The sequence below is a fragment of the Sparus aurata genome, chromosome 10, assembly GCF_900880675.1.
Source record: "Sparus aurata chromosome 10, fSpaAur1.1, whole genome shotgun sequence".
NCBI classification, from domain to species: Eukaryota; Metazoa; Chordata; class Actinopteri; order Spariformes; family Sparidae; genus Sparus; species Sparus aurata.
In genome coordinates, this window is record NC_044196.1 from 22552281 (window position 1) to 22624369 (window position 72089).

General features: G+C 42.0%; 2 protein-coding genes and 1 long non-coding RNA gene across 4 annotated transcripts; 1 reads left to right on the forward strand and 2 right to left on the reverse strand.

The window, feature by feature from the left end:
- The first annotated feature begins 2783 nt into the window (after positions 1-2783).
- Positions 2784-19409, forward strand: aco1 (aconitase 1, soluble). Its single transcript, XM_030431084.1, has 21 exons — positions 2784-2898; positions 4659-4791; positions 4877-5045; positions 5296-5433; positions 5592-5661; positions 5750-5933; positions 7280-7419; positions 7550-7721; positions 7896-7996; positions 8296-8412; positions 11363-11522; positions 11614-11749; positions 13790-13874; positions 14193-14349; positions 15868-15992; positions 16070-16174; positions 16576-16718; positions 16846-16993; positions 17083-17205; positions 17539-17724; positions 17811-19409. The coding sequence occupies exons 2-21, from the start codon at positions 4683-4685 to the stop codon at positions 17925-17927; spliced, it is 2685 nt and encodes an 894-aa protein (XP_030286944.1). The 5' UTR covers positions 2784-2898; positions 4659-4682; the 3' UTR covers positions 17928-19409.
- Positions 19410-22753: 3344 nt separating this feature from the next.
- On the reverse strand, positions 22754-28029 carry paqr9 (progestin and adipoQ receptor family member 9). The gene has a single exon (XM_030431839.1). It carries the CDS (start codon positions 27070-27072, stop codon positions 25912-25914), a length of 1161 nt encoding a protein of 386 aa, XP_030287699.1. The 5' UTR covers positions 27073-28029; the 3' UTR covers positions 22754-25911.
- A 9655-nt stretch (positions 28030-37684) lies between these two features.
- LOC115589481 (uncharacterized) lies at positions 37685-49084 on the reverse strand. 2 transcript variants are annotated; one of them, XR_003985524.1, is made up of 4 exons: positions 40840-40976; positions 39724-39776; positions 39195-39513; positions 37685-39020 (listed from the first exon to the last, which is right to left on the reverse strand). It is a non-coding gene; the product is annotated as an uncharacterized LOC115589481 (long non-coding RNA). The 2 variants fall into 2 exon arrangements; XR_003985525.1 differs by lacking the exons at positions 39724-39776; positions 40840-40976 and adding an exon at positions 49033-49084.
- Positions 49085-72089: the final 23005 nt, after the last annotated feature.

Here is a 72089-nt window from a genome sequence, read left to right on the forward strand (position 1 = left end):
ACTCACTCCTCATGGGGAACAATTGAAAAAAAGAAAACAATGTGGACTTTTAAAGCATGTCTAAGTGCTATATAAATACTGTGAGAGTATCAAAACACTCAATCCACAGAGAAATGCACACAGCCTGTGCTTGGAAACTGCCTTTAAACAAGCCGTCAGGACTTCTGTAATGTGTGACGTCACAACTATACAGTCATTGCCCTCAGCCACACCCCCTGTCATAGCCATATTTGCATAAACACCAGTAGAGCTGATGCGGGAACACCGTGGGCTATGCCTGCTCAGGTCTATGAGGGCTTGCCAATCAAAGCAGACTGAGCTTTTCTGGAGGGGGGCCTTAAAGAGACAGGCACTTAAACCGAGCGTACGGACAGAGGTTGAATCGCTGTGCTGCAGCAATGGACAGTATGGGAAAAATGATATGTTCTACACATAAAATAATAGTATGAACCTGAAAATAAGAAAAACATGGGACCTTTAAGTATCCACATCTGTTTGACATGTTTATGCCAAGCCATTTAGCTAGCATATAGCATATATATTTCTTTCAAAAGTGATTGTATTGCAAAACCCTGATCACTCTACAACAGCGACTCCCAACGAGGAAACGTGCACACAAGGGGGTTGGTTGGTTGAGTTGTATAGAATAATTAAAGAACATTATGACAAAAAATATATACACACATATGTGTTGTAAAAGGAAAATAAACATAAATGTGAGGCTGATGTTTACTATATTTACTGGAACAATGAACTAACACCTGCTACTAGTCACTGGGTTAAACAGTGACTCAGCAGGGGTCAATATCGCATTAAAGTGTGTTTACAGATGTTGGGGAGTACTACTGCATACTGTATGTGAAAAAAGTAGGATAAAGCCTTTCATTCTCTTGGTAATCTGTTATTATCACAAGTTATGTCGCATTGTTGGTAATGTAGGCACCTGTAAGCAGAAAAAAAGCAGTCCACTGGTCAACCATTAACACTCCTATATCACTGTCGGACTCATTATGAGCAGTTTAAAAACAAATAATCTAAACAGATAAAGAGCAGAGATATCACTTTTTTTTCTTCCTTATGATATGTGTTATATTGTCATCTATAAGCGATAAGAAGTGAACAAAAATGGAGGCAACAGCAAGTGTGACTGTGCTGTTGTGATTTGGACTCTGTTGCAGGTGTCAATGAGCTGAGCCCCAATCAGGTGACAGAGTTAAAAAGAAGTTTAAAGAAATCCGAACAGAAGCAGCCACAGCAACTCACATGTTGCAATCGGCAATAGGCTACTGAAAGGAAAAGCATCACTTTCTTTCCACAGGAAGATCTGCTCAACATCAAATCAAATCTCATGTAGAAGTCCGGTGTGGCCTGTGAGTTCCTCTTACGATGCGGTCGGCAGCAAACAAGATGTTACATTTTATCTCATGGCTGCAGCTGCACCACCATCTACTGGACATTTTATAAAACTGCAGCAGGACTTTCAGCAACCACCAACAGTACAGTTCCTCTGTGACTGAGATTACTGAACAGTAGTTTATCAAACTGACTCACAAATATGAATTTGTTGCTTAAAAAGTACTGAACTGAAATCTTAAAGAGGGAACACTTCCTTGTAAATCCATCTATATACCCTAACATGTAAAACAAACTTCATGACAGCACACGTGTCTTCTCACAACCATTCAAATCCGTTTGCAGAGTTTAAGTTGATATATTTTTAGTTTTAGCTAGCCAGGACCCTTAAATTTATGGGGTGCCCTGGGCTGCAGCCTGTGCATGAATCTGCTCCATCCAGGGACTGATAAAAGCCAGATGAGCCTCATGTTGGGTACATGATCCCCTCTCAGCCAAATGTATATTCTTTTTTTTACATCAAGCCTCTGACTCCATGTCATCAAAAAAGATGATAAATTGCTGATTTGATGATGCAGGTCCTGGTGCAGCTCATGAAAATGTCCAATAGGTGGTGCTGCTGCAGCCATTACAGCTGCTGTCTGCCAGCTGGTGCTGGAGGCCACTAAATTGTGTGTCTACACATGTAATATAGAGATTATTTTCTGTTCAGATTTTATTTTGAGATAAAGGTTAGTGGTAACTAGGTCTGTTTTTAATTTGCATTCCCACCTTCACAAGTCATTTGTCTCCCTGACTACCAAATATATAAAAACAGCTTGTCTTGATTTTCTCCTACAAGTATCATCACAGGGATGTTTCACAGGCCACACCAGACTTCTGACTGAGATTTATTTTGGTCTTGAGCTAGATCTTCCAGTTTGATTTGCACCAGAACCATGCATTAAACAAATCAGCTCTGAGAAAGAGTCAAATTGTAATTTCTATGTTGTTATGTTAAATCTTATTTGGCCAATACGTCACACACTTTCTAGGTATTTTTCTGTGGTTTGGTTATGTTGCACTAAAAACATTACTGTGCTTAAGAGGATCTTCAGTTATACTGTATATTTAAATACCATATGAAAAGTAAATAACCAACAATCAATAATGCGTGAGGTAAAACAAATAAAAAGAAAAGATGGGTGGCTGTTCATGAACCCTTGAAATTGATAAATGAAATAATATACACAATATAGCTGGACCACACAATAAGAGAAATAATTATGCTACTAAACTCGACATTATGTGAATCTAAGGAGGCTGATCACCCCATAAAGAGAACAGAACTGAGGGAGGTGTATTCTCAAATGACATTTCTGATAAGGGCCCTGGCTTCGAGACATTAAGCACCTTTATTTTGAAACTCTGGGCGGAAGTGTGATTGTTGTTGTTGCTTGCGGCGGAAGCCAGTGTATCTGGGTGAGTAAGGTTAGGTCACTGACAGAACTGTAGTCAGTTACCACTCGACCGTACCCTGCGGTGACTCCTCTGCTGCACACAGAAGTAAGTTATTAAATATCTCCGAGGTTGACTCAACTGTCTTATTAGCTGCGTGTCATTAACGTTGCGCAGTTAGCTCACGTAGGAGAACCCCCTTCTGCTGCTGTCATGCAAAAGAGTTGAGCCGTAAGCTAGCTGCGGTAACTTTGGCTGTCAGGTTCAAAACTGCTACGCCTTTTTGCCAAGTCATGCTTATGTGAAATGGGGAAAGCTACTAGTGGTCTTTATTAGACTGTTCCCTTATCTTTGTGTCTTCATCCAAAACGTATGCATATTTGTAAATGCTTAAGTTTGACCACGTAGCTAATGCTAACTTGCGTCAGAGGGCCATGTAAGCGTTGGGAATGGAGCATTAGGGAAATATGAATGAAGCAAGCTGGACAGGATTAAGTCTCATAACAGAGGTTAAAACACCGTAATAAGTAATAGTATTATATTAGAAAATTTTGTAAGGATTTTATTTATTTATTATTATTTTTTAGAAAAGTTATCATTCTTAATGGGAATCGTTGGCTGATTTGTTGAAATTGTGTCCTTTATAATTATATTGATAATAATCTCAGGAATGTAAACATGTTTTTCATCTAATGTAAAATCTGGTAATTCACTCACTCACCTTTAAACTTGTCTAGCCAGACAAGAACATTGCAGTATGGAAAAGTTTTAGTTGTAAACATCCAACAGTTTAAATGATCAACATGATGTGAGTGACAGTTCTGACGATTGTGTTGCAAAAATTTATACTAAGGTTAGCATGATAACCAGCTAGCATAACACCAACACTCTACAGACTCTGAGTCCGGACTGCTAGCTGCACAGCTAACTGAGCTAACTAGGTAACAGCAGCAACAGTTAGCGATTACTAGCAGTATGTCCCCCTAATTGTTTTCAATTTGACAGGTGGTCAAAAATGCACCACAACGCTGTACCTTCGCTAAAAAGATATTTAATTGTCTAAATTCTGATTTGACTTTAGGAACTTTCTGCCGAAAGATATCGTAAACAATGCTACAAATCTCACCAGATTGTCACTTATGGAACATTAACTATATCTGTTAAACACCCAGCACTAGTCATTATTAATTCATATACAAATGCATTCATTGTTACTGTTTCATAGTGTGGCACTGGACACATGTCTTCAAAGTACTGCGCTGCTGGTTGTAGTAGGCGTGTTGCATCACAGTGTCCTCATAGATTGACTTTGTGCTTTGCAGCAGTGCTTCAGCCTGCACTTTAACTCACCTGCCAAATATGTGGACACTCAGGATGTGACGGCCCCCTCAGGTGCTCTCTTTATCAGTTCACCTTTAACACAGATAACATCAAGGAAGGAACCAAATTAATTCATTGTAGTAGACCCGGATTTGTCAAAATTCTTATTCAGTCTGTGTTCATTTTCTGCCAGTACAGCTTCCGAAACATGTCGCTACATATTTAACAAGCACATTTCACAGTTTAAAGCTTTATCAGATTGCTAGTGAGATTTAGTTATGTAAGGTTTGTAAAACATGAGCCAAGAGTTCAGTAACCTCTGGCTGTACTGGCGCACGTGGACTGCAACCTTAGAGGCTAATCCATTTCCACACTGAATATGGAAAGACCTCGGGTTGTAGTTTGTGTGTTTCTGTTTTTGCACTGTTGTGAGACACGACATCCCTTTTCTCTGTAAAGAGAATATTTGTTTAATTTCATCCTTACTTCTCTGTCATTTATTGTATGGTGTTAAATTGGAGTTGTCTTGGTTACATTTCTACTTTTAGGTTTGTACTGACACGTAGAGGAGGATGTCTGCGACTGTGAAAAATCCTTTTCAACATATAGTGGAGCCCCTGGACCCCAAGGACCCAAAGCAGCAGTTTTACAATCTGTCTAAACTTGGAGATCCCAGATATGGTAACAACAGTTATGAAACCTCTTTTCATAGCATGAGTGGTGTAGCGTATACTCCAGAGAGGTTCACTGTTCATCTGTTCCTCAGACCGTCTGCCGTTCTCCATCCGGGTCCTCCTGGAGTCAGCTGTCAGGAACTGTGATGAGTTTCTGGTGAAGCGCTCAGATGTGGAGAGCATCCTCAACTGGAAGGAGACACAGACTCAAACTGTGGAGGTGCCATTTAGACCAGCCCGAGTCATCCTCCAGGACTTCACGTATGTGGACACAATATGATAGTGATATCAAGCGTTACTTCACAAGTTGTCAATGTTAGATGAAGCACTGTGGTGTGGAACAATAGTAGTTAGTGCTAAGTTAGCAGTTATCAGTTATGATGCCCGTTATAGCTCATGGAGCTGCTTACGCCTAAATGATGGTATTGATTTCAGCCCTGATTCAGTGAAGTGATGATGATGATGGTGGTGTGGTGATGGTGCTATGCTGACACACTCTGACTTGTTGCAGTGGTGTCCCAGCTGTGGTGGACTTTGCTGCCATGCGGGATGCGGTGATGAAACTAGGCGGTGACCCAGAGAAGATTAATCCTGTTTGCCCCGCTGATCTCGTCATCGATCACTCCATCCAAGTGGACTTTAACAGGAAGTAAGACCATGCTCATCATACTCTCTCCACCATGGCACCATCAGTCCATAGTTTCTGGTGTGTCGTCCACATCGATAATGTGTGATCAGCACATCTATTTGCTGAGGCTCGAACACTGTGTAATGCAGTTTAAACTCACTGGCTCTTTTCCCTTTCAGGTCTGATAGCCTTCAGAAAAACCAGGACTTAGAGTTTGACCGCAACAGAGAGAGATTTCAGTTCTTAAAGGTATTCAGTTTGAACAAGCCCAGTGTATGTGGTGTTTTCATGTTCAGATTTTTTTTTAACCCTTAAATATATTGTCTGTCCTCCCCAGTGGGGCTCTAAAGCCTTCAGAAACATGCGAATCATTCCTCCCGGTTCAGGGATCGTTCACCAGGTCAACCTGGAGTACTTGGCTAGAGTGGTGTTTAAATATGATGGTTACTTCTACCCCGATAGCCTGGTGGGCACCGACTCACACACCACAATGATCGATGGACTGGGAGTCCTGGGCTGGGGTAAGAACAATGTCTCATCTACTGTATGAATGGCCAGTGTAGGACATTCATGTGTCTGTGGAGACGGTTCATAGTCACCAGTTAGGGTTTCAGTCAAGAAAAAGTAGAGGTTATGCTCAGAGGCCAGCATGCTTTGATTAATGCATCTAACACCATTACTAAGCTGATCAGTCCTTTAGTAGGTTAACTTTAATACTGATATGATGATCGCTGTAGAACTGGCATGCTTACTGTGTCAGACACACGACCGGAGATCCGAGGCAGAGTTGACTTGGTCAGTAGCTGGGAATGTTATCAAGCATGGCTGAATGCTACACAGGGAACACAAAAAACATTTCTCTTTGTAGTGTGATATTTCACTTGGGATCACTCTTTCGTCTTGTGCCCCAGTTTAAAACACGGTGACGATCCGCCTCGCGTCCTGGTTGTTTACTGCGGTTAGGACCAGCATGCTAGTAGCATAACAACATAGCAGCTTCTCCTTTCTGCAAACTGATGGGCGAGTTCAGCCAAAACACCGGATTTGGTCTGAATACAGCTTTAGGAAGAGGTTGGGCTCTGAGCATCAGTCTCCAACAGTCCACAGATGACCAGTGAGAACATCTTAAGGAAAGCTTGGATTAAACTTCCCAGATGAGCCCACACACAATAATTGATTTAAAAAATATATAATGAACGGGGCTGCTTTAGAAAACACTGGTGGCTGCAACATGACAATTGAACATTAAGCACTAAAAAGTCCACTGCATTTTCCGTATACTCCACACAGACATTACTGGGTCTCAGTGAATAAACAACTGCAAGTTATAGCTCTGCTGTATTGTCAGGTGATCTTGCCAGGACATATTGTAAACACACACTGTAACAGACCTGTGTCATAAGGCCAATGTAGGCTGTGCCTCAGCCTCTCTGTCATTTTACAGTTTAAAATGTCCCAGAATACTTTTGTATTTCCTGCCATTGACCAATCATCCAAACTAATGTCAGATGCCCCAAGTCATGTTTTAAAAATAAAACATGATGTAGTTGAACTCTCTGCAATAGATCAAGTGCTGTATAGCTGTTTTGTCACATCATACATTTTCTCCATGGCTACAACACATAAGAAGCCTACTTCTTGTTTACAATTGGCAAACTAATTAAAATATGCAATAAGTAAGAGCAGAAAAAACAAAACAAACATAAAAAACATGTATGGATATGGCAATATGATTAGGTACACAATGTTGGAGGAGTTTATCCCTGTCAGCCACTCCTAACATGAAAACGTTAAATTGATCAAACATAACCAATTTATTTGAATTGATCTCTGAGCTCTAATTGTGATTGGTGGTGTAACCTTCTAGGTGTGGGTGGAATTGAAGCAGAGGCTGTAATGCTGGGACAGCCAATAAGCATGGTGCTGCCTGAGGTGGTGGGATACAAGCTGAGCGGGACCCCAGATAAGCTCATTACCTCCACTGACATCGTCCTCACTGTTACGAAGGTAACGAGAATCACTTTTACATTCAAACTATTTATCAAGAGACCATTCACAGTACAATATTCAAAAACACGAGGTATGCAGAGACTATTTGATTGTATCCAGTGTTAATGTCTTCCCCTTATGCTCTCAGCACCTCCGTCAGGTGGGTGTGGTGGGCAAGTTTGTGGAGTTCTTTGGACCCGGTGTCGCTCAGCTGTCTATCGCAGACCGGGCCACCATTGCCAACATGTGTCCGGAGTACGGAGCCACGGCAGCTTTCTTCCCTGTGGACGACGTCAGCATCCAGTACCTGGCACAGACAGGTGGGTTCTGAGCTGCAGAGAAAGAAAACTTAACAGACAGTACAGTGCTGCTGCAGAGTTGATTTCCATTGTTCAATAACTGACTGGAGATTTTCACTTAAATGGTATATGTCATTTATATATGATTTATCACAGGGTATCACATTCAGGGTTTGTCTCCGTTTCTTTTTGCAGGGCGAGACACTGAAAAGTTGGCCTACATCACAAAGTACCTGAAGGCAGTGGGCATGTTCAGAGACTACAACAATGTCTCACAGGATCCAGATTTCACTCAGGTCAGGTTTTTCTTACAGATTGTTCAGCACATAAAAGCAAAAGTGGCACAGTGCACATGCTGATTAGAGCAGTCATAGCAGACCGTTTTCTCTCTCCTTTTTGGCAGGAGGTTGTATCATACCGACACTAAAACATAACCATAAGAATAAATAAATGATTGATTTAATCAAAAGACTTCCAACAGTTTCAGTTATAAATGTTAATGCAAAAAAAGAATGACTTACCAAGTTACGTGTGTGCACAGGCAGATCGTAAGTGAAGCAAAGAAATGTAATATTAACCACCTTCTCTCCCTCAGGTTGTAGAGCTGGATCTGGATACAGTGGTTCCATGCTGCAGCGGTCCCAAAAGACCCCAGGACAGAATCGCGGTGTCCGACATGAAGAGTGACTTCGAAGCCTGCTTGGGAGCAAAGGTGTGTACCAGCATATTAGGCCTGGGCGATAAACCGAAAATTTACCTATACCGAAATTTACGACGATAACCGACGTCATTTTGGCCATGTCGGTATATTCGGTGTCATAGGCATAACATCCACTAGGGACAGGGGACATGTTAGGTCCACTTGATTAATCTACCCCGGCATATACCGATGTGCTTTTTTTACATTATTTTGATGGCAAACTCCGCCCGCTGATGCAACACCAGCTATGCCAGGTTAGTAATCAAGTGAACCCACTCTCGCTGGGACAGTTTGTGTAATGATGCTGCGTTCTAAGGCTGCAACAGGCCACTGTCTTCGGCCGGGCCGGTCCATTGATCAAACATTTGTCTTTTGTTTTTTATTCACTCAAAATAATGACTGTATTTCCAGCTAGAAAACGCGCATCTCTCTCCTCCCTCCATTGTTGTTTGCATTTGTGTCTCTGCGTGGTCTGACACGTGAGTGTCCTCATGCTGGAAAACGTGACTTCTCGCGTACGTGACGTCACTCCCCGAGACGCAAGAAGAAAGCAAAAATATATATTTTTACTAAGGAAAATGACAAAACTAGTAACGTGTTACCGGCATCACTGATTGTGTAGCTTAAGTGCAACATGGGGCATGAAGATGTAAAGGAAAAAATAAAAACAGTAGAATTAACTTTGAGCAAGTTTGGAGGAAAGTCGGAGGTGTGGACCCATTTTAAACAAGTCGTGGGCCGTGATAATAACATTTGTCGGCTTTGTCGAGTGCATTAAGTGCGGCACTTGTTGCATTATTCATTAAGATTTCTGTAGTTAAAACAACTCGCAATTGTAGTCGAGAACGTTACCCCCAATTTCCACTGGATACGTGTCCGCTGCGTTGCAGCTCCGATCCGGTTTTGCTCCGCCGTCCGGCAATCCCCACCGGTTGCGGTTTGAGTCCGCTGCGGCGCAGTACGGTAGACAGCTGGCTCACGAGGCAGAGGAGTTCCCGCGATAATCACATAAACACATAATCACACTCACGACCGCAGTTATAGGTCTGTGTTATTAAAATCAAGAACACGAAGTGTGCCCGACCGAGGGATTAGCAGAAAAGCTTGTGTTTGTCTCTTTTTTTGAGATTTATGTACTGGTGTCAACACCGAGTGTTTTATTTTGAAAGGTAACCGGATGCTGTTTGTTATTTTAGCGCTTGACTTCCTGTCTGCTCGGTGCTAAATTCAGCTGAATTGCTGCGTCGCACTCCGGCATCCGCCAGATATAGGAGTCCTGCGTATCTGTGCCAGAGGGCGCCGGACTGCCGGAGCTGGGACGGAGCAGATACGCAGCGCAGTGGACCTGGTGGAGATTGACACATTGACTAAAGTGAAACGTATTTGCTCCGCTGGCGTGGCGGAGACGCAACGCAGCGGACCTGGTGGAGATTGACACATTGACTAAAGTGAAACGTATTTGCTCCGCTGGCGTGGCGGAGACGCAACGCAGCGGAGACGTATCCAGTGGAAATTGGGGGTTAGTTATAACAGCCCACGTATTAAACAGTTGTCAGGTTTAAATCGGTCTCGGGCTCATAATTACATTCAATGTGTCGGGCCGGGCTCGGACACAACGTGCACGGGCTCGGGTCGGGCTTGATTCTAAGCTCTACTCGGGTCCAGCCGCGACTTTACTGAGGTTCACCCAGTGTGAGCAGCAGGAAGACGGTCAGCTCACCTCCCAGAACATGGCATTGAATCGCTGGAAACTGATTTAGGGACTGTCATCAAATTACTTAGCATAAATATATTAATACAAAATAATTGCAGTTCTTTCAATATCTTCCATGACATGTGACCCAGTGACTCCAGCAGCAGATTGTATTAGTAAACTGGACGAATGAGACACAGCTATGTTTATTGTACTTTAGTGCTTCCTCTATTTTATATGAATATTAATATGCAGAAATCTAGATTTTTTTTCTCAATAGCTTCCATGTCATGTGACCCTCCGACCTCTGAAACAGATTCTGTGTCTATCAAAAATATATAATGATAAAGAAAATAGTGGTAAAAAAAGTTCTCTAATGCTCAAGAGGTTAACATATTATTAAGCAGCAATGTCAACTTCTCTACTATTTTGTCTCATGTCTTAGATTCTGATTCTGAAGTCCTCAAAATGTTTATTTATTTACATCCAACCTCTTCCACCACCTGCAGTACAACCACGTGATTCAATTCGAAGAAATAAAAAAAGCGAGAAGCGAGAAGCTTAGAATTTCTTTATAAGGGACTGTATATTTTATACTTTTACACTTGTTCAGTTTTTGTCATTTCAAGTAATCTGTGCTTTTCAGCTGTTAAATTATGTGCCTATCAGTTGTTCTTAACTACTAAATAAATAATATAAATCTTAACTACAATGTAGTTTTACAGTCCTTTAAAGTGGCATTTCTGTAAATACACAGGATTTTTTTTCCTTTTTTTTAGGTGCGGGGGGGGGGGGGGGGGGTTACTTATCGTTCATTTATCGTTATCGAGGTGAGTTGCTCAATATATCGTGATATTGATTTGAGGCCATATCGCCCAGCCCTACAGCATATTCTCATGTTTACCATGCATCAAGTTCAGGCTGTGCTCCTCAGGCTAAAAGACAAGTGTGAAAAATAAGGATATAGAAGATAAACAGTCAAGCTAAAAAGTCATGACGGGAAACATGAGACTATGGTGTGGATTATAATTTTCTCTATCACAAAGTAGAAAGCCACAAAGTCGAGCATCAAATGTCTTGTTTAGATACATAATCTTGTTTAGTTGTTCTGGTATCCTCACAAAAACTTCGATGTTGGCTTAGCTCACCTATCAAAACAATTCAAACAATACCCTGCCCTGTTATTTAGTGAGAGCTCTGGCTTGTATCCATGACTCCTTGGGGCACAGTTTGACTCCAGTCATGTCATTTTGTTCTGTGACATTTCAGCAAAGTTTCAAGGGTTTCCAAGTGGCTCCCGAGCATCACAACGCTGCGATCCCCTTCCAGTTTAATGGAAAAGAGTACACGTTAAGCCACGGCTCAGTGGTCATCGCTGCCATCACCAGCTGCACCAACACCAGCAACCCATCAGTCATGCTCGGAGCAGGTGGGTGAACAATGCTTCTATTACCATGGATTTTGAGAAGTGTATCCTGGTCAGGGTGGAGACTGATTGGACATTATGCCTCTTCTTCCAGGACTCCTCGCTAAAAAGGCAATAGAGTGTGGCCTGAGTGTGAAGCCGTACATAAAGACCAGCCTGTCACCTGGCAGTGGCGTGGTCACCTACTACCTAAAGGAGAGCGGCGTCATGAAGTACCTCTCTCAGCTTGGGTGAGCTGCTCCGATCACTCCTTCAGTCAGTTGTCTTTATGTGTGGAATCATCCCAAACATGGAAGAAAACACAGCAAAAACAGGAATGTGACCCACAAATGCAGTTAGCAGGGCCAACTTGCTAACTTTTCCCCCATATCTTTGAACTTCAGACTTTTTCAACATGTGGAGCTTGCTGATGAATACATACAGTTGTGGTCAAATGTTTACATACACTTGTGAAGAACATGTATATCATGGCAATCTTGCATTCCAGTGATTTCTGCAAGTCTTTTTTTTCTGTAACGGAATGAGAGGAACACATACTAATTTGTCACAAACAAAATTTCATTAGGTTTAGTCCAATAACAAATGTATTATCTTGGATTTCCACGGTTAAGAATGAACTTTCACCCTCAACACATACTGTGTTTTTACCTGGATGTAAACTTTTGACCATGATTGTAAATTACATTTGGATGTACTTTATACAACCACTTGTTACTATGTGACAGAAGTTCAATACTCCAACTCCATCTGCTCAGGAAGACAGTTAGATGCCATCCCAGTATCACAGGGTGGAAATGGAGACCTAAAGATTTTATTTTACCAGTATTTCACAGACAGATCTATATCAATATTAAACTGAAAATGCAATCTACCTCACACTTTAACCGATGTGAATCCTAGTGATACTATTTTGTGACTGTTGCACAAACTAAACAATACATTCCCCTCACCTTAACCCACCTAAAGTGCTTTTGTTGCTGAAACTAACCACAGGTTGAATATGAACCCTAGACTCTGCTACAGAAAATATTCAGTGATATCTTGTTATTTAACTTCTAAAACCTCAATATCTAATACATAATATAATATCATTATATACATTCTTGAATCACTTCTCAATTGGGCTTTAGTTAAACAGCTAAAGGAACTTGACAAAGATTTTGAGCCAGTAGCATTTCCCAGATCACAAACTTATTGAGATCTGTGGTATATGCTGGAACAACCTGCACCATGGACTGGCCAGCGTATTGAAGTCCACCAATAGATGTCACACTTGACTCAGCAGCCCCTCTTGTGTATTTTTGATAAAAGGATCGCAGTGGAATGGTTGTGTATTGCAATTCCATTAGTTTTCCCCAGCTCTTTCCTGCAAGTACTTCATGATAAAAGGAAATTCCATTGAAGTGTTTGGGGGTTGTTAATTTGAAACAGATTCAGGCAATGTTGAATATGTATTAAAAGTGTAATACAGTGACTGTAACAGGGCAGAGTGGAGCAGATCAAACCAACGCTCTGTATTATAGTGTGCACAGCTCTCAACTCTAGTAGGGTTAGGGTTAGGGTTAGCAAATCATAGGGACGCACCACCCTGTGGTGCTAAGCTGATCAGCTGCCCTGGGCTCCTGCTAACTAATGATAATAATAATAATAATGCATTTTATTTGAAGGCGCCTTAAAAAAAAAAAAGGGCTGAAATTCTTCATTATGTTCAGTATTAAGTAAGGAAGTATCAAAGACCGCGATGAGACCGAGTCAGAGTTGAAGTGTGTTTGCTGCAGTCATCAGTAAAGTTGTTATTAAAAAACGGAGCAGAGCGTACAGCTCTGCTTTTACACAGTCAGATTGTCAAGCATAATCAAACCCAGTACATCACCTCTTTAATACAAGTGTGATGGCTCTCAAACTGCTTTTTCGCTGGTTGAAGACTGATACATCTTACCTCAGACCTTCTGCTTTGAAAGGTCAACACAGTGTTCGATAGTTTGCTCCGCATCATTTTCACCACGTTAAAGAAAAATGTCTGCTCACTGTATATATCGTCGTATTGTCTAAGTCATGTACACAGATACGTTTATTTTGTCACCCTACCTTGAAGTATTCACAGTCTAACTGTTGCATAAGTACTACATGATGCACACTACCAAGACATTGCAGTAGAACCACAACAAAAATGTGTTGACCTTAGCACTACTCTCATTTATTTGTGAATAGTCAACTGACGTTATATGAAGCTGAACCGCTGTAAACAATCATTTTATCTTTCCCGTTAGCTTTGAGGTTGTTGGCTATGGTTGCATGACCTGTATAGGCAACAGTGGGCCGCTGCCAGAGCCTGTGGTGGAGTCCATAACTCAGGTACCAAGAGGCTGTCTCCACATATCTGCCGTTCCATTTCATTTCTCTTCAGGCTCTTTCGCTTCATTTATCTGTTTTCTTTTTCTTCCCAGCATTCTTCAAGCATGCTTGTCCTGTAGTAACAAGAGCTTTGTAGGCACCAAACCCACCTTTGCTCTCTTTATTTCTGTTTGCATGCGCTTTTACTCGAGATTAAATATTCTTTCTCTCTCATTTTTCAAGTTATGTAGATAAACAGTTTTATACTTCAAAATAATGCATTTATATTTTCTTTCTTACTTTTATAATTTGATGTTTTTGCACTGATTTGTATTTCAGGGGGACCTGGTTGCTGCTGGTGTGCTATCAGGAAACAGAAACTTTGAAGGGAGAGTCCACCCCAACACCAGAGCAAACTATCTCGCTTCTCCACCACTCGTCATTGCCTACGCAATAGCCGGCACTGTGAGGATAGACTTTGAGAAAGAGCCCATTGGTGAGTAGTTACATTTTGAGAGCATCCAGCACATCTGAGTGCAGTTTAAGTTTGAATTGCAAAATGGGAAATACAGGTTACATACAGAGTTTACAACAGATTGGTGAAGACGTGGCCCGTGATCATGATCTCAATTTGTAACCAGTCTGGGAAATTTATATCACTTTTGTAACGGAGGGGGTTTAACCCAGTGCTGTTCTGTAAACTGATAGAATTATAATTGCACCCTGCAGCTATATGTGGAATCTAAAGGTTGCTGTGTTTTTTCCTCAGTGGGTGGATTGGCTCCAGTGTGTCTCTGGATTTAAGAATGACATTTGCACGGACAAAACTGTTATAATTTGATTGGACAAAGTTGACATTTAAAAAGATAGCTTACAGGGTTAGCCTATGAGTCTGAGACTGACTCATGTGGTGGCAGTGCAGTCTGAATGTCAGTTCCAGCACAAGACTGGATAACTCAGTCCCTTCAGTGAGCAGGATCTTTTCTCAGGTTCTGACGTGGAATCAGGCGGGTGGGTTATCGTAAATGGCAATTGCTAATCTCCAAGTCCAGCTCTTCTTCAACTTCCTCCGCCCCTAATGCTCGCATTGGCTTTCAGCGTTGTCCCTTTGTGGCAGAGGGGCCTGTTTCACCCTGTGCCAAGACCCCCTGGTCCTTGTTGCACCTTCCCAACAATGTCGGCATGCTTGAGTGCAGCTTTTGCCGGCTGAGCTACGTCAGCTGGACACCATGTCCTTCCTGCTGCTCTAGTTGCCCGGATAACCTTATCCCAGGATTCCAATTCAGCGCAGTTCTCCCACACTTAATTCTCCAGCCAGCTCTCAGAGAGGCAGTTCCAGGCTCCTTTGTTATACAAGTAGATGCTGCCTAGAGATCTTGGCAGTCACAGCCACTTCTTCATGAATGGACCTGACCGTCCTATCAAGTTTTTGAGCTTGATTGATGAGGACCTTATACAGTGTACAGACACATGAGTTTAAGTGTTTGTCGATGGTCTTAAGGCCCCTCTTCTCTTCTCTTGACTTGGTTTACATCCCTGAGATTTGCATAGTACCAGCACCCCAAGCTCTTAACAGGTACTTCTATTCAGTAGAAAGCAAATATTCATCTACACTGACTTCTGTTATACAAGCCTTCCTTCATCTGTAGGAAGTAAATGGGCAAGCACTTCGCCATGCTTACATTGTTCCAAAGGGGGAGGGGTCTTGTTGTGCCACCCAGATTTGCTTCCCTCCTTGCAGTTTTCCCCAGACATACGTTCCTCTTCCACACGAAAACAGTATTTTAATGAAATTATGTCAAATATCGCAATATTCCGTGTAAAAAAATAGATTCCATTTTAATAGGCCAATTCGGCAATTCCGTGATTGCGGAAATCATAGGGACCTACATCTGTAGAAATGCTCCTAAAGTTGCTTGACTTTATCTCCATATGGGCCTGTACATCTAGATTGGTTCAAAACAAAGGCAGTCGGTAATTTTGCCCTCTTGTTTTTTTTCTGTCTCCTCTGCAGCCATTAACTGTGATGGCAAAGAGATTTTCCTGAGAGACATCTGGCCCACACGGGAGGAGATCCAGGCTGTAGAGAGAACCTTTGTCATCCCGTCAATGTTCAAAGAAGTCTATGAGAAGATCGAGGTAGTATATCCTAGTATTCTGTTGGTGGGAAAAGTGTGATACAGATGTGTGGGTGACATCAATTGTTTGTGTTGCAGAACGTGAATGAACGGTGGAACTCTCTGGTTGCTCCCTCCGACAAGCTGTACACCTGGGACCCCAAATCGACCTACATCAAGTCACCACCGTTCTTCGACGGTTTGGTAAATACACAAATCTTTTCCAAACGTATGCAACAGCTACAACTACTACCACTGCTAGCATACAGCTACAACTACTACCACTGCTAGCATATGGAAGTGCAAGTCTGCTGTTATCAAAATGAAGTCATCTTAACTTAAAATACACTTTATTTTAGGACCTTTCATGATGTTATTGTTAGCTGATTTCTTCTCATAAATAATCCAATGTAAATATAAGTTATTGGTATATTGTTGAACTTGAATGTTATCATCCCTGAACTTGTTGCTCTTTCTGCTGCTGTTTATTACTATTCTTAATAACTAGTATCTACTACTGAAGACTTTTTATACTATAACTTAATATTATTCTGGTTATTGTTATAATGCTGTACTGTATCTTGAATATTTCTTTCTGTATTCAGACCATGCAGCTGGAGCCACCCAAGTCAATAAATGACGCCTACGTGCTGCTGAACTTGGGAGACTCGGTCACCACAGACCACATTTCACCTGCAGGGAACATAGCTAGGACCAGCTCTGCAGCGCGCTACCTGACCAGCAGAGGGTGAGTTGCCCCAACCATTTGAACTTCACTAGCTGTATTAGCAACAGAGTTTTATGTCTGGTGTCCGTTTTAATGAAGCATGTGAGCTGTAACAACCAGTCATTCTTAAAACAAACTGTTTTGACAGTCTGACTCCTCGCGACTACAATTCATACGGCTCACGTCGAGGTAACGATGCTGTCATGGCCAGAGGGACATTTGCCAACATCCGCCTGTTTAACAAGTTCCTCAACAAGCAGGCACCACAAACCATTCACCTGCCGACAGGAGACACGGTCAGCACCTCTCTGTGACTTTGATCTCGACTTGATGCTGCCTCACTCGTCTTTGTCTCACTCCGGCATATTTTGCCCTTTCTGCCCAGCTGGATGTGTTCGATGCAGCAGAGAGATACCAGCAGTCCGGCGTACCTCTGGTGGTTCTAGCAGGGAAGGAGTACGGCTCAGGCAGCTCCAGAGACTGGGCAGCAAAGGGCCCCTTTCTGCTGGTGAGCATCACTAAAGAAAAAACACCTTTCTAAAATAGAAGGCATGTTTGTTCATATACCGAGACGGCATGTGCTCATTTACAAGACAAGCCATTACCAGGGGAGTCACATGAACACCGAGACCAGAATAACAAGCAAGACTTTTTTGCTAACAGTGAAATTTGTTTCCTCAACCATCAAAAAGTCAAAGCACCTTTTGTAAATGAGAGTGAATACAGTTGTCCTGGGGATAGCTGAGTTTTTACTGTTAAACTTTGGTCACGTGACAAGTTGTTTGCTGGAAAGAGCCGAGTGTTGAAGTTGAAGAATGAGCCTCTTGTTGTGTGTCTTTAGGGCATTAAGGCAGTGATAGCCGAGAGCTACGAGCGGATCCACCGCAGTAACCTGGTCGGGATGGGAGTGATCCCTCTGGAGTATCTCTCCGGTGACACCGCTGATAGCCTGGGACTGACCGGCCGAGAGCGCTACACCGTCATCATCCCCGAGCAGCTCACGCCCAGGATGATAGTGGACGTGAAGGTTCGTTTACACTCTTGTAGAACACGAGTATCTCTCCACTGCTGAGGTAATCTAACACTTGATGTTATCTCTGTCTGCCCTCACAGCTCGACACTGGGAAAACATTCCAGGTGCGGATGAGATTCGACACTGACGTGGAGTTGGCATATTTCCACCACGGAGGCATCCTCAACTACATGATCCGCAAGATGTCCGAAAACTAAACGCACAGCACAGGAGGAGAGAGAGTGTTTTTTTTTTTTTTCAGATTGTCAGCTGCAGTCCGAGATGGTGTTACTGTAGTGAGCTAACAAAGAAAACCGTCCAATAATAATCCAGTCAGTGTCTAAGTTTGATGCCAAGAGCCACAAAGAAATATCACTATATTGTCACTTCTGACAATGCTGCTACTACTTTTGATTTCATAGCAGGTGATTTATATGAGATGTTAATATTTAATGCAGAAATAAATGGTTATTTACAGATTCAGCTCCACCAGAAGTCCTCCAGTATCTAATTTTGCAGAGATTAACTCATTCCCACCTGCTCTCTGTTTATGGTCACAGGATTACTTCATTCATCAGCAGCACTTTACTTCTGAGCGAAGGCAAATGACTCTTTCAGTTCAATACACCTTGGGTCCAATTTTAAAGTATCTCGAGCCTGGTTTAAAACAGTGTATCTTTGATATACTTTGGTTCATCTGCTATGGCAGAGTCATGGCAACAGGCCTGTTTTTTTTTTGTTTTTTTCACTATTCCACTGATCAACAGGTGGCAGTAATGTGCCAAGATGTGCAGCCGTGTGCCAACAAACACGGAAGAAGTAGCATGCCAACGATGCAGTTTTGACACATGAAGTTTTTATGAGGAAGGAAATGCATCATGTTTGTCAGAAGCTGCTGAGTAATGCAGAACAGAAACAGAAGAAAACCACAGGTTCCATTTTCATCCACAGCTTAACACAGCCACGCAGAGCTCATAACCTGCCCTCCATGTGAATCATAAGAAAGCACCAAGAGTGGCGGTGTCAATAATATACTAACAATTCCCCACCCCTTGCTAGAAATGACCCACGATGTAATAAACCCAAAAATAAACCTTAAAGTTAAAGAGCTGTGTTGACCTTAGAGGTCATGAGAAGTTGGTGGTCAAGGAGAATCACAATGAAAATGAATCTTTGAACTTGTAGCATTCCGTGACAAGTGATGAGGATATTATTGAAAGCTCCAAAAGGTGGGGTGTCAGTGATCATGATTATCGGATGCGATGAACCTCTTAATCGTGAAGAAAGAAATGTAGAGTGACTTGACTGAGAGAGTAGAATATTATTGTCATTAAAAAACTGTATTACAGTAATCTTTCCCTTACATGGCAGCACTAATTTCATCAGATTTCCCCCCCTCAGGTGTCACTTTGGTTATCTGCATTGTTTCTCCCCTCCCCACACGCTCGTTCTTCAGACATTCCAAACTTTATCCTAAACCTACTTTTGTCAGTGTGTCAGGTTAATGTCATTGACTGCCTTAATGACTGAACGTGTGATGTCCTATGACTCAGTGTCTTAACGTTTTTTCTCTGTTATCCCAAAACACTCAAAAATCACATTTTTGTCGAATTGTTCCATGTTCCTTACTCATAACATGCCTGACTACATTACGCCAAAAACTACTGAAAAGTAGAATAAAATGTGATTTCCTTTTGGAATAGTTTTCCTGTCTTTATTTCATCGGTCTGTAACAATTACCATCATTAATGAATGGGATATGGTGAATGGAATAGATAATTAAACTTTAGTTCATAGTTACAATGAAGTGTTTTATAACCATATAACCATTTATGAAACAACTGAAGATTTTATAAACATCAGCTGCACCTTAAAGATGCATTATGTAAGAAGTGGCCACCTCCTGACTTTATACCCCAAATAAATAGGGACGATACCATAGTATCTGCTGATGTATAGTAAGCTCAGTTAGCCACGCAGCTAGCAGTCTAGACTGTAAGATGGAAAGGAGGGGCCGGAGCTTGCTGGTTAGCATGACGTCAACATTCTTTTTTTATTTCATTCTGTTATTTTTAGCTAATTTTAAATTTTTTCCAACTAAACTTATTCCACACTGCACCTATTATAAAAAGCTTGAATCTCGTCTTCATCTGCCGTGACTTGGCAGAGCTCTCAACTTCAGTTACAGGACTATATTGGAAAGCTTTTTTTTTTTTTTCTTTTAATACACTTGAGAATATGCACCTTGAAGCAGTCCCCACAAGCTTTTTAAAGTCCATAAATAGTCCACAGGCTGTCACCGGATTACTTGAAAAGAACTGTCAAAAGTTTGGAGGATAAGGTTGTTTTTAAGCTGCTCTATCTGCAGCAGGCTTCAGTGAAATAGACGACACGAGGAGGATAAAGTGAGTGCTTTATGTTGTCAATGAGAACAGTTTCTATCTTGTCTTCATTTTACCAACCAGACGATGCACTCGGGAGGTTTAACGAGAGGCAACATTTGAAACGGTGGTACTATGACCTGCATTGTTTTCTGTCCCACGCACTAAACATCATGTCCAACTCAAAAGCATCAGGACTCCTCAGCCATTACTAATTACTCCCAGCAGCCTCTTTGAGAAATGACGGGTCAGTGACAGCACTGTGCTTAAGGAGGTTTTCACATTTTTATGCTGACCCGGCCGTCACAGGGGGAAGCGACAGAGGGATGGAAAAAGCTGGTGTGTAAGGGGAGGAGCGCAGTTTTACATAAAAGCCAGCTGCACGTTCCCCGCACGTACAACCCTGCCGAGGTCCAGCACACCTACGAACACGTGCACATACTCGCACACAAATGCATGGGCCTGAACTCTGCCAAAATAGGCAGGACTCATTTGAAAACATTTGAATAATTCAAAGCTTAGAGAGCCACAGACTAAAAGTTCCCCTAACCTTTAAAGTCTGAAAAGTCTCAAGCGGCGCTGGCAGCTGTGAGCAGCTGCTGCTCATTACACTGTAGACAACAAACCAGCAGCTGCTTCAGGAAATCTGATGCTTCACTTGGTTAAACTTCTGAAATAAAGTCTTCTGTCTTGTCTTTTAACAATGACGGTCTCACGTTTGGCTATTAAGTCAGAGGTCAGGATGTGGTTAGCCTAGCTTAGCATAAAGACTAGAGGTAGAGGGAAACCACTAGCCTGACTTTGTCCAAAGTTCAGAAATACACCTACTAATACTTCTATTCAGCACATCTTATTTCATTTATTCTGTTAACAAAGATAAATTAAAAAGGTTCTTTGTGGTTTTAGAGCTGGAACAATTCCCTGACAAATAACATATTCATCCATGATTGCTAGCAGCCATGGTCACTGAGCACAGGTCTTTCTCTTGGTCTAAGCACATCTGACAGCCTCGCTGTGATGACAACGTTTGAGGAAGCTGCACAGTCACTCCTCTGACTGCCGTTCAACAAGAAAAAGTTCCAACAACGTGAATCCCTGTATGAGCACGAGATTCAATGTTTGTGTAGGCCTACAGAACAAGGAAAATGAACGGTGGTCAGCTGGTGTTTTGCACTTTTGAACTTCGGGTATAGCTAGACTAGCTGTTTCCACCTGCTTACAGTCTTTATGCTAAGCTAGGCGCAACCTGTCAAATTGATATCAATCCTCTCATCTCATTTTTTACAAAATAAGCTGGTTAGGTTATTTAAATAACCTAGTCCTCTACAGTGCCGGGCCATAGGCGGTATTCACGCAGTGGCTATTTTGGCCCTGATGTTACACTCATGGTGGGAAGCTGTGATGTCTTACTGCTGTGTTCCCGGTTAATCTCACTCTTAAATAATCAGTTCACCGCTTCCTGATTGATCAGCTCCTGAAAAGAAATTAGGTAGTGAAAATATTTCAGAATTAATTCAAGCCTTTCTGAGCGTATTGTGTAACACTATCAAGTAGTGGCCTAATGTGGTTGATTACTGATGTAAGCTGCTGTTGGACATTAGCTAACGGGTTATCAAACATGTTGTTGTATGTCCTTTAGTTTCAGTCTTCATCGTATTTTTAGTTGCTTATGAATTTGGACAGAGGTGAAATGATAATGATAAAAACATGATAAAATATGTCAGATTCACTACATTCAACTTAAAACACTGCAGTACAAAATTTGAGCTTTCAGCGTGACATCAGAGGAAAATGACCGCCGTTTCATACGGTCTAAAGCCAGGTTTTGAGAAGTTCTGAGGTCTTGGAACACATGCACCCCAGACATCATTGACAAACCATTAAAAATACGCAATTTTTCTTTTTTCTTTCTTTTTTTTTTTTTTTTATCATTTCCATTTTTAAATGTTATTGATCCAGTGAACTGTTATATACAGATATATCATGCTTCCAAACATGAAATGCTATTTCAAAGTCTTCTCAAAACTGCCAGGTAATGTGATTGTTATAAGTAGGAACAACTTTTTAAAAAAAAAAACTACATTTGACCTTAAATAAGTTGATTCTAAATACATTTAATCTAAGAACATTAAAGTCTATAAAATATCCAAGTGTTACTTTCTAAGTGCAGAATATGAATTCTCCTGGGCTGCTTATAAAAACCAACATACAGTTCAATCCCAGCGGGGAAACAGCCCTAACGTTTCCTCACTTCTCCTGCTGAATACATAAAAACACACTTTTTCTGAACTAAATTAAAGCTCACTCCTCATGTCAGGGATTAGCCGGCATATGCTAGTGAGCAGCAGTAACATTAACCAGTGATTGTTTGAGTTACAGCACCACTTTATAGGTGTCCCCTTCAGGAACTGCTTTTGAGAAATTTTATGTCAGTTTACCCCCAAACTGATTCGAGATCACCTCCTGTGCCCAAATGCCAACAAATTATACAAAGATCTTGACCTCAGTGTTCTCAATGGTACCTAAGTCCCTGATTGGGCATCATGTTAGTTCTTCTAATGTAAAATTTTTGCTGCTTTTGATTTATTATGTTACATAGCATGTTAGCATATTTTACTGTGAAATGCTGTTGACACCACAGAATAAGCGACTCGCCACAACGATCACAATTCTTTGCATAATTTATTCAATAAAACCCAAATCATCCGTATTAGTATTTGATACATTAATTAACATCATGGAGGGTTTTTTTTCACTATTTCAACATTAGCAGGCAGATTCTACAATCACCCTCCGCCTCCAGTACTTCATAATTTAATGTGTAAATAGTATATTAGCATCCTTCTTCAGTCACCCCTGAGTGCATCGCTAGGTAAGATACAGTAGTCTGTTAGTCTCACATTCACATATCGAACACTGCTTTTTTTTTTTTTTACATTGATTCAAGTGTGGTATCCACCGTCTACAAGGGGGAGAGGACGAGGTCAGTCTCAACGATGGTTCTTCTCAGTGACGAGTGACACAAACGCTCCATTGAGGTAGAAACATCGCTTCAACATCGTGATCTGATGACCATCTGACGTTTGATTAGAAAAAGCGCTACCTGAACCTGAAATAATACAGTACTGCAGGGCTGAGCCTTAAAAAGGAACATTTTGAGGAGCTTTAGAAAAAAGCTTTAAAGTGCACCATAACAGCATGATTATCACAACCTCTCCACATGCTCCTCATGTCACATATCCACCTAATATGATTTACAGCTCGAATCAGTTTTGTCTTGTGCAAGTGAATGCCTCGAAAAAACACAAAGTAGATGTGCAGAGAATAGAATACAGTGGTGATCATAGATATTTCTAACGGCGACCAACATATTACCCACATTTAAATGTGCCGTAAACGAGAAACAGCTCACAGTTGAAGGTGTGACGGACCAACCAACAGCATGACAGATAAACACGAAAACACACAGAGAAAACACACACTTCCTTCACGGTTCAGAGGAATTATTTTCTGTCTTTCTCTTTTTTAAAATCATATCCCCTCTTCCCCTGTCAGAGAGGTCAGGCTCAGGCTCAAGTCCGTGTCCTGGACCCAGTTCCTCTGAGACGCTGCTTTTTTAGTTTATTAAAGAGAACTGAAAATGCCCGCTGTTTTTTGTCAAAAAACAAATCTAGAAATGTTGTGGACCACATAATACCTTACATTCAAGCAAGAATTTGTCAGAAAATTGTCTTTTCAGTCGGAATATTAAAATGTTTTGCACAACCCCTTAAGGGCGATACTGTTTTTTGTGCGTTACTGATCAGGCTAATGCCACCCATTGCCTACAAAGAAGGGCCAGATTCAGCACGCCAAAAGGTTCAGTTTGGTCGGACAGATGTTTCTAGAGACATCTATTTTATGATCTTTTTCTAGAGAACATATTGTATTACTAGGTTAATGCCACTACACTCTTTCCTTGCCTCTACTCTCTGGGATTTGTTTATCTACAAGAAAAGCACGACAAACGTGGACATAAACAACTGGCACCGTCACAGAGAGAAAAACAGAATGTCATAAAATTAAATTAAAAAAAAAAAACAAAACCAGACCTGGCCCAGGTCCACACAGCTATACGCAACAAAATGGGGCCTGTCAGCTTTGGGTCATTTAGTAGAATTCTAGGAAGAAGAAACACAGAGGAAGACAGGAACACAGATGTCTACATGGGCGTTTCTAACATTTGTGCAGAAATAACTGCCAACAATAAGGCTTCATGCAATTAAAAGTTGAACATAGACATGGAAGTTTGCATTTAATCCACATGGTTACTCTAATCCCGGTTTGTGCCTCTCATACGTTGTTATTACTATTCCAATCACAGACCTAAACATCCCTTGGAATGATAAGTATCCTACGATCTGTGAAAACACAGAAGCTCCTTACAAACATTTAATGCTGTTTGAAAAAAAAGGCCTGCAAAATTACATGTTTTTTTTATCTTTACATAATATATGTGCTGAAGATTAAAATAAAAATCTTTTTTTTGGGGGTGGGGGGCACTTCAGGGCCTCCCTACTGGAATCATTGAAGACATACTGAAAATACTTGAAAGGTGCAACCTGCTAAGAAAACTGCTAAACTGATCCATCTGTCAAGTGCAAATCTGCCCAGGGAGTTCCTGATGTGTAGCATAACTACAATATTGCCATTATTTCATCTACCACTTTTACAAACTATGGCTTTTCGCTTCAAACTGGAGCTGTGGCTGCGATATTTTAATTTTTGATTGACAAAATTTTACTAACATGAGCTGTCCGGCGTGTACCGCTTCTTTGCGCTCCACACAAATCCAGCACACTCTTCATACTTACTAAAAAAAAAACAACGATTTACATCACATTTAATCTGAACTAAAGCACTCAGTAGTGTCAGCAGTGTGACCATAATCTATGAGGAACTAGTCATCAGTGTAATGAAAATTCATACACAGCAGATGTATTCACGCACTATGAGAACATTAACCCGACAGGACAGTTCAGCAGGACATCATTATATGCTTCAGAGATGTTTTAGTCCGTTGAGGTTACAAAGCGAGCATGGCTTCTCAATGACAGGGGTGAGTTTGAGCGGCCCCCCCCGAAAGTGCTCTACTGAAAGCCTGATGTGAGCTCTCAGTTATTTCTGTTGCATCGTCAAGGCCACCGCACTTCCTGCTGCGAGGGTCATTTAGAGGGGAGAGGGGAAACGAGGCCGCGTGCGAGCGAAGGTACGGTTAACAAAGGTCAGAAAATAGGATTTGTTCAATGTGAAACAATGGGCTCAACTGTGGCTGCAGCACCGACGTTTCAAAAGATTCAGAGGAAGGGGAAGTGCAACAGGCGGAACTACTCCACAACAGGCGAAGCGTACGCCCGCGCTGACATTTTAAGCCAACATTTACCCAAATGTTACATGGAACGTGTGCTCTCCTGGTTACCAAGATCTTTCCCCCCCCCCGTCCTGAAGTGTACAGTCCCTCGAGGTAGTTATTATCATCAGACATCCTGTTGGAACATGCTGGAGCAGCTCTGGGGAGAGAACTGGCAAGGTCTTTCAATATTCACTCAACCAGACAGCCACCCTGTGGTGAGCTCAGAATATAATCCTTTCATCTCTCCTTGTCCCCAATTTTCCCCCTCCGAAAGCTTGTAAAACGCTCCCAACGGGGGTGGAACATATGACGGACTATAAACCGAAAGGGAAATATTGTTCGAGTTGTGCGCTTCTCTTGGTGACTTGGCTCTGTGTGCATGTGCAAATCTGTCTTCGCAGTCACGGACGACTAAGAAAGTCTTTGTGATCAGTGACATTTCAGGTGTTTCTTGGGGTGTTCCTTCACGAGCTGGTCCCTCTGGGGTCCGTAGATGCAGTTGGCACACCAGGAGAACCACACGATGACGGAGATGATGGTGGTCTGGAGGAGGAGCATCACCCCATAGGTGGAAGCTATGGTTGGTCCGGGCAGGCGGGACATGGTGGCAGGGGGCAGCAGCAGGGTCGGGCTGAGGAGGATCGCCCTCACCTCAGCCTTGATCATGTGGAGTTCGTCGAGGATGGACAAAAAGGTGCAGCAGTGGAACCACTGGTGACTGTGCCCCCAGATGTCGAAGCGGCCCGGGGCCAGCCGCTCAGGGAGCTTGCTGATGTTGAAGACGGCGGACACCAGAAGCCAGAGGCAGTGGCGATAGAAGAAGCTGGCGGTGGTGGTGGATGCAACGAAGGAGGGGGAGGTGGCGGTGTAAGGCGACCTGGTGAGGAGACGGTAGAAGACCGGCGTGGAAGAGACGAGGAATGGGAGGAGGAACACAAAGGTTCGGATGACGTATCGATACTTCCTCCACCGCTGGCGAGTATTGCAGCAAGACAAGACGCATATGATCGCCACAAAACATGCGCACGGAATGTAGAAGGTCTCGAAGAAAACGCTGAACTCTGGGATTGCATAGGAGGATGTAGGAGCCCCTGAAGGTTCATTATTCTGGTCCACATGGGAGCCATTGTGCCCTCCGGTCTCCACTATCCCCGCCCGCGGGTGGATGTAGTAGTAGTAAGCCAACGATGAGCCCACAGTGTAGGAGCTGATAGTGCCGTAATCCACAAAGAAGCAGACTTCTCTTACCACCAGAGACATGGAGTTGAGCAGGTGAGCCATGCTGCTCGCCATTAGCAGACAGAACACGCCGATATAGTAGTTCCACAGTGGATAGAAGAACGGGGCGTCACCCTGCGGAGCGCCTTCCCAGCCGAACACCTCCACAAAATAGTAGGAAAAAATGAAAACTGGGAGGAAGTGTGTCCAGAAGTTTCCCGTTTCATTAGTGGGCCTGAACGCTGACAGTAAGCACTCCCTCAGGCTGTAGTTGGGGAAGCGGTAGCCGGTCAGGATGAAGTTCTCTATGACCCGAGGCGGCACGTCCGTATGCCTCAGAAGAGGTAACGGCTGGCCGCAGTTCAGAAGCATGGCGGCAACGGTTTACGTTGCCGACGGCCCGGGAAGTCTTTTGTGGGATCCGACTCTTCAGTTTTTATTGCTTGGCTGTTGACTTTATTGCTGGTCACAGTAAAAACGGGTGATTACAAAGGGACAATCTTATGCTCATGAGTAGATAAGGCATCTGCGGGCTGAATTCACTTTGAAAAGACCTTTCAGCCCAGCTCTTCTTTGGACCTTTGAACCCAGATCCACTCAGCCTTGTTGTGAGCTGTGTACTAATCCACAGAGCGAGGCTGCTGGACAGTCGGCGAACTGAGAGAGTGCAGTATCTCGAAGCCTGAGGCCACCTGCAGGATTCGATTTTCCTTTTTGGTTTACCCAAAAGCTCAGCGACACATCCAGTACACAACGCCTTCCATGCAAGTTCCCTTACTCTGCATAGGATATGGGCCCCACGGACGTTGCTCTTTGTTAAGTCATATGCACATTCACGTGTCTTGTTACACACAGCACTGCAGCAGCACATCAAAAACGAAGGTCACTTATTACAATGTTAGGAGGTCTAACAGGACGTCAGTTGATGTCTCGCGTATCCATACAGCGGAGCGTCCATTAAGCTCTCAGGCTATTTAGGTCATCCTGGCGTTGAGCACTATATCAGGCTGCTGCTCCTCCTGTCGTCCCCGGTCCATCAGCCCCGTATCCACGTCCCACTTTCAATTCATCCGCTGCCCATTCCGTTACAATGCAGGGGCTCTGCGGAGGAGAATAAAACCCCGCGCTTCTGGAGAAAAAAAAAACGTCCTATCAGTCCTTTCACACAAGGTCACGAACGAAAAACGCCATTTTCTGACCGGGAACTACAGCACATAGGGTCAGCAGCTACCGAGCCGTCAGTCTTATGTCCTGTGCTGCTGGGCCAGCCGGCATTTCAACTACATACACTGAGGAGGACGGCGCCGTGACAGGTAGCGTCAAGTTACACGCTCCCTCATAACAGGACTTCCGGTTGAGAGTTTCAAGCTAAAACGCAAGTATTTTTTTTATTTTTTTATTTTTTTGAAGGATCAGTATCAGTTTTACTGTTATGGGTGATATTGCTGCTTCAGCGTTAGTTATTAGCTGCATGGAACGTCAGTTAATTTAGTTTGCTTAATTAGCTAGAACAATGAATTAGAAAAAAGTTAGATCCAAAATGAAGGTTCTCACAACAAAGTCTGTCTGTGTACGTGTAAGAGACAAAACAGAGAAATGGAGTCAGATTTGGGAGCAACTAGGACGGCTCATAAAGTCACTTGTGCACATGTATTTGGGGACATTTCTAATATATGGTACATGTATCTGATACATGTGTAACATACTACAAAACATCCAGGTGTAGTCATTTCTGTGTTATTAACTTTTTATAAGATACAGTGCGCTCTCTGAATCACCTCAGGAAAAATAGTGCTATTGTTTCAAATTGTTGATGTTAACATTCAAACTGAATTTACATTCTGAATAAGGAGTGCAAACGTTTTTTGAAAACTTTGGTTTCTCTTTTTAGTGAGTGATGGAAATAATCAAATGCAAACCAGCTGGACAATGTGTATTATAGTGTGTTATATGTTATCGTAAGCCAATGGCATTGTGTAATGTACAGTGAAGGTCTATACAGAGTAATGTGCAAATGTTTGTTTTTTTCGTGCATTCTGTATTGTCACACTGGAAGGCTTTACAAAAATAATGTAAATAATGTCAAATAAAAGTTAGTCAGTTAGTTAGTCAGGCCCATGAAACAAACTGGATTCTTTGAGAAGAAAGAAAGAAAGAAAGCTGACACTTTTATTTTGATGGCGAATTCACTTAATTTCCGGTCCCGTTCTAGCTAAGCGTGTGCCTCGCGGCAATTTGACGCAGACGCAGATACGGAGCCCTCAGATCTGACACTCTTCAGTCTCCTTTCCGTCTGCGTGAGTCTGCGTTAGTCACGCTCATTCGTTGAGGAAAACCACATGAATGTTAAGGAACGATAGGAGTAAAGCCGCGCTAGGCCGTGCCGTGCCGTACCATTCTAACGGTCTTTCTCTTATCTGTTTAAAATGCACACTCCGTCCTGTTGAGTAATCCTGCTAGAGCACCTCTCTGTGCTTCCCCCCCCCGTCTGTTTCCAGTGTAAACTGCCTCCTTGGACACACAGTGTCCACGTTATGCGACAGCAGCAACATACAAACAGAAGTATTTGACATTTGACCACATCCTATCGTCACTGCATTGTTGTTTTAGGTCACAACCCTGCAGGCTGTTAGTCTATGGAGCCTGTTAAAGGGCTAGTTCACTGTACTGTAAAGAAGTGGGCTGGAGACCTTGATTTCCTCTGAGAACTGCACGTTTATTTAGTCTTGGAAAATACGTACGTTTGAGTTTGTATTATTACTTCAATGATAGTGTAAATATTAAAATTCTGAGTTTGAATTTCTTCTCTATCTTAGAATAGTTTGACAATGTCCTTGTTCATTTCCCTCTGAGAAGTTTAATTTTGCTTTTAATGTCTAGGTTTGTTTTTTATCATTATTTTTATATTGCAAAATCAGCACATCACATTCAAAATAACAGTACAATTTACAGTTTCAGCCAGCCCCCTACACAAGCGACATCACCATACATACGCAGACAGGAAATACCATTTGACAGCAAATCTTTTTAAGTCATCTACCAAATGAGTCCACATTGATATTGTGCTCATTCGTGCGTCATTTATTCTTGCTGATGATCCAGATTCCAGGTAAGAAATGTCCCAAAAAACTCCGGAGCCAATATATACTGCAAATATCATGAGGAGGCTTCCAGCAGTTAGGCCTGCAAGCCAAACTTTACATGGTTTTCCCATAGGGCAGAGGTGAATGTCATGTCTTGGTTTTTTGAAGATATATTATGTGATTACTGCAATAAAACATGTCAAAAATGACATTTTAATGCAGAACGATATATACTTTGTTATATATTTTGTTGACTTGTGTACTTACATTAGCTTATCTCAAATGTTTCCAACAACGTTCAAACCTGAGAAATCTTTATTCGATGTAACAGTGTCTTTCACATGGTCACCTGCCTCTATTACATCCAGGAAAACATCAGGTGATCAGAGGAGTTATTGTAGTTATAATTTCAAGCCATTTACAGTCACATGATATAGCCATGCAGCTTTCTGCAAGCATTGGCTTTCATACCATTTCCCTGTCTATGGACTGATGCTGTCTATGTAGAGTGTATGTTGGGTATACAAACAAGACTTATTCTGAAGTCTCTGTATGGCTGCTTGTTACAACATCACACCGAAGAGACAAAGTGTCTCTCCCTCTATCATGTCCTGTAAATCAGTCAAGCCCATCCGTCTTCCCGTTCACCCTCCAGCAGAGACTCTTGTGGCCAGATGTCAGGAAGTCTTTGAACCAGCAATTTTGGTAGGATGGGGTGGAGGTGGCGGGGGTGGAGTGGCTACTTTCCAAATTCCCCTGAGGAAAGAGAAACAGGCCACACTGGAGTGCGAAGCAGACTGGGAGAGAGCTAGAGCATGCCTCTTTAATTAGTGATTGACAGGCACTCAGGATTTAATGGATGCGGAGGCCACGCCTGTGGCTGGTTATCATGACTTGATGGTCATATGATGCAGGGTAGATCTATACCACAGAGCCTTTAGAAAGACTGACATGATGGACAGAAATATTATATTCATCATAACTATCTGAACGTCTTCATTACATTCTTTTTAAATCTGACTACTGACATTCTAAACATTCTGGTTGACCATTCAAGGATCTATTAATTTCCTTCTTCAAACCTTGAAAACCTCTCACGAGCATCTTTGGTTCCACATTAAAGGGACAATACATGCCCAAATCAAAAAAACGTATGAGGTTGAACTGTTAATCCACCTCGATTGTTTTGGTGTGAGTTGAGAGTTTTGGAGATATCAACTGCAGAGAAGTCTATCTTCTCTCCATTATAGTGGTACTAGATGGCACTCAGCTTGTGGTGCTCAAAGCACCAAAAATACATATCAAAAACTCAACAACAATGTCTCTTTACAGAAGTCATAACCTGGTTAATCAAGACGGACCATGTCGTGAACACCTTCATGTTGGAACTACTTTCTTCCTGTATCACCGCACAGAGGTAAGCTAGCTAATTAAGCTAACTAAGTGAACTGACGATGCAGCTCAGCTAATGAGGATGTTGTTAATGTTAACAAATGAGGTTAATGAAGATTCTTAGTCATCCAGGTCATGGTAATTCTAAGTGCTGTATTGTAGGTAATTAGACTTGTTTCAGTTTCTTGTCAAAATTGTCCCTAACGACTCTGAAACTCAGAGATCACACGCATCCTTAGCAACTCTACAGCGCACTGCAGTGTGTACTTTCCCCAGAAAACACACCATCCTCTTCGGCTGGACAACTAAGCTGCCAGCAGTGTCTCTGGGCGAAGCAGAGCTGACAGGCTGAGCATACGGATGGTGGACTGCCCCTCCACACACACCGAGCTTTGATGCAGGAAACGTTACTTGGTTTTAGCGAGGTGGGTTTGCCACTGGGCTGCTTGGGGAGGGGCAGCCCACCATTTAGACACCCAGCCTGTATATTCTCTCTCTTGACCAAAGTCTAATCCCAGAAGAGCAGCAGCAGGTCAGTCAAGAGAGACTGCGCTAGCTAAAAAACCTTTGCTTCTTTATGGGGGAAACTACAGATCAGAATCCCTGTATGAGTATTGCCGCTGCTGGCTGTTTGCTATACAGACCAGCCAAAAGCAAAACTAAACATAAGTCACAACTTATACAGTCTCTACACCTTACCCAACCTCTTATGTAACAACAAATGACAGTGGAGTGCACAGTAGCATGTCCCTCCTTCATCTGTACACCTTACATTGCTGGTTTTGTGTTCAGTACTTTCAGCTTTTCACGATTGCAAAAAGCCTGTACTTTATTTTAAAGTGCAGAAACAAATGCAGGGGCAGTCTGCATGTGTAAACAAGACAAAGACTCGTCACAGCCACAACAAATATGCAGCAAGTAATTCACTTGACTGGTCTTGTTTTGCAGAGGCTCTACTTCTAAAGGAAACCTAAGAAGGAAAAAAAATCCCATGCCAAGTTCTAGTCAAGCAGTAGAAAAGATCCTGACTATGGAAACATCACAGAGGGGCATAGTTCAGGTACAGGAAGGCTCTACAGTGGGTGACTACAACCACCCAGATCATTACTGGTACCATCTAAAGAGCATCAGTGACATCAGTGAAGTGAGATGTCTGCACAGAGCCCAAAGATACAACAGCCACCCAGCCACAGTCTCTTCACCCCACTGCCATCGGCCAACAGATACAGAGGTATCTGCAGCTGTACCACCAGACTACACAGCAGCTTCACTCCTCAGACTGCGAGACTCCTCAACACATCCTCAACAGTCCGCCATGAGGAGATTAATTTTTTTGACTTGATTATTGTTGGTCTGTGTGCAGCACAGAGAACTACAGCATAAACCCCATCTAGTGTAGCAGAATGACAATTACATTAATCTTGAAAAAAGATTGAATGACATTATCACACTTTCCTTCCCCTTCTCCTGAGCAGCTGCATGTCTTTCTCTCCCGGAAGGTTGCGTGGGGGCTTGTGTGTGAGGTGGACGATAAAGCCAGCAGGGATGACGGAGAAGCATTCATGTACTAAGAACTGCAGTGCTGCAAGAACATGTCCGAACAGTAACTGATGAGTCATTGAGCTTATAACATGGTAAACAGTTCTTAACGTCTATTTAGATTCAGCATCAGAACATTGTACACAAAATACAAATGCACCAGTACTTCAATGGAAAATATGTGCACCCCTGAAGGTAAAAAGGCTAAGATGTATTGAGCAAAGACGAATGAACTTGTCGATGTATTAAGGCATAATTCATTCAAACAAAAAATAAAGTACATTCCTCAATTAAAAAATAAAGGCTGTTATAGAACTTAAAAGGCAGGCCTGTGGCTGCTTAGTCTGCAGATAAAACACTGACACAGGCAATTCACATTTGGCCTACCACCTTCCGGCCGATCGAAACACAGTCAGATACACTTCTTTGGCTCGCTACAGCCTTGTTTACAGCGAGCTTTAGTGTGGACCGTGCAGCCAAAGTACAACTCCACATCCTCAATAGCCTTGGCCATACTGCGAGCATTGTCCTGAAGTACAACGTGGACTCTTCTCCTTTGTAATGTTCCATTGATTGGACATGATTTCAAATGCTTCACATCGATATCGAAATCCTGTGCGTGCAAAAATGTCTGTTTCTTGTTTCATGAGTGTTGAAAAACCTGCAGCTACAACCTGAATATTATACAAACCCCAAAGATAAGAAATCCGTATGCCACACACTGACATAACCGCTTTTATGGCTTATTTCCAACAAGCTATAAATACATCTGATGCAGAGCTCTTCAGGTGTTAGCCTAAAATATTGACATGTTTACATACAAAGATTAAAGTGAGATATGGTCATTTATTTTAGAAGCATTTTTGTTGTACTTGTAGACTACATCTTAACATCCTGATGACTATCCTGTGCTGGTGGCTGTGTAATAAACATTTAAACACGTTTTTTTATTTAAGTATTTATTCGACTAAAATGTTAAGAGAGCTTGTTTAATGTGGCAAACTAACTGGTTGCACACATATGATGCTTTAGAGGAGCAGCTCCTCTGGAGGAAGTCCCTAAAGGGAGGAGGTGGAATTTGTTGGTTTTATACTTTGAAAATTCCGCTTGTTAACTTGCTCCTGCCGTCTCTGCCATCATACCAAGCTCGGCATTAACTGTGAAGTTCTCCAGAAATTGATCCGAGTCCAGACAGCAGCTTGTAAAGAGCACATTAACCAGACAGCAGCCCACAGCCATTGGAGCTATTTATTTAATAATTGGGATTAGATAAAATATAAACCTCACGGAAGAAGGCTGGAACCCTCCGAGACTGACGAGGACACAATGTATGATCCACTCAAGTCCATTGTTCTGTTAAAGAGGGCAGTCGGCTTTCTAAATCAGCGAGTGTTCAGACTATTGTACGATGAAAGTTACCACAGCAATGCTGATGCGGTTCAACTACCCAAAGAGTGTCACGAGAACGAACAGATCGCTGAAGTAACGGTTCGACATTGTTGGAAGTAATCTGCTCTGCTCCTGAGTAGATGGGATTCAATCTCATGTCTCTATGTTAAGTCGCCAAGCTGGAACCAAGATGTAGTTAGCGTAGCTTAGCATAAAGACTGGACCCGGGGGGGGAGAAACAGCTCTAAAGTTAAACAACACACTGATCATCCGCTCTAAACCTCAACATCCTGTTTGTTCAGCCAGTTTCTGGAACAATTTATTTGTGAACAGTTTAGCAATCGACCAAGCCCTTTATGTATGTTAGCACAGGTGTTAGTAGTCTCTGTGCAGGCACCACAGAACTTGGTTATGCTGCTAATGACCGGTAGTTTAAAACAAACCTACAGTTTATAACAGCTAATGTTAGAGACGGATAGATAATGTTGTAACTATCATCCCTGACTGTATGACTGATCCACTTTACTTGTCAGGCTACAGTTTAGCTTTTACAATTCCCCCTGCTCCCACACTTTATATCAAGCTAAGCTAACCAGATCCTGACTCAAGCTCTGTTCTTTAGGAACATTTCACCCCAAAAGTAAAATTCAGTTATAATGTGTGTTTCGCAACCTTAACAGAACTGGCGGTGTGTGTTTGCTGAACTTATTACCTGAAGAGTGCTGAACCAAGGAAAGCACACACACACACACACACACACACACTGAGTTGGGATCATAAAACAGTAGATAGACAATGGCTGTCTCTTGGAGGAAGGGAAAGCCAGCTTTCCTTCCTACCATTCAACAACAGACAATACACTTGACATACACACTAATTCACACGTAACAAACAGGCACCATACAGTGTACATGATGTCCTACGGAGGCCGACACAAACACAACTCGCACCGAATAGCAGGTCAGGCTCCTGCAGCATGTGGTGAAGGTGCTGTGGTGAACTTTAACTTTTTGGACTTTTAAAGAACTGCTTCAGTTTCATTTCAAACCCACTGCTGGTCCATTCGGTCACTCAGGACTCTGGGCATGCCAGCAGCTCTGTACTTACAAACAGTGGTGCTGAAATGCTGCGCTTGGAGCATCAGTAGTATTAGGCTGATTTGACCCTGATCGGCCCCCTCCTGACAATCAGAGGAGAATTCTAGGCGGAGAGCTTGGTCAGTCCCAAACGTTGGCCCAGATTGTCTGATAATGTGAGGGGTGTACAGATCCAGTCTTAAACCTCCCAAACTGCTCCGTACTCTTTGGGTCCGCCCCACCAAATATCAAACCTGTTTCTTACAAACGTGTTCGATCGTGGTTGTCCAGGTTTTGAATCCTACATTTTTAGGATTCAAAATCTAGACATTTGCTATCATGTCACAAAAGGCCAAAGAGAGATATATCCCGAAGCATCTTACGGCGTTGCCAAGCACCTCTCAACTGACTTCCTGTATAAATGTACTATATCAGGATACATATAATATCTATGATACTGCTATATGCAATTGCATATACTGTCAAAAAGGATGTAAAGAACTGGCCACCAGGTGAATAAATACTCCTTTCACTTTCGTCCGCTGCGACATGTTTGTCTTTACAGGAAGAGACGTTGCACGCAGACAGACAGGCATCTGCAGACAGAGGAAGGGAAAACACAGAGTCGAGCACAAGCACAGGAAGGAACTGAGATAAGGGTGGAGAGAGAAGTGCTGATATGAAACACTGACACTGAGCAAAAGTGGAGGAGGGTTTTTCTAACAGAACAAAGCATGTGGTCTCGGGCGGGCACGTGGGAAACAATGTGGAAATAGCAAACATTTTGCAAGAGAGATAAACCTGTTGCAGCTCACCTGCCATTGTTTTACAGTTGTACTCCTTGAAGACACTGCTAATGTAAGCAGCAGAGTCATGGCTGCTTTAAACATGGGGAAATGAAGTGAATACCTGCAGTCCTGTTAGTGGACAACATCCTCAGCCGTCCGTTCACATGACCTACAGGAAGTCGGCATGCGGCAAACTGATTGAAATGGCGAAGGCATTTTCCCACATTTTCGTTAATTTCTCAGGGAATAATGCATGGATCTGGGAGACAAAAATCAGGCGTATTTTGGTGGCTGGTGTGTGTGAGCGAGTACAGTGTGATGCAGATCCAAATCATATTCTGGATCTGGCAGATGTAATTCTGTTTTATTTGATATTGTGGTGGTATCCGCCCTACTGAGTGATGAAGTACACCGATCAGCCATAACATTGTGACCACCTGCCCAATATTGTGAGGGTTCCCCTTCTAAAACAGCTCTGACCTGTCAAGACATGGACTTAGGACCTCTGAGCATCAGGGTGTTTATGGTGGGGCGGGGGGGGGGGGAGCCTCCATGGATCAGACCTGCTTCAGCATGTTTACGGAGATGCTCGATCAGATTGGGATCTGGGGAATTCGGAGGCCCGGTCAACACATTGGGCCCTTTATTGTGTTTGTCGTGCAGTTCCTAAGCAGTGTTTGCGGTGTGTCAGGGAGCATTGTCCTGCTGGGGGGGACCACTATCAGGTAGGGTTGTTGTGATGAGGGGGTGTGCTTGGTCCACAACAGTGTTTGTATGGGTGGTTCGTGTCAATTGGCATTCACATGAATGCCAGCACCCAAGGTTTCCCAAGCAGAACATCGCTTTGTGATGAGTCGATCAATATTATTCACACCACCTGTTAATGTTGTGGCTGATGGGTGTATATTCGTTGGGTATTTATTTCTGCTTTTCCTAACATTTCATTAATTCATCTTTTTTTTTTTTTTGCATTGTATCCTATTGTGATATTAATGTGATTTCAGTAACTTCTAACACATACTGAATATGTCATGTTTTACTGTAGGTAATCTGGAGGAATTTAAGTGAAGTGAAACATACATATGCTGCTTCCCATATTGTACCAAAAACCAAAAACGAAATGAGAAAACTTTGAGAAAAGTGTCTGCGCAATAAACGAACTTCAACGGAAACCAAGCGACGAACGAAACCAAACTGAGAGACGCAGGGAGCAACATCAATTTTTCTATTCTGTTCAAAGAGTCACTCTTTGGATGAATGTCAACAATTTGCCAAAAACAAATGTGAAAAAAATGATGTCAAGAAAAACACACACACACACACATACACACACACATACACACTGAAGTGGTGAAAAGCCTCAACATTGAGGTGTACAGAAAACCTACGCACACAGATCAGTATTTGCTGTTTGACTCTCATTACCCACTAGAGCACAAGACGGGTCATCAGAACCGTAATCCATCAGAACCATAATCCATCAGACTGTTTCCACTAAGAAAGAAGGGAAAGAGAAGGAGCAGAAAAACCTCATGGGGGCAGCTGGACCTTTGTGGAACAACATCTTCATTCCGTATGTAGCGGAAACATCTGAGACTCGCTAAGGCTGAAACTTTACCATCCTCAGGACAAAATACCCAGGCATAAACAGAGTAATGTAGTTAATGCTTGAAAGAAGAGTAAAGGAATCCATATATGTCAAACTGGAAACACAAACCAATGTTTTATAAGACACTTTAATTAAGACGTTCTAAGCTATCATTAAGGTAAAGAAACCAAGACCAACACACTCTTGTTTCATTTTTTCTCGTCTTCCTGCACAGACTGTGAGTAAATCAAACCGAAGCTCACAGCTGATGTATCTGATCTTCTCTGCAGCAGGAGCACCTGAACCACATGTTGTCACAGGTTGGTAACCACTGGCGCCACCTGCTGACATTAATACATGACTGCAGCTGAGAAGGTTTTATTGTTTTGTCATGTTGGATGTCAGAACAAGCAGATGCTTTATCTTTCATTTAAGTGTTATCCATTATTAATACCTTTATTATATAGACCTTTATCTTTAACACCAGCGTTTCTTCCAAGCACACATTCATAGACAAAATGACAATCAGTAACAGACAGTAAATAACAAACACAAATCAAACAGCAGCGCTTCATTTCAGTTCACACTGCACATTACAAAAAGAAAAGGTTAAAGTTCCACGAGAAAAAGTTAAATATGTTTACAAAATCTGGACAGACAAAACCAAAGGATTAAAAAGAATATTGATAACAACAGAAAAAGTAAAATAACAAAACACAAATAACCCAAAGTGCATATAGAGGGATCATATATCACATAACATCTCTTTACAAACGTTTTAAATCTTTTGAGTGGTTCACAGTTCTTCAGTTCTTTTAATGTTTTAACTTGTGTAATTTCTGTTTTGAACTGCTGAATGTTCTCTGCTCTAAAGTTCACCTGATTCTTCTTTACATCCTGCAGGAGGCCAGTACAGGATATACAGGATATACTGTCAATGTTAATGTCATATCTTATTAATCAGATAGGCAACAACATAAAATGCACAGAGTTACACATGCTGTACAAGGTCGACATGTTTTTACGCATTATTTCAGTAAAGTGAACACAGAGCAGATTTCAGATCTGTCTAATAAGTGACAGAGTTTAGTGAGACGTCCTGTCAAAATAGCGGACAACAAAGGTGAAGATCAATGTTTCCTTCATCAACTCCATTATTGTTTATCTCCTCTGACTCTTATATCAGGGACACTCACCGAACAACATCAAGGCAGGATGTGTTTTAACGGTCTGCTACGCTGATCAAACTGTTCACACTGATCCCGATGAGCTGTAACTTTTCTTAAATGCTCCACTGGACTTTGTTTCTTAGACAAGACAGTGAATAAATAAAGGCGATGAAAAAACCACACAACGACCACTGCTGCTGTCAGTCCCAGTCCACAGTAGAGGAAGATCATTCCCCAACTGACCCTGTTCACTCTCTCACTGTTTGGTTTCTCAGGTTCGGGCCAATCCCTCGCTGCTGTAAAAAGACCAAACAACAAAACAGCTGAAGTTGTGACACATTTGTCAGATACTGTGAGAATGAAGTGAAGGATTGTGGATTGTGGTCATCCTCAATACTTCTCTTCAGGTTCTTATAGATCCAAAAAATCTGCTGAATTGAACCTGTTAATAAAGTTCTCAACCAACTTACCAGAGACGTTGAGCCGACATTCACCAAAGTCCACACCATAGTTTGTCCTCACATCACACAGGTCTGAGTCGTCCGTCTCTGAGGACGTCTTTGTCCCACTGTACTCGTCCTACAAACTGTTGATCCCGAGACTCTGGGACCACAACACCTCTATGTAGTTCAAACAGGACTGAGACTTTGTGATCAGTTTTCATCTCACAGAAGATAAAAAAGGAGTCCGGGGAAGTGTCAGTTGTGGTTGTGAACGTCCATTCCAGTGTGATGTTGTGGTTCTCCTCTGCCTGATAGGAGGTCTGTGTCACATTCACTACAAATGTTCCTGTTGAGGAGACAGAGAGGGAAAGTGAGGAGCAGACACACTGACAGCTTTAACATGGCAGCCTTTAAACTCCATCTATATGTTTCTGTGGACAGTTTAGTGATGTCTCAGAGCTGCAGAGGCTCATCAACATCAACTGTTTGCTCACATATGGGCGACTTTAACTGATTGATTGAATCACAGTGTAATAAAGTGAAGCTGTAAACTAACCACAGACACAGTTGAGGCTGATGAGCAGCAGGATCCTGTAGATCATCTTCTCCCTGTGAGAGAAGACAGAGGTGAAGAGTCATGTGATCACTGTTCAGTCCTCACATGTATCACAACAAACATCTACAGTCTGTCTTTGGTCTACAATACTCCTTTGTCTTTATTATCCTGCTCAGAACACACAAGGGCTCCCTGACTGGACACGGTGTTGATGCAAACGCTAAGCTGCTGTAGTGAACTTCCTACACAAGATGGCGCCAGTGTTTAAAATGTAAAGATGAAGAGTTCAGTCCAACAGCTTTGATGGTGACTCAGTAAAAACACATCAGCATCTGTTTGGTTCAACAAATTAAATGGAGAAAACAGAAAATCATTTCATTTCACAATAAAAATACTTTTTTGTTTCATTAGTTTTTCCACAATAAAAACACTTGATGTGCCCCGAAAATATGTGGACACACCCGGAAGCAACAATGGCGCAATCTAATGGTGAAGAACAGAAAATACACTACATTGTGCGGCATATACTGTAGCATGACGTCAGTGTTTGATTTAGTATTTCACTTCTTTAATGATTCAAACTGATGTATAAAGCTTGTATTATTTTGTAAACATGTGACACTGATATATCATTCACATCACTGTCACACAGGACATCAGGAGCTCACAACTCACTGTCTGACTAAATATTGATGAATGAATGTGTTGAACTGTGTAGATCTGGCACCTTATGTTCCACTTACCTCGGCATTTTATTTTATTTACCTCAGTATTTTATCCTATTTTATAGCTGCTTAAGCATTTTATTGTATACAGTACTTTTGTCTTTTGTGTTTTTGCATATTGTATGTAGTATTTTATTGTTTGTTATTGTTTCTATATTGGCCCTTATAATTTTGATTGTACTTGTATTTGAATGTATCTACTGCTATGATGACCTTATGGGAATTCATCGATGTAGATATCATAAGGTAGAGGTTAATATCAACACTCACTCTGGTTAGTTTCATCGGTATAATCTAATCAAACACAACACAAATGGAAATTAACTCTTTAGTAAAATGTCGTGATTACAACAAATGGATTCTCCGGACATACATAACGTAGAGTACTTACATATCAGGTCTGCTGAATTGACGATCACTGCTGCTCCCCCTGCGTCTCAATGGTCCACAACGTTGTTCTCCGTCATATGGAAGGACAACACATACTCGTTACTATAATAAACCTTACTAAGTTCCTTGTTTCCTTCAGTTCACGAGAAACGGAAGAGGGACTTAAACTGCTGAGGTTATCAGCTTCTTATTTTCATTGGTGACCATCTTACTGGGTCATGGTTTCCCACTTGGGCGTCAAACTACAGTCGTTTAAGTTGTTAACTAGACAGCATTCTCTTGTATATCCAGATATGTGTTTGAAGCATCACAATTAAACCACAAAGACAGCTGCATTTTTTTTCTCTTCTCTCTACAGAACACAGTGCATGATGGGAAACACTCTGATTTTCTCCTGATGGAAAGAGGAGCAGTTTATATTAGTTGCTCTTAACTGTATTTGTAAAATTGTACATGTTTATGGTAAAAAATGTGATTCATGGCTAAAAGAAAGAAAACACAAAAACTTCACACAGGCTTCGACAGCGATGAGGCCACAAACTCTTTTTACAAGGAAAGAAACATCTTAATGTTTTGTAATTAATGTTTTGTTTTGTATTTATATTACAAAAAGCATCTATGACATACATTTTGCTGTAGCTGTTCCCCAAAGTTTCTCCTCATGCACCAACTCTTAAAATCACGTGATTTGTTAAGGTAGTCTGGCATACTGCCATTTCTGGTGACTATAGTTACTGTGTAAAGTATTCTTATTTGTATTCTAATAGTTTTTGTTATATTTTTATTGAAATTGTCATTTTACTCTTTGTTACTTATTTCCCTCTATACTGCTGTGTTACCTGTGATTTTCTCCCAAGGTGGATCAATAAAGGAACATCTTATCTTACATATATGAGCTTGTGAGTCTTCAGTCATTTGTGGACGAAGAAATGAGAACAAGTCTTAGTCCGTTTGGCGTTCACCTTTTTTTACAGTTTTTCTCGATTGTTTACACACATTTTCTGAAAGCATGCCTCATGCTCTCAGAACTCTACACACAAATCAAAAATCACACACACAACGGGCAAAACCCCTCAATTCTCCTGCAAAATGAAACTTTATATTCAAAACAATGTTATTTCTTCTCAAAATGGTATTTTGTTTTCAAATGACACACACAAACCATCAAATGAATAGACATTTATAAGAACCAGTTGAACACTGATGTGCTCAGTGTAAAACACTATGATGAATTGAAAACACTTCTTCATTCATCATAATGACTTAGGCCTTTCTTGTTCAGTTTCACTTACTACAGTCAGTACATACATAAGTGTGCTGTAAAATATTTGAGAATATTGTTTTTATACTCAGGACACACAGATACACGGTAACAGATATATTTTATTTTTCCCACAAAAAAATGTACACAGTGTTCATCCCAACCAACACAAAGTTGCATATACAACAATATACGGTCTACATACAAAACAACAGAAGAATTTACTGAACACAGTTACAGTAAAAAAACAAAACAACAAACAACAAACAAAAAACTGTGCAGCATGCATGAAAAGCACCAACTGCTATATATCCACACGTGTCTTCCATAGCTTAGAGAAGGGGTATACGCATTTGTGGATTTTGGTCATACACTTTCTATCTCCAGGCAGAAAAAAAATTCTCAATAGGATTGAGGAAAGGAGAATATGGAGGGAGATAAACAACTATAAAGTGTGGGTGGGCAGTGAACCAGTTATGAACCAGCACAGCCCAGCGGAAACTTGCGTTGTCCCAAATGACAACATACCTGAGCTGATCTGGTGGAATGAGTGTGTTGTGTAGGGTGTCCAGGTGTTTGCCCATGTGATGAGTCAGTACGCATAGTAGGACAATTAGCTTTAGAATTTTGAATGACAGTGTGTTCCTTGTAAAAACAAGAGATTGTCTTTATGAAAATTGTGCCAAATGCAGAGAATTGTGTGTAGTGTTTTGAAAAAAGTGTGTTTTAGAGCTGCAATTTGAGTGTAAAGCAGGAATTGTGCTTGTAGTTTAGCAGAATTGGTTCAGGGGGTTGGTGCATGAGTTACATGTTGTAGTCATTTTGTCTCAAGTACCAGTTTTTGTGTGTAAACAATTGAGAAAAACTGTAACACAACGCGACAGTCTGTGCTGCGAGGATGAGGAAGTAACTTTGGCTCAACTTGCGACTTGCACCACTGCCCAACACTCAAACACAGGCTGCTGACATCGATTCGTTTACAGCGACTGTAGTAAAGTTTAAGAAGAACCAGAGTAACAAGAATATCAAATACATATAAATAGAGGATGATATATATATACACACACACACACACAGAAAGAGGATGATATTTATATTAAAAAGATTCATTAGCAAAAAAATGACTCCTGCAGGATGTCATGAAGCTTCAGGTTGAACTGATCTGCTTGTTCTCATGTGCCGTATGATGTTACAGGACACACAGGAAGAGTCGTTTTCATTTAGTTTTAATCTTTGCCTTCTGATGAACATTGTTACAATGCACTTCCTTTACCTGATGTTCTGTTTATAATGTGAACATACTGTGAGTAGATCCATTGATATGACAGAAGTTGTTTTTTATTTCAATATGGTTTCATTTAATAGGTCAAGTAAAATCATGTAATTACATTTAGACATAAAGAAAACTTCAAACCATCTTCTTTCCATCAGGGGTAAAGCTTAGTGTTTCCCATCATGCACTGTGTTCTGTGGAGAGAAGAGAAACGTCTGCAGCTGTCTGTATGATTTAATTCTGACACTTCAATCACATGTCGATATATACGAGCGGAAGCTGGGAAAGAAACAACTTTTAAGATGTCATGATTTGACAAATACATACTACAGTTTTTGCACGTTGCTTGAACACATTTTGCAAAACTTCGCTCATTGTGCCAAAACTCTACACACAAGTAAACATGACACAACACTGGGAAGTATACCATCCACATCTGTGTCAAATTGAAACTCTACTATCAAAACCTAAACTCTGCTATCAAAACCTAACAATCCTTTGTCAAAATGTAACTCTGATGACAAAATGACACATACTTGCATCATATGCATACACTTTCAGATCAGGGGGAACACACTAGTCTACTTTATATATAAAACACTGCAGTCTTTGATTTTCACTGTTTATTCAGAAGGCACATTTTCAGGAGGCACATTTTCAAACAACCAAAAAATAGGCAAATAGGCCTACAAAATATTGTACATTGCAGCACTGTACATTGCAGTAACATGAATTCAGATAAAGCAAAAAAAAAAAAATAATAATATTAGAAAAAAAACACAATACTGTAAACACAGAAAATCATGGCAATTGTGCATTCGTGGGCTGATGGATCCCGCTGTCTGTTGGGGTCTGGCCACAGGACCTCATCGACATTGCAAGCAATGTCTTCTCCCGCTAGGCACCAGGGAAAATATCCCCTTGCATGTCGAAACCATCCATGGATTGCTGTCACCTGAATGTCGCCGCAGGCCTGTTCCATTGCCTGCAGAACAGGCATGCGGGCATGTGGTTGGCGGTCATATACACGCCATCTCCAAGCCGAAAAAGAATTCCTCTATAGGGTTTAAAAATGGTGAGTAAGGGGGCAAGTATACCACTTCAAATTGATTATGGTTGGTGAACCAGGCCTGGACCAGAGCAGCCCGATCGAAACTGACATTATCCCATACCACCACAAACCTGGGCTGATCTGGTCTGTTCTGTACAACTATATTATGGAGAGCATCTAGAAATGTGAGTATATGTTGGCTATTGTATGGACCTAGTTTTGCATGATGATGCAGAAGCCCTCGAAGGCTTATGGCAGCACACAATGTGATATTTCCCCCGCGCTCCCCCGGGACGTGCACAATTGCCCTTTGGCCAATTACATTACGACCCCATCGTCTTGTTTTGCTCAGGTCGAATCCAGCTTCATCAATGAAAATGAATTCATGAGGCTGTGCAGCTCCATCCATGGCCAAGATTCTCTATAACAAAAAAAAACAAACATATTACGACAGTGCTACACATACAGAACCTCCACCCCATCACACAGGTACCTGTGTAGCTCTCCAAATGGATCCATGTGGTACTGATATGGTACATATTCAGCTGCTACTGGATTTCACCAATACTGTATTGTAAATGTAAAGGACAGTTACACTTACCTGTACATATTCACGTCGAAGTCCTTTGACCCTGACACTGTTCCTCTCAAATGGGACCCTGTAGAGCTGCTTCATGGTATGTTGTGTTTTCCCAAGATGCGTCTGATGGTGGTGATGCTCACATGGTTTATGTTGTTGAACACTTGCCTGTCTGCAAGTATTTTCTGTCGTAGCTGGTGGAGACGGATGGCATTGTCTGCCCTCACTAGGTCCACAGCGGCAAGTTCCTGCTGTTGTGTGAACAGGCGTTGGCGTCCTCCCCCAGAAGGTCTTCTAGTCATTCTAGAGAAATACAACCACAAATTGTCATCGGTTTGCTTCTTTTTCTTACAGTACTTTACTGTATATACTGTATCATCCACTGTACTGAAACATCTCAATATAAGTAATCATGGTATGTTTCACAAAATCTACCACTTTGGCGCAAAAGGAGCATTAGCACCCTGCAATACCCTGTACACGTGATGTGGTAATGCGATATACTGTAGTACAGTGCTGTAAATACCATCTGAGTAGAGTAGAAGGTAGAGAGGTGAAAACATACCTGTTTTCCAGTCGGAATGTTCTTATTACAGATGCCACTGTGAAGCGGCTTAGATGTGGGTGGACTCTCTGCCCAGCTTCCCTCATTGTCAGGCCATGGTTGATGACATGGTCCATCAAAGTTGCTCTTATATCATCAGAAATAGGGGTCCGTGCATGGCCTCTTCGACCTTGACCTTGACCTTGTCGTCGTCGTCGTCGTCGTTGTCCTCCTCCTTCTCTTCCTCTCGCTCTCCCTCCATCCATGCTTGCAAAGTTCTTGAAATGGCTAAACTGAGGGCTTTTTGTAGCTGGCTGATTGGTGTTCAGTTTAGCAATTAAGTGGCTTCAGGTGTGTATTTGAGTGGTTGCAATTACCCGATGTATTTTGGATACATGTGTTTTCCAAATGGCACCCTGAGATTTCATTTCTGAACGAAGTTTCTTATGTATGAAATAGAGTGTAGTATGCAAGACCAAATGTGTTGCATAAAGGAGTAAGTGTGTTACAGAATTGCAACTAGAGTGCAAAGCAGCGCTTTTGTTTAAGGTATGGGTACATGTGTTTGAGGTATGGTAACAAAAGCTTCAAGTTGTGTTACTTTAGTCTAACATGGGTCTATAGTGTTCAAGCAACGGGCAAAAACTGTCATACTAAATGTGCACAGGAAACTTAGACCAGAACTCACTAAGATGTCTGATCAGAATAAATTAGGAAGTCCCACATGTGTTGCATTGTTGAAAACACTGGTTAAACTTCCATGAGGGGTCACGAGGCTTCCTTCCTTATTTTGTGCGCTGCGAGCAACATTTGACTGAAGTGACATGTTTGAAGAGAAGTGCGACAGCAATGAACTTCCATTTTTCTGGAAAACACAAAACCTCAGCTTCAAGCACTATTTATAAAACCTCTGACTCCTCGTGCAAAATGAAACTTTTGCCTCAAAACAGATTTACCTGTGCTCAAAACCAAACACTGCTCTCAAATCATAAACGAAGTGATCAAAATGATATACACTATCAAGCAGTCAGTAAACAATACACCAAAATATAGAAAACACGTTGTTCAAAACATATAGTTCTCAGAGTGAAGTACATTTTAAATCTCAAAACAAATTTCAAATTTTCTTTTGATGAATGTGTCCAAACTTGTCCTTTGTTTCTGTGATACTGTAATTCTTGTTCTTTGTCGATATGAACCTGCAACCAGTCAAAATCTATTGAGCAGTCAGTACTGTAAACAAATGGAAAGCACAATGTTAAGGGCCAGACAATTTGTTTATTGGACAGTATACAGCCTACACTGTACTACAGTGTTCGCCGAATGTCCTTACTATGGTGGACACACAAAATCAGCTCAAATTGGGTTGCACTCTAAGTTCTGCTTCCCTCATTGTCAGTCCATGGACAAGAACATGGTCAATGATTGTTGCTCGAATTTCATCAGATATTTTTACTCTTTGTCTTCCTCTTCCTCTTTTTTGCCCTCCTCCTCTTCCTCCTTGTCGCCCACTTCACATACGCACTCGTCCTCGTCCTCTCACATTGTTGCTTCCAATCTATTCTTAGACTTTCTCCGTCCCACCTTCAACAACCTGTTTGCTCTCTGAACTGGCTTATATTGGTTGTGTCACATGATTTGAAACAAGTGAAATCGATTTTGAGTTGTTGTGTTTAATCAATGGCATGTGTTCTCTATTTGTATTTGATTATTGCCACTTGTGTTTACCAGTATGGATGACATGTGCATTAGAGTGCAGAATGTGTTTTGAGAATGAGAAAGTGTTTAGAGTTCTGCTGAAAAGTCTAAGTGAGATCTGCAAATTGTGTTTTACCATGTGAAATGGTTCAAGGTATTGACAACACTGCTCAATTAGCCAAATGAGATCAGGCAACTGCGAACTTTGTTCAGCCAATGGGTTTTAGTGTTTTAGCAACTGAGAAAAACTGTAATACAATAACTTTAAAGTGAAGAGCGCCCCCTGCTGACCTTTACCTTTAACACCAGCCTTAACAAATCACAGCTTTTCTTTCAGACACATATACAGAGACAGAATGACAATCAGTAACAGACAGTAAATAACAAACACAAATCAAACAGCAGCACTTCATTTCAGTTCAAATGGCACATTACAACAAGAAATATTCAATGAGATAAAGTTAAACTTACATTTAGCAGCTTTGGTCAAAAGTGACTTACAGTAATACATACATTCATACATTCATATAGAGCTATAAATGAAAAAGGCATCAAGATAAAGTGCACAGAGTCGTTACACGTGGTGTACGAGGTCGACATGTTTCTCAGCATTATTTTTAGTAAAGTGAACACAGAGCAGATTTCAGATCTGTCTAATAAGTGACAGAGTTTGATGAGACGTCATGTCAAAATAATGGACAACAAAGGTGAAGAACAACATTTCCTTCATCAACTCCATTATTGTTTATCTCCTCTGACTCATATCATGGACACTTCCTGAACAACATGAAGGCAGGATGTGTTTTAACCATCTGCTACGTTGATCAAACTGTTCACACTTCCAGTCTCCTGCTGAGCTGTAACCTTTCTAAAATCCTCCATTGGACTTTGTTTCTTAGATAGTGAATAAATAAAAGGCGACAAAGAAAACACACAACGGCCACTGCTGCTGTCAGTCCCAGTCCACAGTAGAGGGTAATCCATACCCAACTGACCCTGTTTGGTCTCTCAGGTGTGTCTGTGTTGGGTCTCTCAGGTTCGGGCCAAACCGTCGCTGCTGTAAAGAGACCAAACAACAGAACAGCTGAAGTTGTGACATATTCCTCAGATACTGTGAAAACCAAGTGAAACATTGTGGATAATGGTCGTGCTGATTACTTTACTTCAGACTCTTACTGATCCAAAAAAGCTGCTGAATTGAACCTGTTAATAAAGTTCTACTTCTACTCTACCAACTTACCAGAGACGTTGAGCCAACATTCACCAAAGTCCACCCCATAGTTTGTCCTCACATCACACAGGTACCGGCCTGAGTCCTCAGTCCTGAGTCTGGACACATGAAGTTTGAGTCGTCCGTTTCTGAGGATGTTTTTCTCCAACTGGACTCGTCCTACAAACTGTTGATCTCGAGACTCTGGGACCTCAACACCTCTATGTAGTTCAAACAGGACTGAGACTTTGTGATCAGTTATAAGTTCACAGAGGATAAAAAGAGAGTCGGGTGAAGTGTCAGTTGTGTTTGTGAACGTCCATTCCAGTGTGATGTTGTGGTTCTCCTCTGCCTGATAGGAGGTCTGTGTCACATTCACTACAAATGTTCCTGTTGAGGAGCAGACACACTGACAGCTTCAACATGGCAGCCTTTAAACTCCATCTACATGTTTCTGTGGACAGTTTAGTGACGTCTCAGAGCTGCAGAGGCCCATCAACATCAAGTGTTTGTAAGTCATGTGTGCTTTAACAAATTAATTGAATCACAGTGTAATAAAGTGAAGCTGTAAACTAACCACAGACACAGTTGAGGCTGATGAGCAGCAGGATCCTGCAGATCATCTTCTCCCTGTGAGAGGAGACAGAGGTGAAGAGTCATGTGATCATAGTTCAGTCCTCACATGTACCACAACAAACATCTACAGTCTGTCTTTAGTCTTTACAATACTCCTTTGTCTTTATTATCCTACTCATTACACACAAGGACTTCTTTACTGGACGCAGTCTTGATGCTAACACTAAGTATTGTACTTCTGACACAAGATGGCGCCAGTAAATAAACTGTGAAGATGAAGAGTTCAGTCAAACAGCTTTGATGGTGACTCAGTCAAACATATCAGCAGCGGTTTGGTACAACAGATTAAATTGTAGTGATGGGAATTCCGGCTCTTTTAAGAGAGCCGGTTCTTATGGCTCCCAAGTGGCTCCTCAGATTTTTTTGTTGCTTGAATTAATTTATCACCAAAAATAATGAAAAATTATTTGTGAAATGAATTACTAATGTACATACATTATATCAAATGTTTATTATTTGTATGGCTTATTATACTCAACATGGCCCGGAGTGCTACAAAAATACATTTTAAAGTACATAGTCTTTTGCACAAACTGTGTCATAGAGCTCTGGGTTGTTGGTCCAGGTGGTTGTGGTGGTGTACTGTAGACACTGTAGACACTGCAGCAGGTCAACTTGCTTGTCTTTTTTCCTCCAACTGCACTGATGGATGTACAGTTCTAATGTGCCTGTGCAGGTTATTTGTAGAGCCTGCTCCATGTGAGATTTTAAGCTTGCATCCTGTACACTCAATTTTACTGCGTTTCCTGCACAAATGTTCTCAATTTTCCAGCTGTTGTCTCTGTAGTGTCTGTTCTCTCTCGCTCTCTCTCTCTCTCTCTCTCTTTATTGGCATGAAAGTTCGAACAACAATATTGCCAAAACATCTAAAAATAAAAACATATACACCAAGACAACACCACGATTGATTTACATGAATTCACATTTACATTAATTATAGTATATCCCGTGTGTGTGTGTGTGTGTGCGTGTGCGTGCGTGCGTGCGTGCGTGTGTGTGTGTCACTCAGGAGGTGCATGTTGATATATATTGGGCAGCCAGATATGCCCTGCCTCCTTCTCCTAGGAGAATTTTCAATTTGGAGTGGTCATTCAGCTCTTTGAAATCAGAGATTATAGAGTTGAATTTGTTGGAATAAATGTTCCTTGTTTCGTTGATTTTTTTTTACATTGTATTACTCTCTCTCTCTCTCTCTCTCTCTCTCTATGCCCCGCCCCTCCTGCTCAGTGCGGATACACAGACGCCACCCACACACCGTGTAGTTGACCAATCACGTGCAGCTTGAACAGAAAAACTATAGGAGCCTCGTTTACTTCAAAAAGCCGTCTCTACCCTCTAACCCTATGAGCCGTTTCGTTTGCGACCGACACATCACTATAATAAATTGAAAGAACAAAAAAAACATTTAACTTCATAATAAAAACAATAAAGTTCCCTTTGGTGTAAAGCTGTAGTGACGTAATTTCAGTCTTGTCAACAGTGTCTAGATATAAAGACACAAGATAACAAATGCAAACCAACACAAACAACCTTGAATTTGGCAGCTTGTCTCTCATAGTTTAACTTTTTTCTCTATGAACTAATTTTTAGAGTCAAGAATAACATTTCATAGGACTTTTAGAAAAAGAAACTACGTTTCTGGTAGAATCTAACTCCTCAGCTGACAAATAGAACTTAATCTAACACTTACACATGTCAGGTTGAGAATCTTTTGACGACGATCATGATGGAAGAGGAAAAACTGCAGTATGACGAGTGATTTAACACTCTCACGCCCAAACCACCAGGCGCTGGTGTTTTATGAACGCGGGCACGCCCCTTGCACACCTCAGAGACCTGATATGCTACATGTGTGAGAAAAAAAAAGAGAGTCACCTCAGGTTATTTGTTGGTCTGCATGTCAACTTTAGAAACAGATGGTATGAATGATCTGTATCCTCCAATCTCACGGGTCTGTACACTCGCGTATTGCGGGTTTTATTCGAGGGACTCTCGTTGGTTAATACAGTTTTTATCATTATGATGTTACTTTATATTCACTTTACACAAAACAACACAGTTTGACTTTTATACTTTAAATGCTTTAAAACATCTCAAATCAGGATTTCATGACGTTTTTAAATGTGGTCGGTGACGTCAGACTTTCATGAGGTATTTAACACTTGAAGCTTTATGATGTCATGAACAATATTTTCAATATCATGATTGTTGACAATTTGTATTCATCAGAGGATCTCACTGAAGAAACTGATGCAATAAAAATGTATCTCTTGTCTTCCTCTCCATATTCTAGTAATTCATGTGACCTGTGAATCAGTTTGTTACTGTTCTATCTGTAGATAAATGATGAGATTATTATTATGACACAATATAAATCTCTTTGATATAAATATTAACCTCTCTTTCTTTATTCATTTGATGATAATCTTTGTCTTCTGATGAACATTGTTGCAATGCACTGCCTTTACCTGATGTTCTGTTTTTAATGTGGACATAAATAAATCCATTAATATGAGAGAAGCTGTGAAACATGGTAATCATTGAATGCGTAAATTAAAATCATCGCGGTACATCTAAACATAAGAATACTTTCCATCAGGGGAAAAGTCGAGTTTTTCCTGTCATGCACTGTGTTCTGTGGAGAGAAGAGAAAGAACTAAAGCTGTCTTTATGATTTAATTCTGATGCTTCAAACACATGTATCGATGTGTTTTTATGTTTTTCTCGTATATACAAGAGAACGGCGGAAGATAAACAACATAAAAAACTGTAACTGTACTCTGAGCCTGAGCAGGAAACACAATTATACAATCTAATCAGACCAGTTTTAAAATAGAATCAAGGTGCATGATCTTCGCATGGGGTTTCCTGGCAGTCCTCTCATATTTTCAAGATTACATCTGCTATGAACGTTTTTCAGTCCTTGAAAATGTAAACATGCCTGATAACATAAAGTATCTCAGTAAAATGCCTCAGTCAGAATGTTCTGACTAACTGACTGTGTTCTGGTGTGAAGTTTCCTGTGCAGATTCAGAGTGAAATCACAGTTGTATGTTGTTTCCTTTCAGCGTTCTCTCGTATAAATCGATATGTGTTTGAAGCATCAGAATTAAATCATAAAGACAGCTGCAGACGTTTCTATTCTCTACACAGAACGCAGTGCATGATGGGAAACACTCGACTTTGCGTTCAAATGTAACTAGATGATTTTATCTGACCATGTTCATTTTTACTGTTGTTTTAGCCTGAGCCTGAGTAGGAAACACCACAACACAGCACATCGGTAAAGTGCGTTTCAAACAAGTTGATCCATGCCTATGTCAGCAATGCGTCACCAAGCATAGAAAAAACATCTCTGGCAGTAGGCTACGTCCAATTCCCTCCCTATGTTTAATACATAACTGATCTAATCACCCTGATAAACATTCAAGCAAAAAGCTACAGGCAGCACGCAATCCCCTTGTTACACTACGCTTTTGTATTCCTTATCGGCTTAAAACAATCTCAAACGGGATCCGCCTGAATGAAGACAGTGAGTCCCGCAGGTATTTTGACACTCATCCAACTGCGCGAATTCACTGTAATAGATGTTTGATCCCTTTCAGAAAAAATCCTAATCAAGATTGTTCTGAGTACAAGACTGTGTTCTGGTGTTAAGTTTCCTGTGCAGGTTCAGAGTGAAATCACAGTTGATTCCAAAACAAAAAGAAACACTCAGTAGAGCCTTGTAGCGTTAAGAGAAACTGTATAAACTGTGTGAAAGGCTGTAAGCAACACATCACTAACTATTTGGGCCCGTTTGATAATTCGCCGGATCTAATAGTGGTAAAATATGTCTGGTAATCATTTAACTGGTCAACTAAAATCATCTAGTTACATTTAAACATTAAGAAAACTTCGGATCAAACTTCTTCTCTTCAGGAGAAAAGTTGAGTGTTTGTGCTGTATGTATGTATGTCATTGCATTGCTGCTTTATGTAAATTTGTCATTAGCAACAAAACATTAAGATGTTTCTATACTTATAAAAAGAGTCAGTTGCTGGCCTCATCGCTGTCGAAGCCTGTCTGAAGTTTGTATGTTTTCTTTCTTTTACCTTTCACATATTCATGACAAACATGTACAATTTTGCAAATACAGTTAACAGTAACTAATATAAACTGCCTCTCTTTCCATCAGGGGAAAAGTCGAGTGTTTCCCATGATGCACTGTGCTCTGTGGAGAGAAGAGAAACATCTGCAGCTGTCCGTATGATTTAATTCTGATGCTTCAAACCTAGATCGATATATACAGGAGGAAGCTAAAAAGTAAATAACACAACTGTTACTTTTCGCTGAGCCTGACAGGGAAACACCAGAACACAATCAAGTAGTCAGATCTATAAGTTCAAGTCATGACTCCACCCATTCAATAACATCCGAATACTTTCTCTAGGGCCATGTGGGCGCGGATAAATAGTGGCATGAAAAGTGTAACGTCTTTATGTAACTGGTGCATCCTTATGAAGGACAGTATGATTTCTTTATATGGAAAATGACTAGCTAAAACACTCGATTATAGCTACAAAGTTGGATGGGAGACAAGGAGTATGTTGTTAATTGTGTTTTTCTGGCATGCTTTAAATCATCTTCAAGCAAACCAGTCAAGGAGGGTTCATTGATCTGTTATAAGGTGACAGCTACACATTTAAGTAGGACAACTCATTTGAAGTCGGAATGCACTGCCTGGAAAATTATTCGCTCAGAATGTTTTGACGACTAGACTGTGTTCTGGTGTAGAAATCACAGTAGTTTATGTTGTTTCCTTCCGCCTTCCACTCATATATAGCGATATGTGTTTGAATCATCAGAATTACATCATGAGACAGCAGCAGATTATTCTCTCTCCACAGAACACAATGCGTGATTGGAAACACTCAACTTTTGTCCTGATGGACAGAAGCTAGATCTGAAGGGAGTGCCCTAGCCTCAGTTTTTGTCCATATCTTTTTCAACCATCAATGTTAACAGTGCAAGACAAAGCTGTTATCTCTTTGTTCATTTAGCGAGCAGCCAGGCGGGCCGAGTGTAAGGTAAGGCAGAAACCAGTATTACCACTCTGAAATATTTACTTAGTGAGAATATTCTGACTGTATTCAGGTTTACGTTTCCTGTGCAGGTTCTGAGTGTATTGAGAGTTGTTTATGTTGTTTCCTTCAAGTTTCTCTCATTTATATCGATATGTGTTTACAACATCAGAATTAAATCATGAAGACAGTGCAAGTTTTTCTCTTCTCTCTCCACAGAGCACAGTGCATGATGGGAAACACTCGACTTTTCTCCTGATGGAAAGAAGTTTGATCCTAAGTTTCCTTTATGTTTAAATGTAACTAGATGATTTTATTTGACCATGTTCATTTTTACCACTATAACGTTATCAGAATTAACAAGGAGGCCCAATCGTGCTTTAGGGTCACACCGACTTCTTGTGACTGACTCTACAGCAGCTTTCCTTGTGTGAGCTGTGAGACGTCAAACATCAGTACTCAGTAAACTCAGCGGTAAATTTAAAACATTAAGATGTTTCTTTGTTTGTAAAAAAAAGTGTCATTTTTTTGCCTCATCAATATCAAAGCCTGTCTGCTTCTGTGTTTTTTACTTTCTAGCAGCTGTACCTCAACATTAGTCCTTTTTAGATAGAAAAGGTGGCACATTTGCTCCAAGGTAAGGGCGGCAATGTGCCGGCCTGTCTTTAGCTGTTTTCACACAGGGCACCAAGTCGCCAATTTGCCCGTCGTAGGCGTAATATTCCTCCTTTTCTAAAGCCGCCTCTGAGGTAGGCGTAAACATGTGATGTGACGTGAAGGTCGAAATTGGGCTGTGAACAACAACAAAAATAAGAGCTTTACATGGCACCCCATTGGAGTTTAGAACTGGGTTCTTAGCAGGGGGCTTTTAATTTGAAAGTAGAGACCATTCTTAGCTTGCCGACACAACAACAAGCAAACACATCCAAACAGCCGCAGAGACTGAGGAGACGCTAGCATCTCCTGGATCTCAGCAGCTGTCCAGTTGCTCATCTTAATGTCCGCGGATGAAGTGATGACCTGACTGCTGTGATCAGCTGTTTTTTGGTTTTAAAACTCCCGGCTGTGGGTCGCACAACAGTGCAGGTCACTGACACCTCTGTCCATCTGACGCAGAGGCTGGCACATTGATGCCTCGTTTTTAGATAGCAGGCGAGGCGGAAAAAAGTGTACCCTCCGAGGCGGAAAATCGGCAGACCAAAACAGACCCCCAATTTGCCGGCCTCTGTCTACAACTGCGGACCGAGCCACCAAAAGGACGGGCAAATTGGCGGCTTGGTGCCCTGTCTACGGCTATTTACACCACATGTATTAAAGAATAAGACGTAATGATTGTAAACATGTCACATTTTACACACGTATTAAACCTTTACAATAATCTGCTTCTCATGGTCTGAGGAGAAAGTCACCAGACTTCATAAAAAAAATAAATAAAAAAAAAAACACTAAATTTTGAACTGTATCAACTGTGTGAAAGGCTGTCTGCAACACATCACTATCTGTTTGGGCCCGTTTGATAATTCGCCAGATGTTAATAGTAGGGGTGTGCCAAAGTATCGATACTACGAAATATCGCGATATTTCGTCTTGCGGTACGTTATCGATAAACTGGTGCCAAATATCGATATTTAAAAATGTAAAAAAAAAAATATTTTTTTTTTTTTTTGGCCCACCACCACCACCCCTCTTAGGAGGACAGCTTTATCTTTATTCAAACATAGGTATACAACCAAATAAAATTAAAAAAAAAAATGGTTTAAGTAGCTCTGAAACCCACACATATAGATATTTAATGATAGTTGTAGTCAGTGTGTGTGTTAAGAAGAGACACTGTGCAATATACTCTTTGTTTACTTGGCTGTCATTCATATGAAATTGATTGACAATGTTTTGTAATTCCTGTGAAATGGATTCAGTGCAGTCAATAAATTCTGAATTTCTTCAGTGACACAGATATCGTGATGTATCATGGATGAAATTTCTTGCAATATATCGATTATCGCAGAATCGCTGTATCGTGATATTATCGTTATCGTGGGCAAAATATCGTGATAGTATCGTATTGCGAGGTACCTGGTGATACCCAGCCCTAGTTAATAGTAGTTAAAAATGAATATGGTAATCATTTAATTGGTCAAATTAAATCATCTAGTTACATTATTAGGACAACTCATGATAGATAATGTCTAATCATTCTTCTTTTTAAAGTCTCTTTATGGCCTTATTGATAGTACAGCTGAAGAGAGTGACAGGAAATAGGGAGAGAGAGAGAGGGGGAGTTACATGCAACAAAGGGACCCAGGCCGGGAGTCGAACCCAGGTCCGCTGCAGAGCCTCGGTACATGGGACGCCCGCACCAACTAAGCTAAACGGCGCCCCGTCTAATCATTTTTCTGAAAACAGCAGCACTTCATTTCAGTTCAAACTGAACAAAAGTTAATGATGAAAAGTTAAATTTACATTTAGCAGCCTTTGTCCAAAGTGACTTACAGTAATTCATACATACATTCATACATTCATATAGAGCTATAAATGAAAAAGGCATCAAGATAAAGTGCACAGAGTCGTTACACGTGGTGTACGAGGTCAACCTGTTTGTCAGCATTATTTCAGTAAAGTGAAAACAGAGCAGATTTCAGATCTGTCTAATAAGTGACAGAGTTTGATGAGACGTCATGTCAAAATAATGGACAACAAAGGTGAAGAACAACGTTTCCTTCATCAACTCATTATTGTTTATCTCCTCTGACTCTTATATCATGGACACTTCCTGAACAACATGAAGGCAGGATGTGTTTTAACCATCTGCTACGTTAATCAAACTGTTCACACTTCCAGTCTCCTGCTGAGCTGTAACCTTTCTAAAATCCTCCATTGGACTTTGTTTCTTAGATAGTGAATAAATATAAGGCGACAAAGAAAACACACAATGACCACCGCTGCTGACTCCACAGTAGAGGGTAATCCATACCCAACTGACGCTGTTTGGTCTCTCAGGTGTGTCTGTGTTGGGTTTCTCAGGTTCGGGCCAAACCGTCGCTGCTGTAAAGAGACCAAACAACAGAACGGCTGAAGTTGTGAGATATTTCTCAGAGACTTTGAGAACCAAGAGAAAAATTGTGGATTGTGGGCTCATAACTTTACTTCAGACTCTTATTGATACAAAAAAGCTGCTGAATTGAACCTGTTAATAAAGTTCTACACAACCAACTTACCAGAGACGTTGAACCAACATTCACCAAAGTCCACACAATAGTTTGTCCTCACATCACACAGGTACCGGCCTGAGTCCTCAGTCCTGAGTCTGGACACATGAAGTCTGAGTTGTCTGTCTCTGAGGACGTCTTTGTCCCACTGGACTCGTCCTACAAACTGTTGATCCTGAGACTCAGTGACCACAACACCTCCATATAGAACAAACAGGACTGAGACTTTGTGATCAGTTATCATCTCACAGAAGACAAAAAGGGAGTCGGGGGAAGTGTCAGTTGTGGTTGTGAACGTCCATTCCAGTGTGATGTTGTGGTTCTCCTCTGCCTGATAGGAGGTCTGTGTCACATTCACTACAAATGTTCCTGTTGAGGAGACAGAGAGGGAAAGTGAGGAGCAGACACACTGACAGCTTTAACACGGCAGCCTTTATACTCCATCTACATGTTTCTGCGGACAGTTTAGTGACGTCTCAGAGCTGCAGAGGCTCATCAACATCAACTGTTTGCTCACATGTGGGCGACTTTAACTAATTGATTGAATCACAGTGAAATAAAGTGAAGCTGTAAACTAACCACAGACACAGTTGAGGCTGATGAGCAGCAGGATCCTGCAGATCATCTTCTCCCTGTGAGAGGAGACAGAGGTGAAGAGTCATGTGATCACAGTTCAGTCCTCACATGTACCACAACCAACATCTATAGGTGTTGATGCTAACACTAAGCTGCTGTAAATTTCTCCAGTAGTTAAACTGAAGATGAAGAGTTCAATCCCACAGCTTTGACGATGACTCAGTCAAAACACATTAGCAGCTCTGTGGTTGAACAAACAAGAAGAAACAGAAAATCATTTAACGCCATAATAAAAACACACAAGGTGCCCCGAATGCAACAATGGCGCAGTCTAGTGGTGAAGTACGGGAAATACACCACAATGTGCTGCATATACACTGTAGCATGACGTCGTGTTTGATTTAGTATTTCACTTCTTCAATGATTCAAACCGATGTATAAAACTTATTTTATGTTGTAAACATGTGACACTGTTACATCATTCACATCACTGTCACACAGGACATCAGGAGCTCACAACTCACTGTCTGACTAAATACTGATGAATTAATGTGTTTAACTGTGTAGATCTGGCACCTTATGTTCCACTTACCTCAGCATTTTATTTTATTTACCTCAGTATTATATCTTCATTTATAACTGCTCAAGCATTTTTTGTATAAAGTACTTCATTGTTTGCATATTTCATATAGTACTTTACTGTTTTTTATTGTTTCTATATTTTTCCTTATATTTGGGTTGCAGAATGTATCTGCTTCTATGATGGCCAACTCTCCCCTCGTGGATTAATACAGCCATCTATCCGTCTATGTATCTATCGTGAAGGTTCCAGGTAAATATCAACTTTTCGTCAGCAAAATCTTCTCAAACACAAGATTTAAAAAAGTGGTATTTACAGTATTTCAACAGTATCTTTCATAACTGACTCCTGAAGAGCAGACTACTTACATGATACAGCTGCTGATTGTTCGTTCTCTAACATGCCTTGTAGCGCAGCTCTCTTCCACACAGCATACATTTCGAATGACACCATGGTCAGCACTCGACTTTCCCCTGATGGAAAGAGAAGCAGCTTATATTAGTTACTTTTAACTGTATTTGTAAAATTGTACATCCAAACTTCTATTTTCTTCTGGTTATCCAGAGCCGGGTCGTAGGGGCAGCTGTATTAGCGGGGACACCCAGACTTCCCTCTCCCCGGACACTTCCTCTAGCTCTTCCGGGAGGATCCCAAGGCGTTCCCAGGCCAGCCGGGTGATATAGTCACTCCAGCGTGTCCTAGGTCTTCCTTGGGGTCTCCTCCCAGTGGGGCATGCCAGGAACACCTCCCGAGGAAGGCGTCCAGGAGGCATCCGATACAGATGCCTGAGCCACCTCAGCTGGCTCCTCTCGATGTGGAGGAGCAGCAGCTCTACTCCGAGCTCCTCCCAGGTGACAGAGCTCCTCACCCTATCTCTAAGGGAGCACCCCGCCACCCTCCTGAAACTGAAACTCCTTTCGCCCGCTGGTATCCAGGATCCTATTCTTTCAGTAACGATCCAAAATTCATGACCATAGGTGAGAGTAGGAACGTAGACTGACCAGTAAATTGAGAGCTTCACCTTTTGGCTCAACTCTCCCCTCACCACAACAGACCGATACAACAACCACATTACTGCGGCTGCTGCACCGATCCGCCTGTCAATCTTGCGCTCCATCCTTCCCTCACTCGTGAACAAAATCCCAAGATACTTGAACTCCTCCACTTGAGGCAGGAACTCTCCCCCAACTCGGAGGGAGCAAGCTGCCTTTTTCCGGTCAAGAACTATGACCTCAGACTTGGAGGTGCTGATTCTCATCCCAGCTGCTCTGCAGCATCACGTGGCAGTCGGGGACAGTGCCTCTGGACTGGCAGACTGGGGTGGTGGTCCCTCTATTCAAAAAGGGGGACCAGAGGGTGTGTTCCACCTATCTGGGAATCACACTCCTGAGCCTCCATGGGAAAGTCTCTCCAGGGTACTGAAGAGGAGAATTCGGCCAATAGTCGAACCTCGGATTCAGGAGGAATAATGCAGTTTTCGTCCTGGCCACGGAACACTGGACCAGCTCTATACCCTCCGCAGGGTGCTTGAGGGTTCATGGGAGTTTGGCCAACCAGTCCACATGTGTTTTGTGGACTTGAAGAAGCTGTCGACCGTGTCCCTTGTGGCATTCTGTGGGAGATGCTTCGGGAGTACAGGGTCGGAGGCCCTCTGGTCTCCGGTCTTACTCAGTGTCACGGTGTGTTAGACCATGGATTAAATTTGTAATATCCCTTTAAGATAATCACATTATATTTATGGAGTTAGATTTGTGTCTTTATTACATAGACAGTCATTCCTATGATGGGAATGATTTTGATTACAACTTGCTCAGCTAGCTACCCATCGAGTCCTGTGTGTCATCATCTTACCCAAACTTTGGAGTCTCCACGCTTAAATAAGGCAGCGCGTCTATACTGGTGGATCTATGCGGCCACCCGACTGGCCAATAGGAACGTGGCCCCGCCCATGACATTATTTTCACAGCGAGAGCAAAATCCTGACACGATAGCAAGAAACTGCATCGAGAGCAAAGAGAGAGAAGAAAAACGTTTGAGAGAAACACATCTTTTTGTGAGAGAAAATGTTTTCACACTGATAGCAAAAATATATATATTTGAGAGTTAAAAAAAGTATTGAGACGTATTTTTTTTTCTCAGAAATAATTTTAAAAATGTCAAATTTATATTTTTTATGTTCTATGAGAAAATACTTTCTCTCAAAACTTTTTTTAGTCTCAAATATTATTATTTTTTGCTATCAGCGTGATCATTTTTTCTCTCAAACATTTTTTTTTCTCTCAGATCATTTATTTTCTCGCATGTAATAAAGACACAAATCTAACTCCATATATATTCAGCCTAGTTTTTGGTTTGTTGGACTCCTACAACTGAACTGTCTGGGGTCTGTTTAAAAGGAAATCCAATATTCAGTTCAAAGTGTTAATTAGACATAAACAAAGTTAAATTAGATCAACTGAAAGTTTACATTGACATTGACTTCAGAGTTCGTTATATTTTATTATTTGACAGTTTGTCTGAAAGATATTTTGAGGTGAAGACTTTTTTTTAGACTTTAGGCATTTATTTATCCCATATCTGGGAAATGTACTTGTCACAATAGCAGGTGGACAGACATACAGACATACAATAAGTACAGGACTTAGAATACTAAAGAAAATACAAAAAAAAAAAAGATTTTAATAAGAGAGAAAAGATAAAATAAAATAAAATAAAATAAAATATAGAAAGGACAATACGTTATGTGCATTGTATATACAGGAGGCAAAAATGTGTATTATATACATTTAAGTAAAGTGTCAAGTATTGCTTTGTTGAGGTCGGGTGCATAAATAAAAAGTGTTTAAATACAGTGTTTACAAATAAACAGACTCAGTGTATTAATATAAATTTGTATATATACAAAATATAAAAATAGTAAAATAGTATTATTGCACAGGATAAGAACTGGGTGCATCTTGACTGATTTATCTTTGTCTTTTCTTCCAGCAATTTTTGGGCAGGTCATTATTTAGAGATATTATTGCGATCAAACACTCCTGTTGGCTGTCAAAAGAAGTGTGTTTGACCCTGGACACTCCTCACATGAACCATCTCTGTACAGAATCTGTGTGTTTGAGGTCTGAAGGACATAAAGAGGTCATGCTGCCTGCTGGACTTTATCAGAGATCAACAACAAGAAGTACAACAAAAACTGAAAAATGATTATCTTCATAAGACATGCAGTCCTTCTCCTGGATTACACACATTCACTTAGTTCATTATTGCACATGATTAAAACATTAAAATGTCAAATGTTAAAATTAGTTGAAAAATACATGAACAAAAGGTTCAAATGCGAAACTTCAGAGTTCTGTGGTTTTATACCCACAAATTATAACTGTCAAAGGTATATATATATGATGGAATTTTTTATAGCTTCAGGCTGATCTGCCTGTTCTCATGTGTTGTATGATGTCACAGGACACACAGGAACTTCTGCTAAACATTGTCTCATCTCTCCTGTACTGGACTCTAGCAGGATGTCATGAAGCTTCAGGTGAACTGATCTGCTTGTGTAGTATGGTGTTACAGGACACAGGGGAAGTGATGAATTGATTTGATTTTAATCTTTGTCTTCTGACTTTTACAATGCACTGCCTTTACCTGATGTTCTGTTTATAATGTGAACATACTGTTAATAGATCCATTAATATGAGAGAAACTGTTTTTTTCTTTCATCAATATGGTATCATTTAAAAGGTCAATAAAAATCATGTAGTTACATTTAAACATAAAGAAAAAAATCTGCAGCTGTCTGTATGATTTAATTCTGATGCTTCAAACAAACAGATATAGTGGAGCAGATTAATGGCATATTTCAAGAGAATCGTTCAAATTGGTATACAAGCATGAAATTTGGCACAGATACTCTCTAAGGGTCACTTTTTGGGAAAAAGGCGTTGGCCACCCAATAATTCAATATGGTGGCCATTTTTTCAAGATGGCCGCTATTTCTGTCAAATGCTCATGATGTCAATCGTTCAAACAGTGATGTAGGCATAACATTTTGTGAAAATACTCTCTTAAGAATGTTTTTTTGGAAAACGGTGCTTGTCCCTCAAAAATTCAAGATGACAACCATTTTTCAAGATGGCCACCATTTCTATTGAATCCTTACATCAACTTTTCAAATAGTGATGCTATCATCAAATTTGGCACAAATATTCTTCAAGGAACATTCTCATGGAAAAAGGTGTGTGCCACTCAAAAATTCAAGATGGAGACCATTTTCAAGATGGCCACCATTTCTGTCAGAGCTCAATTTAGTGTGTTAAGGAAGGTTTTGTTTAATAGAGTGAACGTCATTACACAACCAGGGCACACTGGTGACTTCACTGCTGTGGAACTCAGCATGGGATTCAGTGTCAGCTGATCTAGTTTTACTTACACTGTAGTTCTTGACTAGCAGTAATAGTATAGCTAAGTTTAATGTCCCAAATGCTGTCTAACAGCCCCTCATCAATTAGCTAGTAATAGATGTAGTTAGATAGCCACACCTGAATTGACAAGTTGTGCCAGCGCGTGAGAGCCGAGCCAAGGGTTAGCGTGGCAATACATGACTTGTTCATGTATGCTTACCTGGAAGCTGTACAGATCACATGGGACGTAAATGATACTGGATGAATGATCAGGCTAGGTGTAGGTGACCCGAACATAGTTGTATCCCATACCTGAATGTGTACGTGTATGTCTATGATTGAGGTGAACTGGCAAACCTGGGACATTTTCCCTGAGGCCTCTCTCATCTTCTGCAAACTAAGTCAATACCCTCCTGTTGTGATTGATAGTGACCTGGAGATCCTTGAGAAGTTTGTGGTCCTGCTGTATGATCGATCAAGCACAGCTGTTAGTGTAGATGAGGCTAGACTTGACATGTTTGCCCGAAAGCAGAGGCCATATGAAGCCATTCCTCCAACAAGAGCAGCTCTGCTTCAACACACTAAACATGCTGCATATCACGCAGGCTGCATATGGGGTCCAGCAACCCAGTGTCAGCCAGAAGCAGAGAGTCCTGCTGACTGAGGATGGAAAATGCTTGGTAAACAATGGGGGGTCTTCTGGACAGCAAATGCACCAATTGCACAAAGTTGTGAACAAGTAGCCACGTGTGGCTGCAAATCAGAGTGCCGTGGAAGATGCAAATGTTTTAGATTGGGTTTCACTTGCAATTGCAAATGTGAATAAAAAAGTAAGTAGCCTTGCGGTGGGCCGAGAGCCAATTTCCAGATTCTGGACCGTGATGTATATGGACACCTTCCTGGATATGTTGCCCCAATACAACACTTGCTGACTGCCAAGCAGGGCGGCATTGGCTACCATTTTTAACAGTCTTTATTATGACTCGGCAGGGCACAACCTCTCAATCTCAGGTTGGACACTCTAACCACAAGGCCTTTGAACTGGTAAAAATGTGAATAGAACTTATGTTTTTTTTTTCAATCCTTCCTTTTAACTCAGTCCCAACAGAGTACACTATTAAAGCAACACCCACCTTGAAAAATTAATCTTGAATTTTTGCGATTGCCTTTTTCTAAAAGTGTGGCCATTAGAGTATTTTTGCTAACATGCATGTGTGCATCAGTGTACATGCTACCGAAATGACAGCCATCTTGGAAAAGGTCTCCATCTTGAATTTTTTATTGGTCATCCAATTTTGCCAAAAAGTGGCCTTAACAGAGTATTTGTGGCATATTTTCTGTATCACTATTTGGAAACAGTGGCGATGAACATAGGACAGGAATGGCAGCCATCTTGAAAAATGGTTTCCATCCTGAATTTTTACTGGCCAATTCCTTTTTCTAACAGTGGCCCTTCCTCTCTGTGGACTGCACCTTGGAGAGGCTTGTGTACACCAATGAACCTGAGAGCTATGCCGGCGGGGATTTTATATCCCTGGCAAGTTTAACTAAGCCTGACAGGTCAAAGGAGAGGAGGCAGACAAAGCAGACATTATGACTATTTGACAGAAATGGTGGCCATCTTGAAAATGGTCACTATCCTGAATTTTTGAGGGACAAGCATCTATTTCCATTAACATGTCCTTTAGAGAGTATTTGTATCAAATGTTATGCTTGGATCACTGTTTGAATAATTGATATAATAAGCATTGAATAGCAATGGCGGCCATCTTTAAAAATGGTTGCCATATTGAATTTTTGAGTGGCCAACGCCTTTTTCCAAAATAGTGGCCCTTAGAGAGTATCTGTGCCAAATTTCATGCTTGTATACCAAAGTGAACGATTTTTTAACTAATCTGCTGCACTAATATACAAGAGAAAGCTGGGAAGGACACAACTTAAAATGTCAACTGACAAATACATACTAATACTAAATGTGCTCACAAAACTTAGACCAGAACACAATAGGTGTTCAATCAGAATAAATGGGGAAGTCCGACAGGGGTGTTGTTGATTTCCATGATGAAAATATTTGTGGGAAAATATATTTTCATGTCAGCAAATACTAAATAATGCTTGCACTAGCACTTATTCTAATAGCAATGACAAAACATTGCGGTAGGTCATCTGTCAGTGTTGGTATTTATGAAAGTCAAATGAGGATTTGTTTTCTGAATTGCTTCAGTTAAAAGCAGTGGCAAAAAGAAATGTTTTAAGTCTTGGTTTAAAAGAGGTGAGAGTAGCCTCTCCGGAAACCATCACCTTATCGCGGTGGAGAGGTTTGCGTGTCCCAATGAACCTGGGAGCTAGGTTGTCAGGAGCCATGTGCTCCCGGTAGGGTCTCCCAAGGCAAATTGGTCTCAGGTGAGGGCCAGACTAAGTATGGTTCAAAATACCCCATGGAAAATAGAGGTGTGAGGCGAGAGACCCTGCCCGAAGGAAGCCCGGGGCCCACGTCTGGAGCCAGGCCCGGACGGAGGGCCCAAGAGCGAGCGCCTGGTGGCCGGGTCTGCCACGGGGCCCGAGCAACGTGGCACTTCTCCCTCCCCCATCCCGTGGACCCACCATCCGCAGGAGAAACCGCTGGGGTCGGGTGCGCTGCCACATGGGTGGCGGTGGTGGTGGCGGGCCTTGGCAGCCCAGAACTGGGCGGCAGAGGCTGACTCTGGGGACGTGGAATGTCACCTCTCTTGGGGGGAAGGAGCCGGAGCTGGTGCGGGAGGTTGAGCGCTACCGGTTGGATCTGGTGGGGCTTGCCTCCACGCACAGCATCGGCTCTGGATCCAAACTCCTGGAAAGGGGCTGGACGCTATTCTTCTCCGGAGTTGCCAAAGGTGTGAGGCGCCGGGCGGGTGTGGGGATACTCACAAGTCCCCGGCTGAGCGCCGCCGTGTTGGAGTTTACCCCGGTGGACGAGAGGGTCGCCTCCCTACGCCTAAGGGCTGGGGGGAAAACCCTGACTGTTGTCTGTGCGTATGCACCGAACAGCAGTTCGGAGTATGCAGCCTTCTTGGAGGTCCTGGCTGGGGCCCTGCAAGGGGCCCCAGTGGGGGACTCCGTGGTCTTACTGGGGGACTTCAACGCGCACGTCGGCAATGACGGAGATACCTGGAGGGGCGTGATTGGGAGGAACGGCCTCCCCGATCTGAACCCGAGTGGTGTTCTATTATTAGACTTCTGTGCTAGTCACGGTCTGTCTATAATGAACACCATGTTCGAACACAAGGATGCTCATAAGTGTACGTGGTACCAGAGCACTCCTAGGTCGAAGGTCAATGATCGATTTTGTGATCGTATCATCTGACCTCCGACCGTGTGTTTTGGACACTCGGGTAAAGAGAGGGGCAGAGCTGTCAACCGATCACCACCTGGTGGTGAGTTGGTTTCGGTGGCAGGGGAAATCCCTGGACAGACCTGGTAAGCCCAAACGTGTAGTGCGGGTAAGCTGGGAACGTCTGGGGGAGGCTCCTGTCCGAGAAGCCTTCAACTCCCACCTCCGAAGGAGCTTCTCTAGCATCCCTGTGGAGGCTGGGGATATCGAACCTGAATGGACGATGTTCAAAGCTTCCATTGTTGAAGCTGCAGCTGTGTCCTGTGGCCATACGGTCTTAGGTGCCTCAAGGGGCGGCAACCCTCGGACACCGTGGTGGACACCGGTGGTCAGGGAAGCCGTCCGACTGAAGAAGGAGGCCTTCAGGGACATGTTGTCCCGGGGGACTCCTGAGGCAGTTTTGGGGTACCGACGGGCCCGAAGGGCAGCAGCCACAGCTGTGGCAGAGGCAAAGCAGCGGGTGTGGGAGGAGTTCGGCGAGGCCATGGAGAAGGACTTTCGGGCGGCGCCAAAGCGCTTCTGGAAAACTGTCTGCCACCTCAGGAGGGGGAAACGGGGAACCATCCAATCTGTGTACAGCAAGGATGGGACCTTGTTGACTTCGACTGAGGAGGTCATAGGGCGGTGGAAGGAGTACTTTGATGACCTCCTGAATCCCACTCAGCCACCCTCTGTAATGGAGACAGAGCTGGAGGAAGATGGGGTATCATCGCCGATTTCCCTGGGTGAAGTCACTGTGGTAGTCAAACAACTCCACAGTGGCAAAGCCCCAGGGATCGATGAGATACCACTAGAAATGCTGAAGGCTCTGGGTGTTGAGGGGCTGTCTTGGTTGACACGCCTCTTCAACATTGCGTGGAGGTCGGGGTCGGTGCCGAAGGAGTGGCAAACAGGTGTGGTGGTCCCTCTCTTTAAGAAAGGGGACCAGAGAGTGTGTGCCAATTACAGAGGTATCACACTACTCAGCCTGCCTGGGAAAGTCTACTCCAAGGTGCTGGAAAGGAGGGTCCGGCCGATTGTCGAACCTCAGATTGAAGAGGAACAATGCGGATTCCGTCCTGGTCGTGGAACAACGGACCAGCTCTTTACTCTGGCAGGGGTCTTGGAGGGGGCCTGGGAGTACAATCTCCCAGTCCACATGTGTTTTGTGGATCTGGAGAAGGCGGACGACCGGGTCCCCCGGGATGTTCTGTGGGAGGTGCTGCGGGAGTATGGGATGAGGGGGTCCCTTCTCAGGGCCATCCAATCCCTATATTCTCAAAGCGAGAGCTGTGTGCGTATACCCGGAAGTAAGTCGGACTTGTTCCAAGTGGGTGTTGGCCCCCGCCAGGGCTGTGCCTTGTCCCCAATCCTGTTTGTGATTTACATGGACAGGATTTCGAGGCGCAGTCGTGGTATGGAGGGGCTACAGGTCGGTGACCTTAAGATCGCATCACTGCTTTTTGCAGATGATGTGGTCTTGATGGCATCATCGGCTGTAGATCTACAACGCTCACTGGATCAGTTCGCAGCTGAGTGTGAAGCGGCAGGGATGAGGATCAGCACCTCTAAATCTGAGGCCATGGTTCTCAGTAGGAAACCGGTGGATTGCCTACTCCAGGTGGGGAATGTGTCCTTGCCCCAAGTGAAGGAGTTCAAGTACCTCGGGGTTTTGTTCACGAGTGAGGGGATGATGGGGCGGGAGATTGACAGGAGAGTCGGAGCAGCGGGTGCGGTGTTGCATGCGCTTCACCGCACGGTTGTGACGAAAAGGTAGCTGAGCCGAAAGGTAAAGCTCTCGATCTACCGGTCAATCTTCGTCCCTACCCTCACCTATGGTCATGAGCAATGGGTCATGACCGAAAGAATGAGATCGCGGGTACAAGCGGCCGAAATGGGTTTTCTTCGCAGGGTGGCTGGGGTCTCCCTTAGAGATAGGGTAAGAAGCTCAGCCATCCGGGAGGGACTCGGAGTAGAGCCGCTGCTCCTCTGCGTGGAAAGGAGCCAGTTGAGGTGGTTCGGGCATCTGATGAGGATGCCACCAGGGCGGCTTCCTAGGGAGGTGTTCCTGGCACGTCCAACTGGGAGGAGACCTAGGGGTAGACCCAGGACCAGGTGGAGGGATTATATCTCTTCTCTGGCCTGGGAGCGCCTGGGGATTCCCCAGTCAGAGTTAGCTGACGTGGCCGGGGAAAGGGATGTCTGGGGCTCGCTACTGAAGCTGCTGCCCCCGCGACCCGATTTTGGATAAGCGGTTGACAATGGATGGATGGATGGAGTAGAAGCAGACCTGCAATTTTTCACGGTACAGCGTTCTGAATCAGCTGCAACTGTCTGATGGAGTTCTTAGGGAGTCCTGTAAGGACACCATTACAGTAGTCGAGCCTGCTAAAGATAAATGCATGAACAAGTTTCTCCAAATCCTGCCGAGACATAAGTCCTCTTATCCTGGATATATTCTTAAGGTGATAGTAGGCTGACTTTGTAACTGTCTTAATGTGGCTGCTGAAATTCATGTCTGAGTCCATAAATACACCGAGGTTTCTGGCTTGGTCTGTAGTTTCCAACATGAATTATATTAACCTTTAAATTATTATCTCTGTAAATACAACTGCAACTTGTTTCTCTTGCACGTTAAGTTCCACTTAGCTCAGCATTTTATTTTATTTACCAATATTTTATCTTATTTTTTAACTTTTGCTTAAGAACTCTATTGTATATAGTACTTTATTGTTCTTTACTGTTTCTACATTTCATTTGCCCTTGTAGCAACATTAGCTAGCATTACGTACATACGCAGCTCCATTAACTACATTCGCTACACTACTACATTCACTGGCCACAGAATCTTGCCTCAGTGCCATTTGGCGATTCTATTCTGTTCAGATAATGGCACAAACTTCATGGGAGCAGAGAAGGAGCTGAAAAACGCAATTGCAGAAATGAACAATAGGACAACTGAGAGAGCTTCACTGCATGATGACATCAAGTGGACTTTTAACCCACCCACACCTTCACATCACAACTGTGCTTTGGAAAGCATCATCAGGCTGGTCAGAACAGTGCTGGTATCTGTGTGGCATCAACAGACCCGAATTGATCACTGTCGTATGCGAAGCTGAGGCAATCTCGAATGACCAACGAATTACCAAAGTCTCTGAGGACCATAATGACATGGAACCTCTGACGCCAAACCATCTACAATTTTTCCACCCCAAGCTTGTTTGACCGTACGGATCGGTAGGTAAGAAGAAGATAAAAACGGGCTCAATACATTTCAGATTTATTTTGAAAAAAATAGTCCAAAGAATACCCTCCTACATTAAAGGAAAGACAAAAGTGCAACAGAACAGAGCGTAATCTTGCAACAGGAGACATCGTTTTGATTGCACATGCCACAGAAATCTCTGGCTGATTGGGAAAGTAATGACAACATTCCCTGGCAAATCAGGCATCGTCAGTTCTGTTTAAATGGAAACAAAGACTTATCTGCAAATCTTATTGAGGCCAGTGACAAAACGTCCTGTTATGTTTTAATTGACCTGTTAATTAACAACATGTTAATGAAAATAGCTTCTCTCATATTAAAGGATTTATTCACAGTATGTACACATGATAAGCAGAAGATCAGGTAAAGGCAGTGCATTGTAACAATGTTAATCAGGAGACAAAAATTAAGACACAATCAAGACATCACTTCCTGTGTATCCTGTAACATCATATAGCACATGAGAACAAGCAGATCAGTTCAACCTGAAGCTTCATGACATCCTGCTGGAGTCCAGTACAGGAGAGATGAGATATGAATCATAATGTCTCACATCTTTATGGATAGAAATACATCATGTAGAGAAAGGCAAAATATAAATTATATATCTACAGTTGTAACTATCTACCCCTGACTCTTATAACATGGACACTTACTGAACAACATGAAGGCAGGATGTTTTTTAACGGTCTCATTTACGGTGTTGATAAAACTGTTTCCTCTGGTGCTTCTGAGCTGGAGCTTTCCTTAAATCCTCAGCTGGACTTTGTTCCTTAGACAGACAGTGATAAACAAATGGTGATGAACAAACCACACAACTACCACTGCTGCTGTCAGTCCCAATACACCATAGAGGCTGATCCTTCCTCGGCTTGCTGTGTTGGGTCTCTCAAGTTCGGGCCAATCCCTCGCTGCTGTAAAGAGACCAAACAACAGAACAGCTGAAGGTGTGAAATATTTCTCAGACACTGTGAGAATGAAGTGAAGGATTGCGGATTGTGGTCGTCCTCAATACTTTTCTTCAGGTTCTTATTACAAAAAAGCTGCTGAATTGAAACTGTTAATAAAGTTCTTCTGACTTATACTCATCCAACTTACCAGAGACATTGAGCCAACATTCACCAAAGTCCACACCATAGTTTGTCCTCACATCACACAGGTACCGGCCTGAGTCCTCAATCCTGAGTCTGGACACATGAAGTTTGAGTCGTCCGTCTCTGAGTATGTTTTTCTCCAACTGGACTCGTCCTACAAACTGTTGATCTCGAGACTCTGGGACCTCAACACCTCCATATAGTTCAAACAGGACTGAGACTTTGTGATCAGTTATAAGATCACAGAGGATAAAAAGGGAGTCGGGTGAAGCGTCAGTTGTGTTTGTGAATGTCCATTCCAGTGTGATGTTGTGGTTCTCCTCTGCCTGATAGGAGGTCTGTGTCACATTCACTACAAATGTTCCTGTTGAGGAGACAGAGAGGGAAAGTGAGGAGCAGACACACACTGACAGCTTTAACATGGCAGCCTTTAAACTCCATCTACATGTTTCTGTGGACAGTTTAGTGACGTCTCAGAGCTGCAGAGGCTCATCAACATCAACTGTTTGCTCACATGTGGGCGACTTTAACTGATTCATTGAATCACAGTGTAATAAAGTGAAGCTGTAAACTAACCACAGACACAGTTGAGGCTGATGAGCAGCAGGGTCCTGCAGATCATCTTCTCCCTGTGAGAGGAGACAGAGGTGAAGAGTCATGTGATCACAGTTCAGTCCTCACATCTACGGTGTGTCTTTGGTCTTTAGAATAGTCATCTGCCTTTATCATCCTGCTCGTTACACACAAGGACTTCCTGAATGTACAAAGTCTAGACACAAACGCTAATCTGCTGTGTTGTACGTCTGACACAAGATGGAGCCAGTGGTTAAACCGTGAAGGCGAATATTTCAGTCCAACAGCTTTGACAGTGACTCAGCAAAAACACATCAGCAGCTGTTTGATTCAACAGATTAAATTGAAAGAACAGAAAATATTTGAACTTCATGATGAAAACATTAAAGTTCCACAAAGTATGTAGACATCTCAGTAAACAACAATGACTGAAATGGACTCCTACATTACTAAGACCACAGGCCAGTCACTTTCAACAACGAACATTGTGTGCACTGTCTCACACACACACAAACTCTCAGTTCAACCAAGCCCACAGACAAAAATATAACAATTTCAATCGCGTTTTTCTCTTACTATGCATGCTGCTTGGTGGGACTTCTGGCATTCCTTGCCTTAAACAATCCTCTTCAAATCTGGTTTGTATTCCATTGTTGCCGCTCGAAGCAATTCTTTCACATGTGTGTCAGTCAGAACAGATCGATGCTTTGATTTCACGTGTTTCAGGGTAGAAAACACAGACTCGCAGACGTATATTGATCCAAATGTTAACAGTATCTTGAGCCCAGCCCGTTTGACATTGAGGTATTGTTTCCATTGGCACACTTTTCCAGAACCCAATCCCTTCCCTTAAAGCAGGTTTCTATTGGTACTCCTCACAAAGATCGAT

Coding starts and splice junctions, on each gene's coding strand:
- aco1 (XM_030431084.1), top strand. CDS start 4,683: ATGTCTGCGACTGTGAAAAATCCTTTTCAACATATAGTGGAGCCCCTG. Junction 7,420..7,549: donor TCGTCCTCACTGTTACGAAG/GTAACGAGAATC, acceptor TTATGCTCTCAG/CACCTCCGTCAGGTGGGTGT. Junction 16,719..16,845: donor CGCTACCTGACCAGCAGAGG/GTGAGTTGCCCC, acceptor CTGTTTTGACAG/TCTGACTCCTCGCGACTACA.
- paqr9 (XM_030431839.1), bottom strand. CDS start 27,072: ATGCTTCTGAACTGCGGCCAGCCGTTACCTCTTCTGAGGCATACGGAC.